The 72,089-nt window shown below is 32.4% G+C and overlaps 1 protein-coding gene and 1 pseudogene across 1 annotated transcript; both read left to right on the top strand.

Annotated features, from left to right (window-relative positions):
- Positions 1 to 27,128: 27,128 nt before the first annotated feature.
- Positions 27,129 to 34,786, top strand: LOC111409236 (annotated as a pseudogene).
- Positions 34,787 to 35,546: 760 nt separating this feature from the next.
- Positions 35,547 to 37,970, top strand: LOC111409235 (exocyst complex component EXO70B1-like). The gene has a single exon (XM_023039245.1). It carries the CDS (start codon positions 35,569 to 35,571, stop codon positions 37,672 to 37,674), a length of 2,106 nt encoding a protein of 701 aa, XP_022895013.1. The 5' UTR covers positions 35,547 to 35,568; the 3' UTR covers positions 37,675 to 37,970.
- Positions 37,971 to 72,089: the final 34,119 nt, after the last annotated feature.

Genomic DNA, 72,089 nt, shown 5'->3' with positions numbered 1-72,089 from the left:
TTAGCCCTCGTTAGATTGTCATTCTTTTAAGAATGAGAATAAAAAATATAGTTATTATGAGACCTATATAAAAAAGAGGAAGTCAAATATAGTGGCTTGATTTAATGGATAACGGTCATATTTTTCATTTTTAAGGTCAAAGAATGACAAACAAACGAGGCCTTTAATAAATAAAACTTGAGATACAATTAAGTTATAAATAAATTGGCCTAAAATTACTTTCAAATGCGTAAAAAGCCCATCTAAATAAAGTCCAAACCTATATTCTAGGGCTGCCTCATTTCTCTTCATTTTTTGGTAAAATGCCGTTTTCTTCTTCTTCTCATTATCGATATCTGCCACCGACGTCTGCTCTTATTTCTCACGCTATCGTGCATACAAATTCTTTTGTGTGTGTATATGTATGTGTGTGTGTATATATATACATATTGTGCCTTTTCCTTTTCTACTTTCATTATGTATTTATATATTTTCATATTTTGTAAAATTTAGTTTGGATTTTAAATATTTGGAATAAAATAAAGTATGAAGGTTTCACGGTTGAGATGGTGGGACACCGGTGACTACTGACCAAGGAGACGGAAGCTTTGTTATCTACTACACCATTTTTTTTTTTTTTGGGACAAATATCAATCTTCAAACTCGCAAAACCCACTTACGGTTCATGGGTTTTGGTTGAACCGAACGGTTCACCAGATTTTTTGTCTGTTTCTTTTCATTCGATTTTTTCTCTATAACCGGAACGAATTTCCGCTCGGTTCCTGATTTTTCAAGTCAAATCGGCCGGTCCGATCCGGTTTTCAAAACACTTGTTTCTTCATGTGAAAGACGTGTAGAATTATTTACTATGAAAGGCAATATAGACATTAATTCTTGGAAGTTTGAAACCACTTTTCAAATCCCTTTTGATGGATTGAATCGTGGTTTAAATTTTTTTTAGCAATTTTGATTAAATTTTTTGAGCAATCATACCGATAACATGTTATAAACTAAAGAGAGAAAATTAGAGAACAAAAGAGAAAATCAATAAACTCAACTTGTTTATATTTTATTGAGAACCAAAGCCCATATATAAAGAAGAATTAGAGATACAATGATAAAAATGACAAGAACTATAGAAGTATAATTCTTATTCACTAATAAATAAATTATTTACAACACAAATAAAATATTTCATTACACACACAATTTATACTATAGTCATGGTTTATTCATCAAGATCAAATCAAATCGTATAATATGGAAAGAATGCAAGTTACTCCTCAAAAAGGAACTGAAAAGGGCTACTAAACCGCCGAAGTCAAATGGTGTTCATTAATTCAATGGACTGTAAAAAGAAATTGACAATCAAATAACAAAGAGATCTCACTAAAGAATTCGTTTGATACCTATTTGTTGTTCATTTGAAAAAACCATCTAACAAAGGTAATCATTAATTAAATAGGGATGCGATTGGAGCTGGAAGATTAGTAAAGGCGAGAAGACGAGATAATAATTACGACACGCACTAATATAAGAGAGAATCCCTTTTTGCTACAAGGACTTGAGAGAAAATATATGGACGAAATGAATTAAAATTATGTAATCCTCTAGCTTTTTTCTTGATTTCTAAAAAGGCTTAAAATTATAGTCAAAAATAAATTTTTATCATGTTTAAAAAGGTTTAAACAAACTCCCTCACTTGAAAAAATAAATAACCTACTTAACTTAAAGGATTACTTTTTCATCATTTGAACATGGAATCCAGAATAAAGAGACTAAGAGTATTAAAAATACTAAGCGTTAAAATTTTTTGAACAACAATTTATTTAATAAAATATTACATATCTTTTGAAGAAATTAAATGCTTACTATATGTTTCCTCTTTTATGCCTTGTCTGAAAATAAAGTAAAAGAAAGTTATAAAGCAAACGGAAGTAATGAAAACTTACTTTATTTGAAGAATTTTTACTAAACTAGTTTACAAGAGTTGAGTATTTTTTTGGTATAAGTGCTTTATCGTGTGTTGTATTTATTATTATTATTATTATTATTATTTTTTTTTTTTACGTACATTGATATTTCTAACTTCTAATAAAAATGGGAAGGATGGTCTACTATTCATGCAATAGTAAATTAATCCAATTTTACTATACATGATGTCATTTTTTTATTTTCCATTTTGTTTATGTCAAACAAATGTTCTTCCACATATCATCTCATTAGCATTAAAAAAATAATACTAATTTTAGTAAATATAAACTGCCATGAGTAAAAAAAAAAAAAAAAAAAAAAAAAAAAAAAAAAAAAAAAAAAAAAAAAAAAAAAAAAAAAAAAAAAAAAAAAAAAAAACTCTTTGCACATGAGTTTTAAAAAAAAAACTCTCCACACAGTGCGAAAAGATGACAAACCATGTGCGAAGTAAAAAAAGAAAAAAAAACTCTCCGCATAATGCGGAGAGATGGCAACCCATGTGCTCTCCGTACAGTGCGAAGTAAAAAAAAATCTCTCCGCACAATGCGGAGAGATGGCATTCTGTGCGGACTCTCCGTACAGTGTGGAGTAAAAAGAGCCAAAAAAAAAACTTCGCACAATCCGGAGAGTTGGCAAACTCTTTGTACAGTGCGAAATTTTAAAAAAAAAACTCTCATCACAGTGACTGTTACGTGCGTTGCACGAATTTTGCATTTATCGTATTTTTATTAGTATATGAATTTTAGTTTTTTAGAAAGTTTTTGAAACAATATCTAGAAATATTTTCATGATATAAGAAAATAATTGTAAATTATTTTTACAATTGCATAACAGTATTGTGTCATCTAGAAAAAAATATACTTGTATATTTCATACTTGAATAAGAAATATACGAGATTATACAAATTATTTTGCTTGTATTCTTTGATAGTGTTAATATGATTGAGTTGAATATGAAAATTATATTTCTAAATTTTGTTTAATTAAATATTGGAAAATTGAAAATTGAGTATCATATTCATATACATTTATATTTTGTGCTTTATATATATTTAATATATATTTTATACTTATGTTGAAAAAATAAAAATCTGGAAATTTTTTTGAAATTCAGTTTGGTAAGTGAATGTACGGTATTTTGCATTCTCGGTATTTGTAAGTGCAAAAATCGGTATATAAAAATACAGTAAACTGCAAATACGATAAGTTGCAAATACGGTAGGTAGCATATACGATAACTGAAAATACAGTAAGTTGTTTGCAAATACGGTAGGCTATAAATACGGTAAATTGCAAATACGGTAGATAGCATATATGGTAAGGTGCAAATTTGGTAGGTTGTTCGCAAATACTGTAGGCAGCATATACGGTAAGCTGCCTGTAAATACGGTAAGCTGCATATATGGATTTATAATTTGTTATAAATGTATAAAATTTATTTAATATTGAATTTCTTAAGTATTAAATGTTGTTATTCAATATTGTTTCCTTTTTTATAATTGTATTTTCGAGAATTTCGACAAAAAAGGGTAGTTACGAAATTACTAATTTTTAAATGTGTTTTTTTGTTGAAGATAAAAATGATTTTTTATGTTATTTGTAAAAAAAAATTTATTGTAGTTTTATTAGTGTAATAAGAAGATTTATTATACATTTTTATTTTTTACATTTTGTGAAGAATTTTGTTTATGGTGATTAATAAAGATTCTTCCACACACGCATCATACCAACAACATAAAAAAATAATAATAATTTTAGTATATAAAAACTCCATGAGAAAAAAAATCTCCGCACATTAGAAAAAAAGACTCCGCAAAGTGCGGAGAGATGACAAACTATCTCTCTGCACAGTGTGAAGAGAAAAACAAAAACTCTCGGGACTTTATCTGCAAGTTCCAAGAGATATTTTCTCAAACAACTTTTGAACAATGCATTGAACGCTTTAATTCTTGACCTACAACCCGAAAGTATAATTTCATTGAAAATTGTATCCGCTTCTAATGTCCAAGAGTTGTTATCAAGCAAGTGTTTATATTGAATTTGGGTGGTACCCTAGAGCCTCCATTTGTGAAAGCAATGTCGTGGTATTATCAATATCACATTTTTTGCACAACTCACATATTGTTTCATTGTATAAATCACGAGAAAACTCATTTTCAATACCGTAAATATGATTTGCATGCTCAGAAATTGAGCTGTGACTGGAATTTAAAGAAGACATAATTGATTTTGAGCCATGTTTTTCAACTCTGTTTCGTTGTATATAAGAAAAATTTACAATCTTGAAATTTGACTTATAATTAAGGAATTTAAAAACAACTCTACGCACCATGCGGAGAGTTTTTTCTCTCTATACTGTGTGGAAAGCTGGTTTGTCATATCTCCGCACTGTACAGAGAGTTTTTTTTATTTTGCACTGTGCGAAGAGTTTGTCAACTCTCCACACATGGTTCAACTCTCTCCGCAATGTGCGGAGATGTTTTTTTCTTTCCGTACTTTTTTTTTACTTCGCACATGGTTCAACTCTCTACACACTGTGCGGAGAGTTTTTTTTCTCTCCGCATATTTTTTTGTTTTTACTCCGCACTTGGTTCAACTTTATCCGCACTGTGCGGAAATTTTTTTTTTCAATTTTACAATATTGAATTACACAAAATTTAAAAATATAATCTTCACATTCAATTCAATCATATTAACACTATCAAATAATACAAAAAAAAATTTGTATATTTCTTATTCGAGTATGAAATATACAAGCATATTTTTTCTAGATATTATATTGTTATGCAATTGTAAAAATAATTTACAATTATTTTCTTATATCATAGAAATATTTTTAAATATTGCTTCAAAAACATTCCAAAAAAATTAAAATTCATACACTAATAAAAATACGATAAGTACAAAATTCTTGTAACGCATATGATAGCGACTAGGAACGAGACGATGGAAGCCCTCAAAATTGGGCTTCAACCTCTAGGAGTTACTACGCCATCGTCCTTAGATAGTATATTGTACTTGAATTACTGTACATTGTCTTTGAATCTCTGCACCATTGATGATTGTGTTTAGATTACTGTAATGATTTCTGTCCTTTCGATGTATGTTTCCTCAATATCAGTATCAATTCATTATTGTTACTTTCATTTGATATGTACTTTTGTTTTGTATCTGACTAATTTTCTGATGGTTCACCATCTATGTTTTGAAAAGTCATTAAAAATAGGTATAATTGCAGTAACAATTCCAAACCTATTTATTTTTCTTGGACTTTACTTCAACTTTCATCTTCTATCATCCATAATTTCGAATTTTTTATTTCGTTGCAGTACAAGGACATTTCATCCGTTTGACCATTAGCTGACAAAAAAAAAAAAAAAGGTCGAATTTTGACCTAATTAAAAAGAGTCAAAGGCATATTTATATATTTTTTTTTCAAATATTAACTATTAGAATAATTAAATTAAAAAGAAAAAGAAAAAGAAAGGAAATCTGCTCCCAATCCCCCACATCTCTCTACTCCATCTTTTTCTCTTTCAATTGCACTTTTGCCCCTACCACATCTTCTTCACTACCAAATTAAAACTAAACCCACACCCATAACCACACACGCCCAAATCTCTGATGAAGAATTCCTTCTTCGTCGTCACGAAATTGATACTCAAATCTTCAAAACCCATTCCCAAATTAGCATTTCCACTCTCTCGATTGTACTTCACAGCCTCATTTCGTAATCAATTTCTCTTCTTAAAAACCCATCTAATTCTGATTTCAAAAATTAAGAATTTAAACAATAAATTGAAAAAGGGAATATATGTGTGTGTGTGTTTAAGATCATTAATTCAATTAATTCCTAGGTTTAAACTATCTAAAACATCAAAGTAGTAAATAAATAAATAGCACCAAATATGAGCATGGAGGAAAATTCCTTGAAAAACTCTAGGTATCGAAAACCTCCGGGCGAATTTACCATTAAAATCCACTAGAAAAATTAACTTACAATTAGTCTAGATATCGCTAAACCTTAGGTGGCTTAGCTGACTCTAGCCATCTAGCTTGTAAATCACCAAGGAACTCTTCTGATAGTGGACTTCCACACTTCTCAAAACTTTGAGCTACTTTTCTCTTCATGTGTATCGACAAGAACAAACCTCATCCTTGAGCATTGAAACTCCAAGCACCTCTTCCCAAAACTCTAGAACTCTAATGGCTAATTAGCAAAGGTAGGATTTCGTTTTGATGTTTGATCAAAGGATCTTTTGTGTTTTCTGTAGGCCGATGCAAGATTTATTGGAATGTGTATTTCGATTTTAAAGGATAATCTCTTGACTTATAACAAGGTTTTCCCAATAATATAATGTGTTTTGGGATGAATTTATAATCAATGATCATGGGTTGAATCAAGAGATCTTTGGAATATGTTTTGGATCTTAAAGAATGTGATCTCTAAAGTATACTAATGATTCAATACTCTTTGGAACGGACATGTGATTTTATATTTATTGTAGGAAGTGTTTAGGATATAATGGGTTTCAAAATCAGCACTAAAATCAAAACAGAATTTTGGCCAGATAATACTGTCCCTTGAGCGCTAGGTAGATGCCAAGTGAATGATAGCCCGCCACTCAAGCTGGCAGGTGGCGCCAAGCAAGTGCCAGTGTTCGACTTCAAATTTCTCTTCAGTGCTCGAGCGCGAGTCCAGGTAGTTATCTATTGGTCGACGCTCTGTTTCTTGAATGTCTCTGATTTCTCTTATGACTCTACTAGCCCCAAATCTTTTTATGTCAATTACCACTCAAATAGCCTAGATTTTGGATACGAATAAAATCAATTACAAATAGAATCCAAACAAACTTCCCCTTTTAACAATCTGTGACAAAAATTTTTATTTCAAAGTCATAACTAAAAACAACCTAACAACAAACTACCCAAAGTCTCAATTACTTTAACATCTTGTCGACCTATTTCTTGAAACACTTGAAAATAACAATACCATGTGAAAAGTAAAAGAAAATTGACAAGTACTAAAATATAACTAGAACTCAAAACTAATCGACAAAACAACAAATTACACATTATATCCATATGGAAAAAATTGCTAGATCAAAAATTCATATTATTCAACTTCTCGCCCTAACTCAAATCCAATAATCACATCAAATTGTTCAAAAATTTCTCCCCATAACTCATATACTCAACTCCTTGAAATAAATTACTATATCTCCCCCATTTTTGTAATGAATAACAAAGGAAAACTAGTAATAAAAACATGAGTGAAAAATTAAGCAAACGTGTGGGAGAATAAAATAAAGATTTCTTTCCTTTAAGATGATTTTTTTATGGATTTTTAAAATATAACATCATAAATAGTTATTTGTTTACTAATACATATATAATTCATAAAAAGATTGTAAAAGTTATTCATATGTAAATTGTAACACCCCGACCTGCATGGATCAAAACGTCAATAGATTAATTGTACTTGTAGTCGTAAATTAATTAACTATATTTTTAGTGGAATGTATAAAGATTAAATTTTAGAATTTAATTCAAGATTTTTTTAAAATAATTCAATACTAAAAGAAAAAAATTTCAAAAATATTTTTAGAATGGGTTCCATGTATGTAATGATTATTAACGTGAAATTCTTGGCAAAACTTTAAAAGTAATGTTGCTGTTTTAATTTTTATCTCAACGGTAATTGACAAAATAAATTCGTTTGTATAATTATCGACCTCGAAACTTCATCAAATTTTAATGTAAAGTAGAAAACTTCTCATAATGTGACATAGTCAAAACTTAGCTTCCATCGACAACATATGAAGTATTAAAATATTTTTCAAAACCCAGCAGCAACCTTCTTCAAAGGTAAACCGGTCCAATTTACTTAAAATGACATATAAAATTTCACCGACATCAAATCCATATTATATCAAATTTATTTAGTAGCTAATCTATGAGACTATCAAATTCAATTGGTTTCATCCAGAAATTCTAAGTAACGATCGAGTTATGAATTTTTGAAGTCAATGCAGAAGCTGAAAAACAGCAACACAAGCCAGTGCAATTTACCTTAAGTGACACATAAAATTCTACCGACATCGGATTGATATGATTTCAAGTTTATTCAGTAACTAACTTATGAGCCTATCCAACACCACTAGATTTGTATAAAAATGTCAAGTAACGAAAGACTCACAAAAATTTTAAAGTCAAGCTAGAAATTGAATTTTTAAAGAAACAGCTAACTTTAAATCGCTAACACTATTTTTTTTTTAAATATTTTTGGTAAATGGTGATTGGAAAATAAATTTTTAGAATATATATATACTTTAAAACATAACTTATTCGTAAAGAATGTTCGTAGAATAGATCTACACACGACATCCATAGGAATCCAATTTAAAGAAAACGCAAATATTTCATAATCAAACTAAAGCTATTAAATTACCGGTTTCTCCATGGCATGTTGCATCTCTATCTACCATCATTCATGCCCCCAAGCAAGTCAAATCAATCTGTAAAAAGGGAATTAACCCATAAGTTTGAAACTCAATAGATGTCATCAGTGCATTTCGTTATCAAACTAGAAATTTTGAACTATTAATTCATGTCGTCGCATGTAGATAGATTTTCGGCAAAATCTAATTACTATAGCATTATCATAATACGTAGAGTCGGAGAATGATCATTGAAACTGTTATAGTGCAGAAGCACTGTGCCCGAAGGTACCATTTCATTCACATATTTAATCGAAAAATCATAATTTGAAAACGAAATAAACACATGAACCTTTACCTACCTTGATTTTTCTTGGATATAAAGGAACAAAACGTGTAGAAAGCCCTTCTTCTTCTCACCCTTGTTATTCCCTTAACTTAACTTGACATGAAATATTTTTTTGAGAGAAAATAAGAGTAAATTCGAATTTGAGGAGGGGTGTAGTGAGAAAATGACCTTCCACTTCTTGTAAGTTTTATTTTTAATGAAAAACTAAATTGGGGAGTTGTATTATTATTAAATTTGGCCTTTAATTAAGAATTTGAAGAGTCTCTAAACCATAAAAAAACTCATATAAAAGTTTTATAAAAATATCTACATAGTAATTCGAATCTAGATTGCCTATATGAAATATCATGTAGATGACTATTAAGGCAACCTTGTTATTCATTAAATTTTTGTAATCAAATTTACTAAAACTTAATTTCTTAAATTTTTGGGCTTTTAATTAACTTATGGCTTGGGCTTTCATAATTTTAAATAGATTGAGCTTCCATAACTTGTTTCTTAAATGGGCTAGACTCGTGGTGCTAGATTATCACAAAATAATAGCCTAATTTTATTTTATTTCTCTGGCTTCTGCATAAAAAGTATTATTTAACTCATGTAAGCAAGTCTGAAAACCTTAAATTTGTGAGAAAGGACATGTAAAGAATTACTATGAATAAAATTACTCTTCAGATTATGAAGGCAAACTCAGTGTTACTAGAATCTTTTAAATTAAAAGCTCTTGTTTAGTTGTATAAAATTATTCTTTCTCCCCATATTTGTGAACAAATATATTTTTCTTTTATTTTCAAATCTTGCCCTTGTTTGAGCGCCATTCTTGTTTAAAAAAATGCATTCTTGAATAGTGTATGATGAAAAATGCGTGGTTAAAAAATAAAGAAAAGTCATGAATTTGTGTATAATATTATTTTATTGAATAATGTGTGGTTGAAGGGGGCCAAATCACTGTTAAAAATGTATTTTGATAGAAAAATGGGGCTCAAACAAGGGCTCATGTCCAGTGGCAAGCACAAAAATTTTGAATTAGTGGGGCACAATCCCGGATATGAGATTGGGCTGGGCTGTAGCCCAGTCCTCCTCCCCAGCTCACTTAATAGTTTTTAGGGCCAAAAAAAAAATAAAAATAAATAATAAGTAAAAAAAAATTATGTGTACATTTAATTTTTTTACATGTTAGCCCATTTTGTTATGTATTAGTTTGATTTGTAATCCGAATCTAGATCCGTCCCTGACACAATCAAAATTGAAAAAATGTTGTAAAAAATAAAAATAAAAAACATTCGATATGCAATAGAATGGTTTAATACAATGCTTGAAAAATAAAAATAAAATGTTTGAAAAAAAATTATCAATATATATGGATAACCAAGATAACCAAAACATCTTCATTCGACTACTCTAGATCATCACTATTGAATTTAGACATGAAAAATAAAATTTTATGAAATGAAATGAAGTCACACAACTTTGATCATCAAAGACCACTATCCAATATTTTATTATTTTACTCCCCCAAATGCCAAATGAAATTTTCTCATTCCAATAAAACACAAAGTGGCATACTGGCTTCTTTGACTTTCTAGTTTATTCACTCACCACTTTCTCTCTCCTCTCTGTGTTTCATCCTTTACCCTCTCTTTCCACTTCTCTCACTTTCTTTTTACATGATAATTATATACACAATACAATACACATTTCTCTGAACGATAGCCAAATAATTCAATACCTATGTGTGTCATGTCCAAAAATCTTTGCCCAACTCAGTTTCTGAATTGTGATATCACCAATTACAGACGGATTCACTATGGGAATTTTTTTTTAAATACATAAACAATACACACAATTAAACACATTTATAGTATGCTATGTCGGTGGAAGAGTGTTCATCAACATAAGAAAAAGAAGAATGGGTTTTGATTTTCCAAGGGATGGGTTTCGATTTTTCCATTTGGACACTGGAGTCTTCTTTTGGGTTCTGCTGAAGAGGACTGAAGGCCAAAAAAAAAAAAAATATCAATTTCTGGAAGTTAGTGGGTCACGTGACCCACTAGGACTCACTGTGGGTCCGCCTCTACTCATGTCTAGACTCTTCTTCATTAAATTTTCTACATTATCCCTGCAATAAACTTTAGACCGATGACTCAAAAGTTAAATGACTTATGAGCAACAGGTTTCAAGATATCCTGTAGGCTTAGTCACTCAAATCATATAGCCTACGAAGAAAAGTATAATATTGTCTTATAATACTTTCTCTAATTTAAATATTTTTCTTCAAAATTTAATAATAATCTTTCTTTTAAGTAAATATACAAGAGTTTAGGTCAACAAGTTTAAACGTCATTTCATATTTAAAGTCAACCCACTACGCAAATAACCGCCATCCCAAATTTCACTTACAATATAATTAATGTGTGTAGCATAGATGATACATACAATAACCTATTCAAAGTATTACGAATAAGTTCTAAATAAAGTTAATGAAAACTTTATTCACTAATCATTAATTATACTGGTACTTGATCACAAATTAACATGTCCAAAAATATTATTTAAAAGTGCTATGACTTCGAAAATTATTTTTTCTTTTTCATTTTTTTCATTTTTTTTAGATTTTTTAATAAAAAATAATGTACATAAAAAGAGGAAAAAAAGTATAGAGTTCATGCATGAATAAGTAGATGTCATGAAAAAAGCAGATGCATATACCTAAATGTCTAATCAATGAGGTATAGAAAAGCTCTTAACATGAAGAAAAGTGCGAACAATACTGCAACTAATATCATTATTTTAATCTATGAGTTCACTTTTCTTGACCCAAACATTTTTAGATGAAGATGTAATTTTAGTCATTAATTCAGTTAAGTGACTCACTTGATTAGTCAAGAATCTAACATGCGCAGTTAGATCTTGTTTGTGGTTTTTAATCAAGGGCTTACAATACTTAGGTCTAATGTGACCTAAAACGCTACAATTATGGCATGTGGGAATGATCCTATGACCAACTTTAGGTAAAGGAACCTTATGTTGCACAAGTACTCTAGGTCCAGGTAGCTAGATTTAACAGAAGTAAGAGCTAACTTGGTTTTAGAAGATGAAGTAGCATTGGCATTAGGTTTCAATCCTAATATATTATCAATCTTCTTAGAATCACTAGTATAGGATTGAAGTGGGGCACTAAATTTCTTAAGATCACTAGTAAGATTTTTAACTTTAACTTCTAATGACTCTTTATCTACACTTAACTCATTCAATCTATGACTAGTCACCATGAATTTGTCTTATAAACTCTCATTTTCTAACTCAAGTTTATACAATATTTTAGAGGTAGAGCTATTCAACTTTTTCAACTTACGGCACTCCTCAAATAATTCATCAAAGGTCCCAAAAATGTCAGGCTAATCTTTTGATTCTTCATTTGAAGAGTCGAATTTTCTATTTTTTTCAAGTGACTCACTATTGACCAAACAAGTCAATGCCATATAATTTTCCCCTTATCCAGATTGAAGTTCTTACTTTAATTATTCGAGTTAGACTTGTCACCAGTGAGAGTGATATTCATAAAATTACCTAGGGTTTTCTTTTTTACTTGGACACTTAGATTTAACATGATGAAAATCTTGGAACCTCTTCAAGTTATCTCTAGCGCCGCTCTTCTTCTTTTTTATTTTTCCCAGGTGTAATATATTTTTTTTTACCTTTAAACTTATAAGAAGGTCTCTTACTATTCTTAAGGAATTTCTTAAATTTCTTAGTAAGGTAAGTAAGTTCATCATCCTGAAGTTCGTTATCACAAGTGGTGTCACAATTGGCTTCCCTAACAATTTTAAGGGCTAAAGGCTTATTTTCTTAGGATATGATAGGCTAAGTTAATATGTTTGGAGAGAGTATACAATCACTTCAATCTTGAGTGCATCTAGGTCCTTCATTACTTTTCTCAATAACAGTACCTTAGGTCTAAATCTCTTAAGTAGGGATTACATAATCTTTCTCACAATCTTAGCCTCAGGATTCTCTCACAAAAGTTGAAATTAAAATTGACTATATCATTCAAATTAGCATAGAAATTATCAAAAGACTCATCGTCTTTCATTTTAATTTCCTCAAATCTAGTAGTCAAAATCTGCAATTTAGAGTTTAACGGTTTTGGTTCCCTCACTTGTGGTTTCTAGGATATCCCAAGCTTCTTTCACTTCTCATGTAGACACTCATCTAAACTCTTCAGGACATAACCATAAATATGTCAAGTAAATCCTTAATATTCTAGTTACACTCGCCTTAAGTCATCATTAGACCAAGTGGAAATCTCAACACTGGTAACTACTTCTACAATAGTTGTAGATGGGCGATCCAATCATTTCTATACTAACCCCATAAACTTAAGAAATACAACTCATTTATTAATTGCTTTCTAGATGATAAAAGTAATTAATTCAATTAATTCCTATGTTTAGACCTTGTTTGACGGGGATTAAAATAAGATTTTTAGTATATTTTGATAGAAGTTGATAAAATGTGTAGTTGAAAAATTATGAGACTCATAAAATATGTGATTAATATTAATTGTTAAAATTGATTTAGACTAAAATCTCCTATGTTTAGCCCTTGTTTGATAGGGATTGAAATAAGATTTTTAGTATATTTAAATAGAAGTTGATGAAATGTGTAGTTGAAAAGTTGTGAGACCCATAAAATATGTGATAAACATTAATTTTTAAATTTGATCTAGACTAAAATCTAGATTATAATTCTTACCAAACAAGGGTTTATACAGTCACAAACATTCAGATCAATATAGTAAATAAATATATACCACCAAATATGATCACAAAGGAAATTTTTTTTGAAGAACTCTTCACAAATGAATAAAAATCCCTTTGGAAAACTTACAAGTAAAATCCACTAGAAATGTTAACTTATGATTAGTTAAGAAGCTATTAAATTTTAGCTCACTCAGGCAACCTTACTTGTAAATCACCAAGGAATTCTTTTGGTTGAGAACACCTTCACTCCTCAGAACTCTGAGTTACTTTTCTCTTCGCGTGGATTAACAAGAATGAACCTTCTCCTTGAGCATGAGAACTCCAAGTGCCTCTTTCCGAAACTCTAGAATTCTGAAGGCTAATTGGCAAAAGTAGAGTTTTATTTTAGTGTTTGATCAAATGATCTTTTATTTTTTGATTTGTACGATGATGCAAGAGATATTGAAATATGTATTTGGATTTCGAAAGATAATCTCTTGACTTATAACAAGGCTCTACCAATAATATAATATGTTTTGGATGAATTTATAAATCACGAGTTGAATCAAGAGATCTTTGGAATATGATTTGGATCTTCAAGAATGAGATCTCTAAAGTATAATAATGATTCAACACTCTTTGGGATGGACCTAAGATTTTATATTTATAATAGGTAGTGTTTGGAATATAATGGGATTGAAATTTAGCATTAAAATTAAAACAAGTTCTTTACACAGAATAATGTCGCTTTGTGCCTACCTTGTCACTAGAGCACTAGGTAGGCGCCAAGCGAGCGCTAGCATTCTGCTTCAATTTTCTCTTTAGCATTCAAGCGTGAATTAGAGCGATTAATTAGTGATCAACACTCCGTTTCTTGAATGTTTTCGAATACTCTTAGGAATCTACTAGCCACAATACTTTATCTTCAATTACAATTCAAATAAACTAAAATTTGGATACAAATAAAGCCAATTACAAGTATAATCCTAACAAAATATACCTATGAAGAAGTGGGATTTGTTTGTGTAAAAATAAGTGATATGGGTTGATATGATCTGGGTTGCGCCGCAGATTATCAAGAACTTGGTGATTGATTGGAAGAAGCAAAAGCCACGTTCGAGACCTCGAATGGGCAATACAAGTCACAAAGTTGTTGGTCAAGCTATAGAGTTCACATGGTTGAAGATGACATGCCAATGAGCAATATTGGTGTTGGAGATGAAGACCGGAATGGATGGGAGGCACTTGATTCACGAGGCCAAGTTTGGAGCCAAGACTGGCGGGACCAAAGTTGCAATTTTTGACGAGTTTCCTATTTTGAGTAGAATTCTAATCTTTTATTATTTTAAAGATTATTTGAACGTATTTTTACCTTTTTAATTAGATCCTAGGATTTCATATAAATAGGACTTTATTTTCATTGTAGTGGAACTTTTGACATTTGAAAGATTAATACAAGGGGCTATTTTGCTTCCAATTTTATTGTTCTTTGAAGAACAATTCGAACTTATCAAGATTTGTTAATCTTGTGACATTCAAAACAAATCCAGATGAGATTTATAAATTGTGTAATTAAGAAGTCGTTAATTTCACATGTTAACAGTTGCTTAATTCATCTTTTGTGAATTAAATCCAAAATCGACGATTCTTGGCTTTCTTGGGATTCGTGTCAATCTAGTTGTGGGTTCCTTAGTGGCCATGCTAATTGAGTTCACATCATAGGCACCCAAGTTTTTTAGGTTCCAACTTCAGAAATCAAGTTTATGGTTTGTTTAGGTGCTAATTCCACATTTTAATAATAATATTTATTATCAATTAAATTATACATCCATCATATCTAAACCCTCTCTATCTCCTCCCTCTTTTTTAATCACTTGATCATCTCTACCCACTACAACCCATCATCTCCATTCCGACAACTGGTGTCACTAACAGAGACACCTTCGCCAACGCCTTGTAGTAAAGTGATGCCTCACATGATGTTGATCTACATGCAGCGTGTATACTGTAGGTTGGTTGGTGGTTGTAACCGTGGCTATTGGAGAGATGTCTGATGTGGGTTATTTAATGGTTGCAACCATCTTTGTTTTTTTTCTTTTTTTTATAGGTAGGTAGTGATGTAGGTGATGGTAGTAGGGTTGGGGTTAGGGCTAGGGCTGGATTGCGGAAGGAGGGTTTATGATCGATGATATAGGTAATTGTGATCTATAAATTGATTGATCTGTAACCAATAAATGATATATGATCAATAAAATAAATAATTTGAGACCAATAAATAATATGTGACCTAAAAAATGTGAGATTGTAATTAAATTTGTAATTAAGTTGTGACTAATTAAATCGAGACTCATAATTTGCTCACAAGTGTTAAGTCATTGTGTATGAGGTCACAGATCAATGTCCAAAGTTTACAAATCAAATAAAATTAGTCACAAATCACTGTTTTATTTTCGCAGGTCACACATTACTGTTCACACGTCATAAATCATATTGTATATGTCACATATCAATGTAACATGTCATGTATAAAAATTAATTGGTCACAGATTAGATGCCCATATCTTTGTGCGCTGATAACAAATGTACATGTATTTGTCCAAGAAAACTGATCATAGGCCATTGAATCAATATCATAGGTAACGATTTACATGTCACATGTCATATATAATAGTTCATATGTCACCGTCATAGTGTATAGGTCATAAATCCATATCAGTAGGTCATACATCATAGAGAATTGGTCATAAGTCATTGGATCAATATCATAGTTAATAATAGATCTTTTTAATTTTTGTCAAAGCAACTCACAACTTATAGGCCAATGGACAATGGAGCTTTTCCATTTTTGTTACAATAACTCTTGATCGGAGTTTCAACACTAATTCGTAAATTTAAAAATATGAGTATCCAACAACGGTACTGTTTGAAGAAAACGGGTCGCCCATGTGGGTTGGCCCGACCCGATTTGCATGGAAATGAATTTTGGAGGGAGGAGTTGAAAATTGAATTTGAAAATTAACCTCCCCACCTCCAATAACTCCCATGCAACTTCCATTATTCATTATTCTAAAAAGCAAACATAAAAATTCGGGTCAAGGGGAGTAGAGTATATATACATGAGGAAAAAGCCTTGATTTTAAAAATATTACATCTCAAAATTGGTTCTTGAATTGTGACTATCAAATTCCTTCCTTGTGATCAAGTTTTTGACCAGAAGAGGAGTATTTGGTGAGCAAACAAGTGGCAAGAAGACAAGTAATTCAACCCCTCATTTTCTCGGGATTTCAAGTAAGTTTTCAATATTTCAAACTCGGTTATAAGTATGCAAACACGTTTTACATTGCTATCAGAGCCTAATTAGGTTGTTTTCTTGTTTAAATACATGCTATAAATGTTTTAGAATGATTGAAATGCATGAATTCTAGTTTTCTTTGAAAGCTTGAATGTTGTTAATGGCAAATTTTGATATACTTCATATAAATTCCTGAAATTTATCTTGTATGTTCATGATATTATGGAGAACACATCTGAAAATTTTCACATTGTTTGGATTTGTATTTTGCGGGAAAAATCGAACCCTAGTTGAGAAACTTAAAACTTTATCGCACGATAATTTCTTGTACGTTAAGTTCCATGATATTTGGATAGATTTTCTTGAGACCTTTCCAACGATATACAGAACATAATTTTTGGCGACAAATTGAAGAAGTTATGACCTTTTGAAGTTTTGACAGAAATCTGAAAATTTTGCCTTTTTTGGGGATGATGAACAGTACCCGAAAAAAACTGACGTAGGAACTGTTGCTGTATTGGTATCAGAAAATTGCATGATTGGTCCCTCAAATATTGCAAGTGCAATTTCAAAAAAATTGCATGTTGGTCCCGACACTTTTGAATGTTGAATGTTCCAAATGCAATTTGAAAAATTGCATGTTGCTCCCCAGACTTTTGAATGTTGAATAGTCCAAATGCAATTTGGAAATGTACATGTTGGTCCCCACACTTTTGAATGTTAAATATTTCAAATGCAATTTGAAAAATTGCATGTTAGTCCCAACACTTTTTGAATGTTGTTTATTCTAATACCAATTTGAAAAGTTGTATGTTGGTCCCAAAATGATTTTTTTTTTTTTTGGAAATAGATTATTCCAAATTCAATATAAAAGATTACAAATTGGTCACTCAAATATTCTTGATTTTTTATGCAATTAAAATAAATTTCTAATAATAAAAAATATTTATATATATATAATTTTTGAACTTGATTAAATTTTGAAACTTTTTTTTTATAAAAATCAAGAATATTTTTGTTAAGTGTTGTTAAGTGGTATTTGCTTAATGGGATTTTTTTAAATGAAAAATACTCTGAAAGTATTTGATATATCACATTTTTTATATGCTCATGAGTAGTGGATCTTGATTAGATTATGTAATCCATTATAAGTAGTTTTTTAATTATTGTGTTTGATTAGATATGGCTAGATCAACACTGTTTTTAGAACCCTTAGAGGAAAAGCTAGTAGAGCACGGGCTGTAGAACGTGTTGAAAAATTATGTGCTTATAGAAACTATGAAACCGATCCGCAACATAACCTAGTATAAGACATAAAATATCTTAAAGTGAGCACGTCTAGAAGTGATACATTTGGGACATCATATATGTGAGATGAAAAGTGGGTATCATCTAATGAGGACACTTCCCAAATATTGGCATGATTTTGCTATTGAAGTTTTGGATAATTCACCACATCTATGCTACAGTTATTTGATCAGGATCTTGAAGAGAAAATGAAATTCGAAAAATGAGAACTTTATGATTAATTTAGATATGCATGGTTAGTTCAAATTTATCGAACAATGTGAAATTTTATTTCTCATATTTAGTATTTGTTTTAAAGATGTTTAATACGATTGAACGTACATATTTGACATTTTGATATTAATGTATATGTTTCATATTTGTCAAATTTACTTAAAATTTCTTGCTTATTTTGTACATGATTAATCTTTTATTTTAATGGTGAGTTCTAACGATGAAAGAGTTTAAGTTATTCTAACTTAGAACCTGTGATTTTGAGCTACAAAATTAATTTTGTGATAATGTAACATTAGGATAATGGATGATGATTGGAAACTTAGTGAAATTTCGACTCCGTGTCTAGTGTAAAATTATTATAACACTAAATTTGCATGAGCACAAAATGATGCGGGCATAAATGGTTATTTATATGGACGTCTCTAAAATTTTGACAGACCATGGCATCAAAGAATATCACAGTTGACCTAAATAAGGGTGACAAATTGAATGGCGATAACTATAACACTTGGCGCCATAAAATTTGGTGTGTGCTAGAGGAACAGGATTACTTTGAGGGTATTAACTACGTGATAGAAGACCCAGGGGTAGGTCAAACTGCGCAACAGAGAAGTGATTAGGAAACTTACCAGACACGGAAAAAGAAAGATTCCACCACTCGTGCAATTTTGGTAAATTCCGTGGTGGACGATTTTATAGATGAGTGCGAGAAGTTCCCGATTGCTCATGACATTTGGATGTATTTGAGAGAAAAGTATGGTGGTACTAGCATAACTAGACTGAGACAACTGACTATTAAACTTGACACTTACAAGAAAATTCCTAATCACAATATTACACAACATGTGAGGATCATGTCTACTATGATTAGGGAACTGAAGTCAGCTGATCACATATTCTCTGATGAGCAAGAAGTTCAGGCTTTGATCCACTCCCTTCCTGATAATTGGGAACATCTAAAAGTCAATCTGACTAACAAAGATAGTATAAAAACACTTACTGATGCAACCCGCCATGTGGAACTAGAGGATGAGCACCTTGGTGTGGATAAATCGGACAGGGACTTAAAGAACAAACACAAGCACAATAAGAAGGGTAAATTGTTTGGAAAGAAGAAAGATAAGAGCAAGATGTTTATTCGGGAATGCTCTGAGCCAAAGAAAGTAGCTCTTATAAATACTTCTTTTAGTGTTGTTTATGTTTCAAGCACTATTATACTAACTAAATCTTATCTTATGTGGATTGTAGATTCAGGAGCGACAGACCATGTAACTAGGGATCGAGAAGCGTTTGAGAAGTTTCGTCGATTTCCAGCTGGTACAAAGTGGATAAATGTCTAAAACGATGATAGAATAGAGGTGAAAGGGATTGGTACATGCAAGTTACATTTGCGTGGGTGGCCGTACTATTCTCCTTCATGATGTCCTATTTGCACCGGAGATATGAAAGAACTTAATTTTCGTTATTGTTCTTTTAAAATTAGGTTTCAGTTTGAACTTTTATGGTAATTCTGTTCATATAAATAATGGAAATGTATTTTATGGTTCTGGACATGTAGAAGGTGACTTTGTAGTGTTGGATTGTGATCCAAACACTTATAATTATTATGTTGATTGTTGTTTTTATGAATGTATCTTCTTCTTCTTCTAAAAATTTGAATGTTGATACATCTGGATGGCATGCTGATCAGGACATATCGGACAAGAGAGAATGAATAGGTTGGCTAAAGAAGGCTTGTTAGGTTCAATATCTAAGGTTTCGTTACCTACTTATGAACATTTTCTAATCGGAAAATCAACACGAAAACCATTCGGTAAAGTTTTAAAAGCCGAACTTCCATTGCAGTTAGTTCATTCAGATATATGTGGCCCGATGAATGTGAGGCAAGACATGAAGCCTTTTATTTAATTACTTTTATGGACGATTTCACTTGGTATAGTTATGTCTATTTGATTTCTCATAAATCGGAGACATTGTAATGCTTTAGACAATTTTTAAACGTGATAGAAAATCAAATAGATAGAAAGGTGAAAGCCTTAAGAACTAACCGATGATGTGAATATCTACTCGAAGAGTTCAAAGAACTATGTGATGATAAGGGAATCATTAGGCAGTTAACTATTCCCAATACACCTCAACACAATGGTGTTGTTGAGAGGATGAATAGAACGTTGCTAGAAATGGAGAGGTTCATGATGGCATAGGCTAACTTATCTATTTCCTATTGGAGAGACGCTTTGTTAACTACGACCTACATTCTGAATGGAGTTCTTTCTGAATCGGTACCTGCTACACCATATCAGCTTTGGACAAGTAGATCTCCTGATTTAAGTTCTCTTAGATCCTAGGGATCAGCTGCCTATATCCATGATTTTTCAAGTAAGTTAGGAAAATTGGATGCTTAAGGCAAGAAGTGTATCTTTATAAGATACTCAGACCAGTCAAAAGGATATATGTTCATAGATGAAAATCAAGATGGGACTATAACTGAGATACAGTCACATGATGTGACATTTCTTGAGAGTTTTTCCTAGTAATGGAGAAATTAAAAACGGAGAACCCTTATATGAATTGGATGATAGAGTTATACTTGATAGATCAACTGAGGTACAAAAGGAAACAATTCCACTTGTCCATTCAAGTGGGAGTAATTTATCTCCAACTCCAAGTGATAGGGTCACATTGGAGCTTTCACTTCGTAAGAGTACTTTATAAATTATGCCTAAACGTCATTTCGAGATTGAAGGGTAAGTTTTTCTAGTATCTCCTAAAGATGGTGAAGAACCAATTTCAATACAAGAAGCTCTATCATGTCCTGCAAAGGAAAAATAGAAGAATGCAATGGAAGAAGTGATACAGTCTATGAAATCAAATTAGGTCTAGAACTTGGTTGATCTTCCATCTGGTCGAAAAGCCATTGGGAACAAATGGGTCCTCAAAATAAAGCGAAGAGCTAATGGGACAATAGAGAGGTATAAGGCTTGCTTGGTGGGAAAAGGTTATACTCAACAGGAGGGTATAGATTATGAAGATACCTTTTTGCCTGGAGTGAGATTTACTTCAATTTGCCTAGTCTTAGTTATCGTGGCACATTTAGATTTAAAATTACATCAAATAGACGTGAAGACTGCATTTCTAAATGATGAATTGGATGAAAAAAATCTACATACAACAACCAATAGGTTTCATTGAATCAGGTTAAGAGAATAAAGTCTTTAAATTGAATAGATGGATCTATGGCTTAAAGGAGTCTTTTAGACAGTGGTCCTTGAGATTTGACAGAGTGATTATCTCGTCTAATTTTGTCATGAGGACAAATATCACTGTATTTATTTGAAAAGGTCCAACGAAAAATTTGTAATTTTATCTCTCTACGTAGATGATATCTTAGTAGTTGGAAATGATAAGGAGTATACTAAAACCATTAAGAAATGATTGTCCTTAAATTTTGAAATGATGAACATGGGTAAAGCAAATTATATATTAGTAGTTAAAACCCATAGAGCTCGTTCAAAGAGGTTTCTTGCTCCGTCACAAGAGCCATATATAAAGAAAATTCTTGAATGTTTCAAAATAAAGAAATACAATCCTATTGACACTTCTGTGTCAAAAGGTGAAACTCTAAGTCTTCGCATGTGTCCTAAACTCTCAAGGAAAAAGAAGAAATATCCAGAGTTCCATATTCCAGTGCAGTTAGGAGCTTGATGTATGCAATGATATATACTCGTCCCGACATTTGTTATGTCGTAGGTCGATCAGCAGGTATCAATCTAATCCTGGAAGAGAGCATTGAAAAGATGTTAAAAGGATATTGAGATACCTGACGGGTACTGCTAATTACTCCATGTGCATCAAGGAAATGATTTGTGTTTAAAAGGATACACAAATGCTGATTGGGATGGGGACCTAGATGAGCGCAAATTAACTTCGGGATATATATTCTTGCTTAATAATGGCACAATTTCTTGGAGTAACAAGAAACATGTATGTATTTTCTGGTCCACAATAGGAGTAAAAATCGTAGTATGTGCTTCAGCGGTACAAGAAGTTGTTTGGTAAAGGAGATTTTTACAGCATCTAAGAGCGTTAGTGGGATATGGGATCTATATTGATCTACTGTGATAGTTAGATAACTATTGCATATACTAAGGATCCTAAGTATCACAGCAAAACTAAATACATTAATACAAAATATAATTTTGTAAGATACATCATAGGTAAGAAGAAGTAAGTTTACAATATATTTCTACACAGCAAATGGTTGTCGATCTACTTACAAAACCTATCCCTAGAGATATTTTTATGACTCATGTTAAATCTCTGGGATTGCGTAGAATTTAAATTGTACACTATGTAAACTTTTTCATATATGTCTATTAATGAACAATGTTTTGAGTTCATATGTTAAGAGTAATCTTTTATTGTGATTTTTAGATTACTATTGCATATGCACACATAAAGTATGTAAAATAGGTTGAGATTGGTTAACTCACATGAACAATCGCCTTAGACACTTTGAGGTGTGCTGAGATGAGACAGAGTGATCATTTTGTGTGTATGATCTAGTCGTCTTGATGAGATACTGGTATGGATTTTTTATGCTATCCATTCCACCTATTTTTTTTATAGCCAGAACGAGTTCTCGATTTGAGATTATTTAAAGAAATAGGTATGAGAAGAACTCAGGTTAGATATCGAAAAATATCTGAACTATGATCTGTACGATGTATTTAAGTTGCAAGATTAGGCATATGCCTTAAGAAAGGGAAAAGACATTATAACACGTGTTTCATACTACTTGTGCTTTAACGACTAATGAGAAATGAAAGAATTGATCCTTGCTTCTTCATTGTGTGAGTCTCTGATACATATTTGACCTCACTTATATACCCTTATGACTTTTGATTGTTTCTTAGAAATTTATTTCAGCGTTTCTCAAAATAGTTTTTTTTTTTTTTCGAAATCTCATTAAAATGGAAACCAAACAAGGGCTTTGCATGTATTAAATCAATGACTAGTCATTTCTACGTAACTTAAGTTATCAAAAAATATATTTTCCTAAAACTCATTTTCAACCATACGTTCTTCAATAAAATAATATTACATATAAATGCCAAACTTTTCCTTATTTTTTAATCACATATTTTCCAAAAATTCACTATTTTAATTTTAGAAACACATTTTCCACCAAAAAATTCATTATAATAGAGTCCAAATATGGGCTTAATTTCACAAGTAATCTTAAGCTGAAAACATCGCTTATGAAGTAGACTTCAATTTTGAAGATCACACTTGTAATAAATTAGAAGACAAATTCAAGATACTTGAAAGTGCTAAAATATTCCTACGAGGTTGCACCTTTGAAGTTAGAGCTCTAACTAATAACTGGATTAAGCTGGTTCTAATACTGTAAAAAATTTCCTTTTGCAAGCAATTAGATATTATGCAATCTATGTACTACGAAGAGATAAGTTTGATTGGATTGCTACTCAATAAGCAAATCCTCTTTTTTTTTAAGCCATGCCAAACACAGCTTTGAGTATCTCATAAAGAAATTTTTGTACTCAAAAAATAATAAAATAGAAAATTGTGAAAATGGATAAGAATTGGCAAATGGGAAATGTGTAACCTATGAAGATGGATTCGTTGACCAAATAAACAAATCGAACGGACCCGGATCCGGAATTGTGGAGTCTATCAGTTCTGCCAATTTTTATTTTTATATATTTGGTGTTGAATTGGATCCACTGCGACTTACAATTATGTGAACTGGTTGGCACCTGTTAGACTTTGTCCTGCCCAAACTCAAATATTAGGTACATTGAATTAAATAAATAATAAAGATATATTTTGTGAAATATTATTAAAAAAAAAAATTGCAATAGAACGGGCCTCGATGAACATAGAAACCTCAATGTGCTATAACGTTCGAAATAAGCAATTTAGCTACATTATTGGTAACTGACTATATTTTACATTATGCGGATAAGTTAGAATAGAAAATTATAAATCAATTAGAAAAGGAAAGAATTAAGAAGGATTTATGAAAATTAACATAACTTTCAGCTCGAGTGTCGAATTTTCACGAGTACAATTCGAAAGCATTTTTCGATTCTGCATATTTTTCTCAGGGTGCTATTTTAAGTCAGTTTAAGGGTATTTTCGTATTTTTCAATATTTTAATTTTATTCAGATTTATTTTGCAATTTCTTAGTTTATTAAAATTTGTTTATCGAATTAGGATTTGTTTGGAGTCTTCTAAATAGTGTTAAGGGTATGAAAACTTTACATTTGTTTGATTATAATAATTCATTTTTTTCGTTAATTGGTGGATTACAATATTTTTTACTTCGTTCGAACGAAATTTCGACTAACACCTGTTCATGTATTATGAACAAGAATCTATCATTAGTATTCACGTTTCCATCTTGCATCACTACATCTACACGTATGAGTTCTCAAGTAACTCTTTCTTGAGCTTCATCCTTTTGCAATTTTTTTTTCTCTAATAATTAAATCAACATTCCTAAGTTATTATCTTGTCAATAAAATTTTGACACCTAAAATGTTGCATTGAGGTTTAACGGGTTTTTACATTACTAAAATTATGACACTTCAAAATTACAAAAATTTTATTAGCAGGAGATAACAATTGGAGAGAACTTATCTGAACTTAGAATCGAAATCCAATTTAACATAATGGGATGCGACATCATAAACTTTTAGACGTTAAAAACGTAGTGGGCCATACTTTGTCTAATTAGATGGCCCACACTGAAGAATTGTATGAACTCCACAGAGTTGGGAGTTGTGGGCCATCCGAAGACTATCATCTGAAAATATAGAGTCCACATAAATTTACTTGGCAAAAACAAGCAATACGTATTTTTAGCACATACACGCCATTTACCAATTGTTCGATGAAAGGGAAATTCAACATTGGGATTAGACTGTTCAAACTAAATTTAAACAAACTTTTGATGATGTTGGGTTTTTTATATCAATAATTCCGGGCGATGATGTTAAATAGTGTCGGATAGTCGGATTAGATTTCATAGGTTTCGGCCGATGATTGAAATATTTATTAACACATTCGATTAATTGGCTCAACCCGAAAAACAACTTGAGAGTCGTTTGAAACAACTTAATATAGTGAATGTTGCTCACGACCTATTTACTTCTTGGATGACTCAATTGTGTTTTGCTCCCTTTAACCATTAGTTGGTCCATGAGCCCACTATATTATTACACCCTAAAACTATATATTGCCCTCGTTTTGTTTAATGAGTCGTGTGTTTTGCAATTGAAAAGAGGCAGCCAACATTTTCTCTAGTTTTCTCTCTTGAGCCTTAAAATTGAATCTGTCTTCCTCTATTCTTGGTGATTCACTGCAGCCTCCATATTGTGTTCTTTGTGAACACATTGACTTGAGCAATCGAAGTAAGAATCCTTGTTTGGTTGGAGCCATTGTTGGGTGTGTTTAATAAGGTTGAGATTGGTGAAACTGAGCCCTAAAAATCCATCATCGAAGATCGATTATTCAACATTTGGTATCATAGCGAGGTTGGGGTGGAATTTCCAGCCAAAATTCGACCAGAAAACCTGCAGAAATCAGAAAATAAAACTGTTTGATTATAATAATTCATTTTTTTTGTTAATTGGAGGAATTATGTCCATAATGCCTCCGTTAAATGAAAGCTCATGCTTGAACCTCCATAACATTATTTTACTAAAAAAAAAAATTCAAAAAAAACATATTACTTTATAAAAATTAATTTTAAAAATTATATTTGATAAATTATGTAATTTTGAAGTACAATCTAACATATTAAGATTAGAATCATTTCATGATAAAAATGAAATGGTAATAAAAACTTATTTTTCGAAAAATAAATATATTCATTTGTTAATATGTTTGGTCTTCATTTTTTAAAATTTATTTTTTTAAATATATTTTCAATCATATATTTATGGAATTCACACTTTTGCTCTTGAATTAGTGTGGAGAAATAGAGAGGCATGACTGTAGCGTATAAAAATGGAGAAAGAGTAAATAAAGCTCTATAATATAATCCTCCACGTCGCATAAATTGATGAAAAGCAATAGAGTCACTGTATCAAATACGTAAGATAAACGACGTCGTTGCTTTCTCTCAATAAAAAAAAAAAAAATTACAGTGAGACAAAATGGAAGAATCTACTGTTCTTTCTACAGTAGTGAAACATTGTTCTTTTTATATAGTAGTGATTAATGACTATATTTGATAGATATTTTTTTGATTCATTTCGACAAAAATAATAAAGTGAGTAAGCTGTTTGTACGAGAGACTTGTACAAACAATTTTACTAGTGCTGCACTAACGTCACTTATATAGTTGATTTCTTTCTTTATTTTTTTTTTATTGAACAGCCAATAAAAAATTATCATATGCATCCTCGTAATATAATCAGTACAAATCCTTTGTACACATAGCACTTCTTACACGTACAATTTCCGTGTATAAAAGTAGACAATCCCTTCTCATAATAGACTATTCGGAGAAATTTTCCGATCCGACGTCGCAAAAACTCGGTTCATGTACGGAGAACATAACACACGGCAGAAATGATATTCATCCCACTCACCACACGTTTCACATTGCCTAAACACAAACCTCCCTTTTCGCACAAACTCTTCCAATAACAACACTTCTAAAATTGCACAAATCCTCACTTCAAGTTTATTTTTGATGAATAAAATCCTTTTTTTTTCCTTAAATTTTGAAGCGTTCATGAGAAAATTGAGCGAGCACTCATTGCCTGACGGGGTAACGCATTCTCTGTAAACAGATTCGTCTACCGCCTTTTTTTTTTTGGAACTGTTGTTTCGTTGCTTGTCTCAACCTAGGGTTCCACTTTCTTGGTTTATTTTGTATATTAATTTTCTAGACAGTTACCTCTTTGCCTTTCTTTTCTTTGTAAGAATGTTTGTTTCTGTTGGAAGAGATATAGTTGGAAATTCAAAATCTAAGTTTTGTTGAAGTAAAAAACTTTAATGAATGAATGAATGAATTTGAAATCAGCTTAATTTTATTCTAGTTGTTTGGAAATTCAAGAGCTTAAGTTTCCTTAATTTTTCTTAATGACAAAAACTTAAAAGAATGAATGAATTTGAATTCTGCTCAATTTTACTCTATTTATTGCGGTTAGAGGCTTTGCTTAAATGGAAAACAAAGGCTATTTGGACTGAAATCTTCAACAAGGCACATGCGGACCTCATTAACCCTATCTGTTTGCATACCTTGTTTGGCTTTATGTTTTTAGTCAAAGAAAGGATTTTCCTGCATTGTTGGCTAAAAAACTTTTGTTAAATTCTTTTTTCCATGCAAGGAGTGAAATTGTGTGCTAAACTACTGCAATAATTAGAAGTGTTCTAAAACTCCAAATCTAGGTTTAGATATCTGGTTCATCTTTCTATGATTACTTATTAGGAAAATCAAATTCCTTGATTTAACCAGTTCTTTGGCATGTGTGCGGACTTCCTAAAAATTTAGTGGTTTATTGGATTCTTCAGGAATCTTGAAAATCACATGGTCAGCATCCATAGTGACGAGGAAACCCCAAGAAAGGCACAATTGTGCTATTTACTCATTGTAACTATTCAAGTAGGCAGATGGGCGATTCTGCTGAAATACTATTACGACGTAAAAAGTTGTGGATCCACGAGACACATTCTAGGGGTGTTATGGATAGCCACATGTTGCGCATGGGTGGGTTGGATGACGTATTGGTGTAACTTAACTATGGAGAACATAGAAAAGATGATGCATTTTAACCCCCCCAAATTTCACATCACTTCACTGGATCATATCAGTATTTTGTGAATTCATATAGGGAGATTGATTTTAATGCAGGGCTGTTTCAAAGTCCAGTTTGACATAAGTCCCACCGTGTAATCATATACATAAGTCCCATCGTAACATATGTTTTCTCACATATTAAACTAATTTTCAGTTCTTCATAGATTTAAAATAAGCAGAAATTTTTTTATCATATAAGTTTGCATTAATACATGTATGTATATGCAAATAGCATGTCTATTTTCTAATATTTTAACACTTATTATGTGGTGTCTTCATCTTATTATACATGATTGAGTCTGTATCCTTGTTTCTTTAATGAAGTAGTGGAAAGTAATATTTTGTTTTCCTTGTTTTTTCCCTATGAAAATGAATCATGATATCCATCCTGGAAAATAGCACAATTACAACCTTCATTAAAAGCATTCTAACGCCTCGAGTTTCCTTAAAAAGATTATCTATTCCTTGGAGCTTCGATGCAGGTGCATTTGCAGAGCTGTTGTGTACTTTAAATTTTTCACAGTTTTCCATAATCCCACGCTTTGTGTTACTCTTGCAAATTGATAAATCTGCTTCAATTCCATGTGGCGCACAAGATCATGACTCCGTATTTACTTTACTTCTTTGGACTCTTTCTCGCATAGGCTATTCAATTTGAGCGGTCTGCCTAGAGACACACTAGCCAGGCAGATTTCGCGCAATTAAATATGGGGAGCAGTTTTAATACACAGATTTTGAGTGATAAGCTGATGAAGCTCAACAGTTCACAGCAGAGCATTGAGAGTATCCTCCTGATGATTACACTTTGCCATATTTACTTCTTTTAAATTGTTACTAGCTGATTTGCACTTATATTGGCATAATGTTCTGTTTTCCACAGTTGAATTTTCCTAGTTGAAAACTTGTTGGAACTACCAGTTCCTGGTAATTGACATTGCCCATTATTTGGGAAACTGTTTCATGTCTCTTAATGGTTTATATCTTGTTAATCTAAAAGATATGATCTTGTAAACTCACTTTTTAAGTTCTTCTGTTCATCCTATGTAATGCATCATAGCTCTTTCGCATTGCCTTTTCATTTTCTTTATTTGATCTCTTGCCCCAGTAAATGAAATCAATGTTATCCTTAATGCGATAAAGCTCTATCGCATTGGAGCATTTTTCACATGAATAATGCAAAACAAGTTGTCGAAAAGTGGGACATGCAGTTTCATTGCTCTCCTCCTGAGCAGCGACTGGCTTTTTTGTATCTTGCAAACAACATTATTCAGAATAGCGGGCGAAAAGGTGTTGAGTTTGTTACAGAGTTTTGGAAGGTTCTTCCAGATGCTCTTCGTGAAGTAATTAAACATGGAGATGAGTTTGGAAAAAATGCTGCATTGCGGCTGGTGTGTCTCTCTTATGCTTTCCTTTATAATAAATGTGGTTAAAAGATTTTTATTTCCTGTTTGCACTCATCGAAAGGTTCTTGTCTTGACATATGAAGAAAGCAATTATTTTGATATTTATACATTTACAATGTATAGTGTAAAAAATTTGGACGAGAAAGATAAAAGCTAATAAAGAAATTATTGATAGGGGCTTTTGTTGCCCTTCAACTAGCGATATTCTTTAAGGTTTTTTCCATGTACAATAAGATACAATAAATCATGCAAAGAAAAAACAATAATGTGCTGGTTCGAAACCTTTTGTTTGAATTCATAATATTGACCTGAATTCCTAAGGATGCCATATGAACCATTTTACTTTTGCATCGCATGAATTTCTCCATTTTCCTCGAGAATTTGCAAATTTATGAGAAATTAGGTTTTAGACTTATATTGCAGGGAATTTTGCAGTGCATTGGAGGATAAGTCTAAATATCAAGTTGCCCTTAAGAAAGCAAGAGAGATATGGTATTAGAAACTAGAGGGATTTTCTATTGAAAAAGAAAGAGATGGCAGAACCGGGAGTTAGAGCTGTCGAGGATAGCTTTTCCCAAAACCCAACCTACGTAAAGTATTGCACTATTTCTATTGGGAAGTACCCGGATGCCATTTGTAATTAATTGCACCTTATGAGAAAACCCTTCTCCAATTTTTTGATTTTGAAATTCCCTGTTGTTGTGCAGAGTGGTACTACTGGTCTATTAGGTTGGATCTACTGCTGTTCTGTGTATTTCTTAGGGCATGTTTAGGTTAAATTTATAGACTAATGGATGCAGTTTCTTTTTATTTATTTTTAAATTTGAAGGAGGCCTTGTTTTATTTTATTTCATTTCACAGTTTTGGGTTTCTTAGATAAATTCCTCTTTTCTTCTTGAGTCGTTTCAAATAATTTCACGCTTCCTTAATATGAATCTTGTTTTGAACTCTTTCCCTGAAGCCAACCCTACTAGATCAATAATGAAAGGGAAGAAAATACAAAACAATATAATCCCAGCTCCAATTTTCAGAACAATTTTCAGAAAAGTGCGTTACAAGCATCCTTGTTGCAAAATTAGTGAATCCCTTTCCCACCCAATTTTAGATTGCAATTTGGGAGGTTCTGTAAGTTGGTTATTTAGGCTTCTGGTGGTGGACACTGAGGTTCAATTCTCCATTTTTTTATTTTTTTTTCCGGGGTTTATTGCATTTTAGTGAAGGGTAAATACTAATTTTGGGTGCTGGTGGCAATGCTATTTTTCTATTCCTTTTGTTTTCAACAGACCGTCCTGTATTGGGATGGGGTTAGGGAAGAGGCATCAGGATTTTGTCAGAATGGAAGATGATGGTTTAATGGTGTTATCTTCCTTTTTCAGTTCATTATTTTGAGTGAAGGGTAAAATTGACAAAAACAATTCTAAGTCATGGATAAATATTAAAATAATGCAAAAAAACTATGCATCAGAACAGTTAAAAGTCAAACCAAGCCATTGAATGTAGTAGTTATTTATTAGTTCTATCTTTAGCGAACACATTGTATGTATCAAAGGCATGTTACTCAAACTCTCCATTGTGGTGGAAGTACCCCGTGTCGACCTGACACGACAAGACAAGGATGAGGGTATGGCATGGATCCTTTAAACTAGAAGGTGATCCTTTATATCGGTTTTGTTATTTGGTATTGAGTTTGAAATGATTTCTAATTTGTAACACACATCTAAATTTGAAATGAAAACTAAATGAACTATTACAATTCGTATTTAATTTGTCTTAAGTTTAGAGTCAAACACATAGTATACATATCCCTAAAAAAATGCATCTGAAATTACCTGTTTATGAATTTCTGAAACATATTTTAGTTTGTTAAACGTATACACTTACCTATGTCTAAATTTCAGATTTTTTTAGCCGTATTGCCATATCCTAGATTTTAGACGTACCCTTATTTGACAGCCAAATCCGAGTCCAAGCAACATTTTTTAAGCTTCTTGTTGAAATAAAATTACAATCATCTGAGATAGAATAAGAGATATCTTGTCTGGTTCTAATTTGTGTAACTGCGGTGCTGATTAATGTATTTTCATCTGCTTTCCAATTACATGCAGATTGGTATTTGGGAGGAGAGGAAGGTATTTGGCTCCAGAGGGCAAATTCTTAAGGAAGAGTTTGTGAAAAACCAACCCAATAATGATAATAAAAATGGGAAGCATGTTGGGTTCAAAATGGTAACCTTATCTGGTGTTGCTGAATGCTTTTTATATGCATTTTTTGTGGTTTTATGAATGTAGTCCAATGATTACCACTTCAATTCCTTCTCTGCAATCAGAAACCTATTGCTAGTAACACATTGGACAAGATAGTTATCAAGTTGTGTATTCTGGTCAACTGGATGAAGATACTGTTTTGAACCACTGTAGCAATGTCATAAGCTCTATTGAGAAAATAAAAAAGGATATTGGAAATGACTACAGAACAGGTAAATTTTTCTCCACTTTCACGGCGCGTCTTTGTGATACTTCCTTCTCATGCTAATTTGTTGTATATCTTATTGAATTAAGTGGCGTTTATGCTTGTGAGATGTTGCTTGCATTTTCCTTTCTAAAATGTATGACTCTGATAGCACACTGAAGCTGTTAGATGCAGATAACTTCCTGTGCTTATATATTTGATCTGAGGTTGACATAAAATTATGTAAAAGGGTGATTGAGCATATATTAAGGTGTAATTTAAAGATAAGAGATTTATTTGGGTTTAAGTTAAAGTAGATCTATAATGGGAGCCATTCCTTCTTTTCAGTGATAAGACAACTGCATGACTGCTGATTGATCTAAACATTGACAAGCACTAAATTCGTAAGTTGTGACTCAATGGCAAATCACTAACTGTCAAGTTTTTTTGTCAAGTAAATGTCCATGAATGAAAATCAATTACTGTAGTGTTCAGTGTTTTTGTTTAACACTATATTGTGGAACTTTTTGTTAATATCACTGGGTGCTTTCTGGATTTGCTTGTATTTCAGAATAACTGCTCAATTTCATGTCCAAAAAAATTGTGGCCCATGTGGATTTGTGCTCACCATTATTCATTTAATTTCTTTTGTTGATTTATTTATTTATCTTACGTTGAGCATTCCCTTTTCTTGTTTCCGACCATCTATGCTTGCATCTCTCTGACTAATGATACTCTTCTCTTTGTCATCTGGGTCCTTTTATCTTTCCATTGAAAAAATATAAGTAGGCCATCTGAATCAATCTGGCATCATGGATGAGCTGAAGGGGAAACATACAATATTGAGGGACTGTATTGAGCAGCTAAGAATTCTTGAATCTTCAAGAACAAAGCTCGTGTCTCTTTTGCGAGAAGCTCTGCAGGAGCAGGTAGAGTGCCTTGAGATTAGCACATGCTACAACTTCAAAATTGTTTTGTTTATACTGCAATTGTTTTCAATTAATTTATTTTTCTTCCTACTTAATTGCTGCTGTGATTTTGTCCTTAGGAATATAATTTGGACCAAGTCTGCAATAAACTTCAGGTAACTTATTCGCTAGTTGCTCACTCCCTTTTAACTTGATAATTAACTGCAAGCCTCTTTAGTTATGATCTGTCATATTGTGTAGTTGCTTGGAACTGACTTGACTTTAATGCATATTGAGTATGTTTGTACATGTTCTACTTCCAGTCACCAACTCCTCCAAAAAATAACTCTTTACAAAGTACACACTCATCAAAATCTCAAAAAGAAGATAAAAAGAGAACAGAAGGAATTTTTCCTCGTAGTGGTGGTGAGTGTTGCCTATAGGGACTGCGGTTTCATCAATGATTTTATACTGGCTCATGATTTACCCATTATTTTGGGTTACTGAAGGGGATCTACAGAGTCCGGCCCCATGCAAATGTTTGTCTCACTTGTACTAGGAATATTTATTTATATTAGATGATAAAATTTCCCCTGCCCCTGGTGCACGCCCCTGATAACGTGTCTGTTGAGGTGTTATTTAAGTTCACTCCAGTTGTCACGAAAAAATTGTTGACTGTTGTCCTCCATCTTTTATTTATTTATTTATATATATATGAGAAATATTTATTCACCAAAAAACTACAAGTGGATCTGCATCATTATTGATATTTGGTATTATCCACACGCATTATTTGTTATCTATAATATTGTAACCACGCATATACATTGTCTTTAGGCTGCTCAGGCACACACGGAAAAGGCAGAAAGTATTTACCAGCAGGCAGTTGATGGCAAAGGTGATGCGCCTAGTCTAGCTGGGCGGAGTCGACAGGAGACTCAAACCAGTCAAACGTATCACGACTTTATGTCCGGAAGTAGAGAACAATCTGCTCCTATAATGTACACATGGCAGGAGCCTTTTACCAAAAAATCTTGCCAAATTGAAGAACATCCTAAACCTGCGGCAGCTGCTGTGGCAGCAAAGCTTACTGCATCAACATCTTCGGCCGAGATGCTGTCATATGTCCCCTCTTCCCTGGCATCGGAGGGTCTCATAAGCAATCAAATAAAAGAATCATCTGATGATTATTCCTCGGAGAAGAGGGCTAAGACTGAAAATGACCATGCTTCTTATGTTCCTCAAAATATCGAGGCACCTGTTCCTCATTTATACCATGCCTCGATACAGCATGATTTGCCAGTCCCCTCTCAGGAGTCGAACCCTGATAATTCTCCCCCTCCTCCTCCATCGTCCCCACCTCCACTACCACCACTACCACCTATGCAGCCATATCCTATTCCCCAATATATGCCGACTGCTGGCCCGGTTCCTAATGTACCATATGGCTATGACACCAGCCAGCACCCGGCACCCCTACCTGGTTATCCTCCATTTTGGCCTCCAATTAATGGGGTTTCTACCTTGGGAGTTCATCCACCGAATGCTTACCAAATGTATCCAACTGAAGGTGGTTTGTATGGGCCCACTCCTGACACCGGTCAGTAGATCCTCTGGTCAATTTGTTGCCTGACAGGTGAACTTCATGTTAACAAGGGCAGTTTTAGAGATTTATGGAGCTTTATTCTCCTTCTTCCATTCAGAGATCATTAACTTTTCTAAGAATAGTCTGATATGCATGCATAATTAGGTATTGAGTATTGTAGATGTTTGTAACTTATTGTTTTCGATTTTAACATATTTGATTACATGGAGTTGGGATAAGTTTCTGTGAGTTGCTTGTGGAAGAAATTGATCTAATTTGGTTTGGCTAAATGCTAATGATATTTTTTGAATTCCTCTGCTTTTATTCATAAAGAGTTTCAAACTTAATAAACACGAGGGTTGCGCTTGTGGATTTAACCCACGGAACGAAGCATATTAGCATTCCAAGCGTCCACACTCCACACTGTTATTGTAACAAAAGTGACATTTTGTAACATGTTTGTGTATTTCTTTATAGAATGAAAGAGCTTTGACTTCAAAGATTGACTAAACTAAGTGTTAGCCATTGATTTCTATTGATTTCAAAAATTGATTTTTGCAGTGATTGGTTTAGATGTTGTCAACTCATAATTTGTAAACGAAGTTTTTCAATCTAATTTGAGCAAGTAACATGATTCGTCAGTCTTAGGTAGTAAAATACAAAAGTTCAGAGCCCCAATGGCAAGGCGTGGCAATCAATATCGAACATGTGTGTTACTATATAGTCCTTTCTTATTATAATACAATGATAACCAAGTGTAGTCAACTAGTTTTTCCAACCTTTTTTTTTTAATTCTATAATTTTCATTATTTTTTTAAGGGGATTTAACAGATCGACGGACTCTTCTCCCAGCCAAGATAATTCCACTCTTTGCGTACAGCCTTTCCCTCACCCTCTCTATACTAATAATCTTTAGGACCATTTCAACTTGTCAAAGAAAAACCATTAAAAAAAGCTCTAACATCAGAAAAATAAATTACTAAAACGGATAATTCTACTTTACCATCCTTTTTGCATGCTTCCCATTTTTCCATCACTTATTTTCCCTTCATTTCCTTAATTCAGTTCTTCATGCCAATAAAACTTCTATGGACACAGAGAAAGAGAAATCCAATATCCCTGAAAAATCCCAGAGTTTTGTGTCTAGAAACAATGAAGATGAAAAAAATGAGGGGTACCAGCATGATTCTGATTTGAAAGATGAAATCACCACCGCTGAAGCTGCGGAACCGCCACCTGATGGTGATGCTGAAGCCAAACAAGACAATGTTGCTGCTGCAGGCTCTGACATGGAGATTAAAGAGGGAGAAGAGTCATGTGATGTAAAGAATTCAGAGTCTTCTCCTTCACCTCCTGATCTGAGTAAAGTCTCGGAAGAGATTGATCAATATATCTTCAACTTGTCAATCTCAAAACGAGATGATTCCAATCCCCCCGATGTGCCTATTTTCGTTGAACAATTCGCCATTCTTGTTGAAGCAAAGATCGAAGACTATGATTCCGATGATTCTCCTGTGAAAAAGTGTTCAGAACAAGATTCAACTTCATTTCTGGATACCATCAATCGAGTTTGCAGGTTATCAACTGCACTTCTTGAATTCTCTTCAGAGTATAAATATGCTTATACAATTAATCGAATTGGTGGCATTCTCCAACGTGCAATGTCATACTTTGAGGAAGAATTCAAATCACTCCTTGATGATCATAAATTGTCCGCTTCAGAACATAATAATAATGATTCAAAGCCGAGGCAATCTACATCATCAAACCCTAATCAAGACGCACCAGAACCTGGCCCTGTGGAGGAAACTAATTCTCCAGCATACTCGGAAGAAAATTTATCAAACTTGATTAGATTATCCAGGGCAATGATTGTAGGAGGACACGAATCCGAATGTCGTTTCGCTTATTTTGTAGCAAGAAGAAATGCATTGGAGGAAAGTTTACATAAGCAAGGATTTGAAAAACATAGCATTGATGATGTGCAGAAAATGAACTGGGAATCACTGGAGAGAGAGATCGTGGCCTGGCTCAAGATTTTCCGGCAATGCGCCACAGTGCATTTTCCGAGTGAGAGGAAACTCTCTGATGCAATTTTCTCCGACTATCCATTGATATCGGAGAGCCTGGTTAGCAGCCTGTCGCGAAACATGGTGATTCAGCTCCTGACTTTCTCCAGGGCTGTTGCAATGACGAAACGTGCTGCTGAAAAACTGTTCAAATTTCTTGATATTTACGAGGTTTTGAGGGATGTCCTTCCGACAATGGAGAGCTTATTGTCAGTGGAGATTATGGATGAGCTTAAAACGGAGACATCGTTGATTCGGAGCTGGTTTGCAGAGTCCATGATTTCCATTTTTGGTGAACTCGAAAACTCGATTAAGGCTGACTCAGGTAAGACGCCGGTTCCAGGTGGTGCAGTTCATCCATTGACTCGTTACACCATGAATTATCTTAAATATGCATGCGAGTACAAGGATTCACTAGAGCAAGTTTTTCGAGAACATCAGAAGATTGATAGAGTCGAGTCCGTGACGGGGTCTGAATTCGAATACAATCCAGAAGCCCAAGTCCAGAATGTTAACAATGATCAGACAGAAAAGCAATCCCCATTCCAACTACAGATGGTGAAGGTGATGGATTTATTGGATGGAAATCTTGATGCTAAATCAAAACTTTACAAGGACATTTCATTGAGCTCCATTTTCATGATGAACAATGGACGGTACATATTGCAGAAGATCAAAGGATCAACCGAAATCAACAGCCTGATGGGAGACACGTGGTACCGAAAAAGATCATCGGATCTCAGGAAATATCACAAATGTTATCAGAGAGAAACGTGGGGAAAATTATTGAGTTGTTTACATCCTGAAGGATTGAATGTTAATGGGAAGGTAGTGAAGCCAGTTCTGAAGGAGAAATTCAACAGTTTCAATAAAATGTTCGACGAAATTCACAAAACACAGAGTTCTTGGGTTGTGAGCGATGAGCAGCTTCAATCCGAGCTTAGAGTTTCGATATCGAACATGGTAATTCCGGCCTATCGGTCGTTTTTAGGCAGGTTCAGTTCTATTTTTACTCCTGGCCGACAAACGGAGAAGTACGTAAAGTACCAGCCGGAAGATATCGAGACGAATATCGATGAACTATTTGATGGAAATGCAGCTCCATCGGGAAAGAGGAGAGTATAAATATATAATGCTGTAATCGAGAAAAAGTTCCTGGAGAAGCCGTTTTTCTTCATGGGATTTGATTTGGTTCAAGGCTGTCCGAAAATTACAAGTATCTTCGCCATGACCTGAAATATGAGCTCATTCCTTTTCTTTTTTCTTTTTAAATAGCTGTAGAAGCTATGCGTTTTCCCCTTTCTTTGTTTACAATTTTTTTTTTTCCTTTTTTCCCAACTTTTTAATTGAGCTGATTAGAACATATGAATATGGTTTATACACAAGCCATCATTGATCGTGCTGTATGTTTTTATAACAATCTGTAGTTGTTTATTTTAGATTTCATTTTTTCTGCCAATAGTTCAGATTTCAGGTTTCATCGGGCAGCACCCCTTCTCCCGATGTTAATATTATGAAACAACTTAGCATACATATTTTTAAGAGAGAATTGCAATCATGGTATCAAACCTTTCATTTTATGGCAAACTTCACTAAAGCCTTTAGTTTGTGCCATTTACAGTTCCAAACCTCTGAAATATGTTATGCTATGAATAAATAACATTTTTGACATTCTTTATTATGACGTGACACACCAAATTTTTGTTCTTTGTATCCTAATCATGGTAGGTCCTGGTTATGGAAGTGAACTTTCAAGAAAACGAGAGATTAAGATTCTTAATCCTACTTTAATTTTGCTTAACAAGGAAGTTAATCAAGTTCAATGGACCAAATTTATTGATGATGGCAAATGTGGTTCCTGGTAATAGGTAATGTATTTAAAGCGTTCATTGAGCATGTTCGGAAAGCATTTATAAACAATTTAATTATAAATAAATAAAAATGAATAATGAATAAGTAGATAGTACTTGTTGACTACTAAAAACATGTTAATAAAAAGTATTTTGAATATTTATAAACCTGAACAAAATATAGGTATTTTCATTTTGTTAATACTACATTCTGAAAAACAAAGAGAGGAAAAGTATGCATTTGCACAAAAACGTGGACTCTGTAATCGACAATACCGAGAATTTGTAAGAAGTAATTTCACCATATATATAGAAAAAAGAGAACAATGAATCGCATAGACGAAGATATCGAGGGTAGATTTTTAAATATGTTGTTTCACACCAACTTAGTGAAATAAAGAATTTTGTTCAATATATAAAACAAAAAAAACATATTTTTATATTCACTAATCTTTAAAGAGATTTCTCAGAAAGAAAGAGAAAATAAATAAAAAAAAATCGAAATCTCTTCTCATAACACCACGTTATGACTCCAATTAAAGTTCTTATTTTCACTCACTTTTTCATATAAATTCCCAACCATTTGTCATAATTTATTGTAAACCTTATTTTAATTAGCAAATCTTGCTCCTCATTAATGTTTATAATATTTTTCCACATTAACATAATACATAAAAGAAAATCTTAATAAAAGATATATGAGGTGTTAATTAATTAAAGTTGATTAAAAAAAAACAGCAAAAATGAAGAAAACAGTTGGAAACATTACTGAAAAATGAGCAAAATTTGCAAACTTTCATGTCAAATAAAATGTAATACAGTCAACATAAACATAAAAAATAATTCAATCAAGAACGATCATTTATAGTCATTTATGAATTTTTATGTTATGCTATGATTGCATATCACCGGGGATACAGTAAAGGACGTTCCAAAGGTCTTATTTATAGAAGGGGAGAGGATGTGAGTGAGATATATTCCAAAACTCACCAGCCTTTATGAAGGGTCACAACCTATCATGTCGCTAGCCCACCATTGGTGCGTCGCAATAGCGCTAGCAGTGTTATTTTATGCAGAGACCTGTTGCTTGAGCGACATTCTCACCATTCAAGATCTTGGCTAGTTTTGATTCATTCTTTTTACTTTGGACTGTAATTTCTCATTCATCCAAAATTGGTTTCGAGATTCTAAATATAACACAATTATCTACTCGTTGAGTAGAATAAGTTAGTGTATTTATTTTCATACTTTGACTATCAAATTAAGTTAAATCATTTGGCCGAAGTTGATACAAAAGTCACTATACCATGGTTTTATACTTGACTAATTCCAACAATCCCCCACATGAATGACAATTCCACAATATGCAACCCACTATGCAAATGATATGCATACTCTAAAAAAAAGGAGTACATACAACAAGCTATAGTATCAAGATATGTGGCTTGTGATTTTGAACCTTCCTTAGTCGAATACAATTGAATTTACTAAGAGCTTGTTTGAGAGTGATCAATATTTGATTTTAATCTAAATCAAAGTCAAACAATCAATATTAATCGGATCTTTCATGGATCCCACAACTTTCAACTACACATTTCAAAAACTTCTATCACAATCTACTCAAAAAATCTAATTTTAATCCCTACAAAACATATACTAAGTTAATTGATGAACTCGATGTCTTGAACCGTTTAGCCATTCATGTAAATTAAAACAATTGCACCAACACCATAACTCATCTAACTACTTCGATTCTCGTGGTTGTGTTAATTTTGGCTTTGAACAACTCTTGGTTTCATAAGTGCTTTAAGAAAATTTAAACTCAAATTTTTGTAGAAGCGGCCCCACTTCACAATTACATAAGTGACCTCCTATAGTATCGTATCATACATATCTTGGTTACTTCCAAGATATAAGAATCATTAAAGGTATAAACTTTTATTCTAGCACTTTAAATCTATATAAATAGGATTAAGTACGTTATATTAAACCTTCCATAACTTACTTGTCCCATTTAATAAAGATCTAGTGATCACCAATCCACAAGGTTGGGATATTGTTATGGTGACTCTGTTTAATAGGCTTTAGGCCCATTTCACTCGAAAGATGGTATATTTGATCTCCTGGAAGCCATTTTGTCAAAGGATCTATTATGTTTTCCTTCGATTTAACACAGTTGATTGAAATTATACAATTCGATATCAATTGTTAATTGTATTATATCAAGATTTACCATTATACATACCATTTTGTGTACTCTCAATTTCCGAATGATTATCACAATGTATAATAATCACAAGTACCAATTTCCCAACATGGAATATCCTCGAGAAATTTACTAAGCCATTTTGCTTCTTTTCCAATTTTGTCTAAGGTAATAAACTCAGATTTTATTATAGATTGATTTATACAAGTTTGTTTAAACAATTTCCAAAACACAGCGCCGCCACTGCTAGTAAACATATAAACACTTGTAGACTTTGAAGCCTTTGTGTCAGATTTGCATCAGTATATCCGTCTACCACTGCAGATATCTTGAGTAGTGTAATCCATAACCATACATGTGTCTTGGGTATCTAAGAACTCTGGTTAATGCCTCCCAATGATCGTTACTTGGATTACATGTAAATTTTACTCAACTTGTTGACTACATATGCTTTACCTAGAATCGTGTAGCTGGTAATGTACACCAAGATGCCTATAATACATGAATATTCTAATTGAGTTATGGGATCACCAGTATTTTTCGCTAAGTGTAAAACTTAAGTCTAATGGTGTCTTATAGTGTTTATCATCTTACGCCTTAAACTTCTAAGTATAGACGCAACATAATGTGATTGAGACAACAACAAACCATCAAGTATCTTAGAGATTTTAATCCGTAATATCACATCAACAACTCTCATATCTTTCATGTTAAAGTGTTTATTAACATTTTCTTAGTTACGGTAATGACATTCGAGTTATTTCACATGATTAACGTATCATCAACTTACAGACATACAATCACGTTTTCCTTATATGTGTTTTTGATGTAAATACATTTATGACATTCATTAATTTGGAAGCCATTTGACAATATAGTTTTGTCAAATTTTTCATGTTATTGCTTCGATGCTTGTTTTAATTCATACAACGATTTTACAAGCTTACACACCTTTTTCATCTTTTCTAGATCAAAAAACCATTCAGGTTATTTCATACATATTTCCTCTTCTAATACATCATTCAAAAATGTAGTCTTGACGTCCATTTGATATATTTCTAGATTATGCAATGCCGCAATTGAAATCAACAATTGAATTGATGAAATCCTTGTAACAAGTGAATAACTATCGAAGAAATCTAGTCATTTCTTTTGTCTATACCCTTTAGCTATTGATCTAACTTTATATATGTCTATTGATCCATTCGACTTCAATTTATTTCTTTTAATGATGCATTTGCAGTCTAAAATTTTGTTTCCCTAAGGGAGTTCAATCAATGCCCAAGCACGATTATGCATAATAGATTTAATTTCATTATTAACTTCTTCTTTCTAGAAAAGGAGTTTTGGGAGTGGACATTGCTTCGTTAAATGTCCTTGGATCATTTTATAGTAAATACGTTAGAAAATCTAGACCAAAGTTCTTTTGAATACTCTGCCTTTTCTAGCACTTGGTTTTCATCTATTTGATGATTACTATCTTCTTGATGGTCTCCATTTGCAGTATCATAAGTTCTTTTATGTGAGCTTACATTTTTTTACAAGAAAATATATTTTTAAAGAAAGCAGTATTTCTTGATTCAATAATAGTAACTACATGTCATCATATACTTCTAATTTGTGAACCACAAATCGATATGCATTACTATTGTTTGCATATCCGATAAAGACAATCTATTATCTTTGGTCCAATATTTACTTGTTTAGTTTAGGTATTTGTACCTTTACTAAAAACCTCACACTTTAAGATATATGTAGAAAGGTTTTCGAGCTATCCATAACTCATAAGATGTTTCCACTTTTGTGTGGTATTTTATTAAGGATATGATTTGCAAAAAGTATAGCTTTGCTTCGCAAATTTTGAGGTAAGCTTGATCTTATCAACATTGCACTCATCATTTCCTTAAATGTTAGATTTTTGTGTTCAGCAAAACCGTTGGATTGAGTTAAGTATGGTACTGTTGTTTGATGAATGATTCCAGATTCTGGACAAAATTCTTCAAACGGTGCAAAATATTCTCCACCTTGATTACTACAAATCGTCTTCATTCATTTTTCAAGTTGATTTTCAACTTTAGTTATATAGTGATTAAACATTTCTAAAGCTTCATCTTTGCTTTTCAACAAGTATACATAATAGTATCTTTTTACCACCTTTTGTTTGAACAAACTTTAAATCACTTATATTTGTGAGTAAGTTCCAAAGGTGTTATGCTTCCTTCAGTCAAATGAAATGGTGACTTTGACTAACTTTGCCTCTAAACAATTTTCGTGTTTTTCATATGTATTAAAATGCATACTTGGTAATAAATTTAAATTCATTACCTTGCATATAGATCTAAAGTTTACATGTTCTAAACTGTGATGCCATAAATTAGACGACTCAAGAATAGAAGCAGAAGAAGACAATCTATTCCTTGAGTTATTCGATACAATAGTAAGGACATTCATCTTATATAATCCATCTTTTACATAGCATTTGCAAACATACATATTGTTCTTAGTAAGTACAAAATTATCAGATACAAAGACTAATTTAAAGTCATTCTTACTTAACAAAGAACCCGACATTAAGTTCTTACAAAAATTCGACACATGAAGAACGTTGTTAAAGCTGAATTCCTTGCTTTGAGTCGTCTTCGAAATTTCTTTGCCTTGTCCTTGAATCTTTGAGCTTGAAAAGTTTTCCATGAACAACTTCTCAGCATCGGTTGAAGTGTAGGATGAAAGCATTTATTTGTCGGCACAAATATGACAGGTAGCACCCGTAACCGCCAACTATTCTATGGTTGTTACATTCTGAAATAAGGGTCAACAAGTTTATATATAATATACCATCAGATATGGCATCAAATTCGATTATATTCGCTTGGGCTTACTTTTTAGGTTCACAATAATCAATAAAGTGATGTTCAGCCTTTCTATAATTATAGCAATTGCCCTTGAAACTTCTTTGCATTCTTGTTGGAGGATTCGATGGAATGCTTCTTCTTCTTGTTCTTGATATTTGATTCCACCACATTAGCCTTAGCTTGCCATATATGACTCCCAACACGGTTGTCCGAATTTCGGTTATCTTCTTCAATTCTCAATCGGACGATGAGCCCTTCAATATTCATTTCCCTGCACTTATAGTTGAGATAATTCTTGAAGTCTTTCCACATGGATGGAAGTTTGTTGATAATTGCAGCCTCTTGATTTACTCAAAGACGAGTTCTTGGCGTGAATGTCATAAAGAATTACCTACAATTTTTGTACTTGACCGATGATCGTCTTTGAATCTACTATTTTGTAATCCAAGAATTTTCTCCCAATGAACTTAGATCTGGCATCTTCAGTCTTGTATTTATTCTTCAAGGATTCCCTTAGTTCCTTTGAAGACTTCATGGAACCATACACATTGTACATGTTTTCCAACCTATTCAGTATGTAATTCTTGTACAAGAAGTTTGAATGTTTCCAAGTATCCAACGCTATTAATGATGCCCTATTATTTTTCCTTCTTGCATAGTAGGAGCATCTTCATTCAAGAACTTCGCCAAGTTCAGGGTAGTGAGATAGATCAACATTTCTGTTGTCATCTCCTGAAATTGACCCCATTAAATTTCTTTCGTTTCTCTCCATGTGTAATGGAGTTTGTGCAAGTAGTAGGAATGACAATGGCAACTGGATGAATCATCACAGTAGGAACCAAGTTGGGAATAACGCTTTTCGAAGTTCCCATACTTGAAGAAGTATGGTATTGTTACGGGTGTAAATGGATTGGATCCATCTAAATTCCATATGATCCTTTAAGAATAATTATCCGATCCAATTCAATTAGATAATCCAATGGATATTTGATTGTTAAATCAACATCTAATTTGCTATGTTATTGGATATTTGATCTAATAACCCAATTTGAAATTGAAAAAATCAGAAAGCTAAAAATTTTATATTACTCAAACTTTAAGCCCAAAAATTAATAGGCCCGTATTGCTTTGTGGAAATTACACAATTCCCTACTTTGAAAATTTACAATTCTAAAATAAGATGGGTAGTTTAACCTTTCAAAGATAAGAGGTTTTATGTTAATAAATATTTTTACTAAATATATATACTCCATTACGCACACAAACCCTAATTAATTCTCAATATTCTCTCTCTACGTTTCTCTCTCGTCTCACTCTCTCTGTGTATTCCCTGATAAAACGTAGTGGTGGAAAATTTGCATGTGGTGGTGGATCTACTGGTGTTGGGGAAGATGTGGTGTAGTGGTTGCATAGTGGTGGCGGATCTGTGAGGTATGGGAGTGTGTGTGGTGTGGTGGTGGTATGGGAAGATGGTGTTTGGTGGGTGGATGTGGTATGGTGGTGGCGGACCTGTGTGGTCGAAATCTACATGGTAATGGCGGATCTGCATTATGGTGGGAAAGATGTGGTGTCGTTGTTGCGTGATGCTGGCGGATCTGCGCGGTGTGAGGGTGTGTGTGGTGTGGCGACGGTGTGGGGGTGTTGTTATAGGGCGATGGTGTGGTGATGTGGCAGTGCGTGGGGTGATGATTTTGTTTGTTGTGGCAGTGATGTGTTGATTTTGTTTGAGAGAGTAGTGTTGCTGTAGGGTAATGGCGGTGGTGGTTCCGACAGCGACGGTGGTGTTGGTGATTTTGGAGGCAGTGGTTGTTTGGTGATTGTTACAGATTAATTAGTTGATTGTGACCATTAAATTGGTTAATTTTTGACCAATGTGACAAAAAAAGAAGAAGATAAAAACAGTGTGTGATCTAAAAAATTAGTAATTTGTGACTGTTTAATAAGTTGTGACCTATAATATTTGTGACTTGCGACCCATAAATAAATTGCGACGTATAAAATTTTTATCTGTGATCGACGAACAAATTTGTGACCTATAGATGTTTTGAATTGTGGTCGTAAAATAATTTGTGACATTTAAAATTCTGATTTGTAACCGAAAAATAATATGTGACTAATTAAACTACAATCTGTGATCAAATTGTATAGATCCGTGACTTTAATATATTAATTAATAAATAAAATAAATAAATAAATTAATTAATTAAATTGTTAACTAAAAATTAACGAATATTTGATTTTTGAAATTTAAATCTTGATTAGGAATCGAGAAACCAATTGAGCCTGTTGGTTCTTGATTCAGATACCCATTCGGGTATTTAACTTAAGAAGAATTGCTCAATTCAATTCAATTCAATTATGTTCAAGTTCGATACAGTTTGAATTTTTTGCCGAGCCTGGGATACCCCCAAAAGTCATCATCTTTCATGAAGGATTGCAACCCATTTGAGCTCTGGGCTATCGATGGATTGAGCAAAATCTCAACTAGTTTTCCCTCTTTTTTTTTTTTATTATTTTTTTTCATCTTTGGGCAGTAATTTGTCATTCATCTGAAATTGGTTTCGAAATTCTAATATGCCACGTTTATTTACTCGTTGAGTGGAATAAGTTAACTATTTATTTTCATAATTTGGTTAACGGATCAAGTCCGAATATTTGGCCAAAGTTGACACGAAAGTCACTATACCATGGTCTTACACTTAACGAATTCCAACAGTTTCACCATTACAAATTTGTGATGTAGATAATACCATTATTTAATATAAAGAATTTGTTTTATTGCTAAAAAATTCATTTTTTGGACCTGGTTAAAAAAAATTATTTTATTAGTAAGCCAATCAATGGTTTTAGTGTTAAGACAAGGGAAACATGTCATTTAATGATAAAAGGACACTGCAAAGGTGGTTTATATGTTCCACCTAGATAATCGGAGTTATTTTTTTCTAATCACTTTTGATCAGGATCAATGGAAATGTTGTACCAATACAACGGTCATCCACATGCATCTTCTTGACAGTTCCAAAATAAAGGCCTCGTGAGGTCATAGGATCTAATACAAATCTTTCATTTGTAATAGTCGTCAGTTACGCAAACTTAGTAGATTGCCTTTTCTTTGTCTAGCCATTCTAATATTTTTCATGAAGTTTATTGTGATTTATGGGACCATTTCTAGTTGTGTCTCTTGAAAATTTCAGATACTATGCTTGTTTAGAGGATGATTTTTGATAAGTGTGTTTTTATACACTTATTTGGCCATAAAACATGACTAATTATTGATCAAATCGTTTGAATTATGACTTAATTCTATACAATTTTGTTTTGTAGGACCATAGTGATGAAGGGGGGGGGGGTCCAAGAGAAAAGAAACTAAAAAGGACCAAAATTGAATAAAATCAAAGTTCAAGGACCAAAATGCAAATAGTTAAAAGATGACCGGGAAGGATAAACAAGAATGTGAAATAGTTAAGAACAAATTTAGTGAGCACTTGAAGTATTGGGAGAAGAAAAAAAGAGAAAATATCTAAAAGAATAAAGAATTAAATTCGGGGATCAAAATGCAACATTTGGAAGTTCTTATAACTGGGCAATAACCCAGTTGTTTTGAGTAGGCGACTACCCAACATCAAGAAATAATTATCGAGGCGAAAACTTTAGAGTGGGCGACTGCTCGAGTTTTGCCTAGGATTAAAAGTGAGCATTGCTTGGGGATTCGTGATTCTAGTGCGTCTCTCATTCATTAATTTCATCAAACTTGCATTCAAATATTATTTTACATTTAATTTTATTTAATTCATTCATAATTGCATGCATAGTTTATTTTCGTTATAATTTCATCATAAGAAACATTCTCATCATTTTTGTTTCGGTTTAAAGCCACGATACTTAAAATTGAACTAAATCAATCCCTGTGAGACGATATTTGAAAATCTAAGTTCCACTTTATTACTTGTTGCGAACTGTACACTTGCAGTGTTTTAAATCGAAATAATATTTTCGTAAACAAGTTTTTGGCTTCATTGTCGGAGATTGAGTTTTAGTTTGATTTTATTTATCTTGGCACTAATTTGAACTTCTACCTGTATTTTTGTATTTTTTGTTCCGTTTCAATTTATTTTTTTCTTTTCTTTTTCAGGAAAAAAGACTAAAAATAGAAGCATAGCAAATGGCTGTAATTGATTTCAATAAAATGCTCGTACACGACTTCATCATAAGACAACGCAACTGGCAACTCAAGAAATTGATAAGGGAGATATGCTTGTGGGAGATTTCATTATAGGACAGTGACTATGAGATATACAAACGGAATGTGAACTAGATGAAACAGTCTTGGGTGACTTGGCTGCTACATTATTTCTCTCACCAAAATTTGACGTAGGTGATTTGCCTGTAGGATTATTTCTTCCACCTATTATTAATGAACAACAATTAAGGGAATCACATCCGCTAGTCTTCCAGCAAATATAGAAAGAGGAGGAGACTTTTCATGAGCATGTCATTGTTTCTTTGCCACAAGTTTCGAATATGGACGTTGAACTCGATAAAACCTCAATTAACGAAGAGGAGCATCAAAAGGCCGAAAAGTTAATCACAATGGACCAAAAAGAGTTAGTAGCATTCAAAGAAGAGAAAATAAGTATGCAATCCCTTGACTTCATCATTTGCTCAAAAATTAAATTTGTGGTTAAACCTTATGAAAAAATTGATGTGTACATTCTCGACTTCGAAATGGGTGATGGCGAAAAGTCACACTATTTGGAGAAGGACAAGGTCAAAATTTAGAGGAAACTTGCAATATAGAACAAATTTGAATTAAGCAAGCTAAGGAGGACATCCAAAGCCATATTCAAAGTGCCGTGAAACGCTTATGCAAAAGTTTAGTTCTAGACTTTAAATTAAGCGCTTAATGTGAGGCAACCCATTTTTTCTATTCCATTTTTTTTTTCATTTTGGTTAGTTATTGCATTACACGTAATTTTAAGGATTGCTTTAATTTAGGAACTCATGCATTTAAATAGTTTGTTTTGAACACATTTTAGGTAGTACTTTAAGACTTGCATTGGTAACTTAGACATTTTTTTCTATTGAGTTCAATTTACTTAAGCTTATCGGTAACATCGTAGCATTATGTTGAGCTTACATTGATGTGATATGCATTTATAAGGTTGTACTTAGATTTCAATCTTCAAACAATTAGAAAAACTTTTCTTCTCCTCGCTATAGAATTTTTGCAGGGACATGCAATCTATTAGATAGTTTTTCTAAAAGTTAGAAGATTAGAATTTTTCATGGTGTGAATTTATTGCAAATATTTAAATCTTATATGCTATGACTAACATTTGTTTTAAATTTTTGGAACAGAAAACTAAAGCCTAGCAGCAAGGAAAAGTGACAATTATCATGACGTTTACCGGTCGGGCCAGCTTGACCCCTCAACTTATCTGCACATACCTTGGCAAGTTTCTGATCCTCTACTTTATTTTTATTGTTTTTAGTCTTATATTAAGGATAAGGGAAAATTGCAGCCGAGATACCAAACCTTTCGTTTATTAGTAGATTTTGCCAAAACCTTTAGTTTGTGCCACTGGAGGTATCAAACCTTTCAAAAATCAGCACCCGAAGTCCAAATGGATGGAAACCGTCCGTTTGACCGTTAGTTGACCAATAAAATTAAACATTGACCAATTTTTGACTAATTGAAAAGGGTAAAAAAGTAAAAGTACTTAACCCTATAATAAAACAATTAAAATAAATAACTAAAACAAAAAAAAATACTATTCATCTCCTTCTTCACCCACCCCACCCTACCCCCACCCCATCCCGAATTTAATTAGAGGGAAGATGAGTGTTTTGCAATATAAAGAAGGCGTGAGTTCTAATGATCTTCAGATATGGAACAATGACGCATTTGATAATGGAGATCTTAAAGAAATTTCAGGGAATAAGCCTTCATGGAGTCCTATAAAGCCCATGTTGTTGAATTCGACAGAGTTGATCATCTCGGATTCTTCGAGCAAAGAGAATGAGGGTCCTCTATTTGAGAACCCAATTTCTTCTGTTTCTTCTTCTCTCAGATCTGTTGTGGCACCCTTCAAGCCGGTTAATGTGAATGGAGCTTCGGAGAATTTGAAAACTAGAGGAATTTCAAAACAGGCTTTTGAAGAGAAGGTGGATTTGAAGAGTTTCGATGAGGAAATCGAGGAGATTGAGATGGAAATTAAAAGATTGACTTCAAGATTAGAGGCTCTGAAACTGGAAAAGGCTGATAGTATGATTTGGATGGGGTGGGGGTAGCGTGGGCGTGGGGTATGGTGAAGAAGGAGATGAATAGTATTTTTTTTTGTTTTAGTTATTTATTTTAATTGTTTTATTATAGAGTTAAGTACTTTTACTTTTTTACCCTTTCCAATTAATCAAAAATTGGTCAATGTTTAATTGTATTGGTCAACTAACGGTCAAACGGACGGTTTCCATCCATTTGGACTTCGGGTGCTGATTTTTGAAAGGTTTGGTACCTCCAGTGGCACAAACTAAAGGTTTGGGCAAACTTTGCTAATAAACGAAAGATTTGGTATCTCGGCTGCAATTTTCCCTAAGGATAATGTCATGTATAAGTTCCGCGAGGGGGGGGGGGGTGGCATAATTTTGAAATTGTGGCACCTATTTTTCCTTGCATTGATCGTATTCATCAACAACTGTGTTTAATTACTGCATTGTGTGCTTGTCGAGTGTTTAAAAAAATTGCATATTTTATTCAATTTTATGTTTCTATGTACTTGTGGCGGCTTGATAGCATTGCCAGCTATGATGTGAACTTTAGAATAGGTATGCGTTATGAACTGTGGATGTGGTGCAGAATTTTATTAACTTGTACTCTATGATGTGATACTTAACATTCTTTGTGCACACACTCATGCTTTACATGTTAGGTTAGTGATTGGGATCATGAACAAGGTAGGAGAAAACCAGAAACCCTCTAGTGTGGTAACACGTAAACCATTTTTAGAATAGTTTGGAGACGGTTGAACAATTACAGGGGAACATTGAGATAGGTAATGATTCCGTGCATGAAATTCTACTATGTTGATTGTCTAGACCAATAAGATGAAGATTAAGTGAAAGTCTAAAGTTGGGGGTTGGTTTTAAAAGCTGAATGTCTAAAAAAACAAAGAGGGGCATAAAACTAAAGTGTGTAAAAATAACACTTCTTTTAAAACCTTTATGACTTAGCAAGTAAGCCTGTAAGGGTATTTTGAAGCATGATGTCCTAAAGCCAACTGGTTTGGGAGTTATCGACCAAAAGCTGCTACAGGGGTCCTATAGAAAAGCAAAAAGGGAGAAGTTTATAAAAAATCATCTTATCGAGCCTTTATAACTCTAGTGAATAAGCCTGTAAGGGTTTAAAACCAGCCGTAAAGCCAACTGGTTTGAGAGTCATCGGCTAAAGCTCGCTATAGGGGTTATATAGAAAACAAATGAGAAGATAACAATATAAAAAAGGAGCAGAAAATAAGTTAATAAAAGATACAATAACATGAAGAATGCCCTTGGATATTTAGTAGATAAAACTACACCTTTGATACGAGACAAGTAGCTTAGTTTAGTCTTCAAGGTTGAAGCAATCAAAATAAGAGAGCCTCTGCTTATTAACATGTGAACTTGTAAGAATGAGACCTACTCAAGCTAAGAGAAGGAAGATAATGCATTTATTTAAACTCCTACCATTAGAACATACCCCGAAATGATTGAGTAAAAAGAATAATTTTGGGGGGTGCAACTCTTGAGCGAGGAAATGATATATTTGACCACCATGGGTCGGAAATAGACCAATCATGAGCTTGATATGTTAACATGAGTTCACACACATGTTGAGTTTTGCATCTGATAGGTAAAGGTTGATTTCATACTTGCACTATTGAAACTGTTTCTTATGTTGATTACTGAATTCCAATTCTGAGACACGGTATGTTGTCAAGCCATGTTTTATGTAAAGTTAAGTCACTATCCTATTTTAGAACAAACAATAGTTCAAGTTTGAGAGGTTTGATAAGTACGTTTTTACAACTTATTTGGCCACAAAACATGATTAATTGTTGATCAAATTGTTTGAATTATAGCTTAATTCTATCCAATTTTATTTTGTAAGACCATAGTGATAAATGTAGCGGAATTCAAGAAAAAAGAAACGAAAAAGGACCAAATGGAAGAAAATCAAAGTCTAAGGACCAAAATGCAAATAGCTAAAAGATGATCGGAAAGCATAAACAAGGATGTGAAAGAGTCAAGAACAAATTTAGTGAGGGCTTGAAGTATTGGGAGAAGAAAAAAGAGAAAGGATCTAAAAGAAAAAATAATTGAATTCGGGGATCAAAATGCAACATTTGGAAGTTTTTATAATTGGGCGACTACCCAACATCAAGATGCTGACGGGAAAATTTTAGCTTGCCCTACTGCCTGTGTTTAGTCGCCCAGGCCAAATGCGGTGAAAAAATTCTGAACTCCTTATCCGACTAAAATTTTTATAGAAACAAATATTGGGAAGTATTTTACGACCTTAGGGTTGTCCCAAAGCATTCAACACTCATCTAACATATTCCCAATGATTTTGAGAGCATAGAAAGAGGAAAGAAGCATGAAGAACAACCCGAAGACGTGAAGATTCAAATCAACAATTAATTGGGTGATGTCACTTCTTCAAAATTTGTTTTGTTTTCTTACTTCTACCATGCGAGGTTAGATTTTATGTACAAAGAGATCGATGAACCTTGTGATATAACTTTTTAATTTCTAGTTTTCCAATTTTGACATCAAAACATGTTATGCAATTGTTGAATGATTTATACGCATTTATTTTCTTCCATGATTATATGCACGTAATTGTGTGAGTATGGTGACTTATTTCATGCATTTGAGAGAAGGGAAATAAGTTCGACGGTGTATAAATCATCATAAGATCCGATAGGGGATAAACATATACTGCTATGCCCGGCGTGAATCTTTAAGTGCTCAAAAAAATACATGTATTTTTGTATATTTGCACCCGTCATAGAGATATAGATTGGTGGTATATGTGTAATGCCCCGACCCGTATTGATCGAAATGTCACTAGATTAATTGTATTTTAGCAGTAAATTTGTTCAACTTGTTTTTAGTGGAAGGTATAAATGATTAATTTCTTTTTATAATTTAATACTAAAAGAAAACAATTTAAAAAAAAAACTGAATTTATTCATACCGTATATGCATTTATATGTTGGATTAACACATACCGTATATTCAGCATACCATATTTGTATCATACCGTATTTATAGCATATCATATTTGTATCATACTGTATTTACAGCATACCGTATATGCATCATACCGTATATGCATGTAACCACTATTGACGTGAAATTTTGCAAAAAATTAAAAGTAATATTGTTGTTTCAGTTTTTATCTCAAACAGTAATTATCAAAATAAATTTGTTTGCATAGCCATCGACCTCAAAACTTCATCAAATTTTAATTTAAAGTAGGAAACTTCTTATAATATGACATAATCAAAAATTAGCTTCCATCGGCATCATATGAGGTATTAAATATTATTTTTAAAACCCAGCAACGACCTAGTTGAAAGGTAAACCAGTGCAGTTCACTTAAAATGACATTTAAAATTTCACAGGCATCAAAGCCATATGATTTCAAATTTATTCAGTAGCTAATCCATGAGACTATCAAATCCAATTGGTTTCATCAACAAATTCCAAGTAACGGTCGAGTTATGAATTTTTGAAGTCAAGGCAGAAGCTGGAAAATTGGAGACTCTACCTAGTGCAGTTTAATTTATGCAACATATAAAATCCCACCAATATCTGATTGACATGATTCCAAGTTCATTCAATAGATACTTATGAGGCTATCCAATGCCATTGGTTTTGTATAAAATTTCCATGTAACGAAGGAGTTATAAATTTTTAAAGACGAGCCAGAATCTGAATTTTTGAAATGACAACAAAACTTTAAATTGCTAACATATTTTTTGTAAATAATGATTTGTAAATTTATTCCTATAATACATATCTAGTTTCAAACATAATTTATTCATAAAGAATATTCATAGAATAGATTCACACATGACATCCATAGGAATCTAACTTAAAGAAAACGTAAACATTTCATATTCAACTAAAGATATTAAATGACAAGTTTCTCCATGGCATGTCGCATCATCCTTTACTATCATTCACGCCTCAAGGAAAATCCATTCAACCTGTAGGAAGAGAATTAACCCATGAGTTTAAAACTCAATAGATATCATCGGTGCATTTCGTTGTCAAATTAAAAATTTTGAACTATAGATTCATATCATCGCACGTAGATGGATTTCGGCAAAATCCAATTACTGTAGTATTATCATAACACATAGAGCCATCGAATGATCATTCAGACTGTTGTAGTGTCGAAGCATCATACCCAGAGGTACCATTTCATTCAAACATTTATCAAAAATCATAATTTGAAACGAAGTAAATATTTGCACTTCTACCTACCTTGAATTTTCTTGGATATCAAAGAACAAAATGTATAGAAAGCCTTTTTTCTTCTCACCCCTATTATTTCTTTAGCTTAAATTGATATGAAATATATTTTTCTGAGAGAAAATTCGGATTTGAGGAGGGGTGTAGTGAAAAAGTGACCTTTCGCTTTTTATAACATTTCTTTTTAATGAAAAACTAAATAGCGGAAATTGTATTATCATTAAGTTTGTTAACTTGGAATAATTCATAAAAGTTTTATAAAAACATCTACATGGTGATTCGAACTTAGGTTGCCTCTATGAAATACCATCTAGATGACCATTGTGGCAACCCAATTATTCATTAAATCTTTGTAACCAAATTTACTAGAACTTAATCTCTTAAATTGTTTCATAGTTCTTTTCTTGAATGAGCTAGGCCCGTGGTGCTAGATCATTACAAAATAATGGCCTAATTTCATTTTATTTTTCGAGCTTCTACAATATTGGAGTAGGTTTAACATTACTCGAGAGAGATTGTTAGATAGATTTAGGAGCATTGATTCTTTAAAAATTTGTTTACATCTTGTCAAATTGTGGAACTAGGGTTAAAAGTGAGCATTGTTGGAGATTCATGACCCTAGTGCGTCTTTCATTCATTAATTTCATCAAACTTGCATTCAAATATCATTTTGCATTTAATTTTATTTAATTAATTCATAATTGCATACATAGTTATTTTCGTTATAATTTCATCACAACAAACATTCTAATCATTCTTGTTTCTATTAAGGTCACGGTACTTAAAATTGAACTAAATCAATCCCCATGGGATGATATTCAGAACTCTAAGTTCCACTTTATTATTGTTACGAACTGTAGACTTGCGGTGTTTTGAATTGAAATAATATTTTTGTGAACAATTTTCTCGTTATATCTAGTTCTTTCCTCTCAAACGAAAATTTGATTTTTAATGCATATTTGGCTTTTTAGGAGTACATTGGCAAACAATTTAAAAAGAAGATGAAAATACTCCATTTGGATGGGGGAGGGAAATTCATTAACTCAAATTTCTCTTTTCACTTTCGATAGTATCACATCCCTAAACACTGTAACAATCAGGTATGGTTGAAAGACGTCATTGCATTATTCACGAACGTAGTATGACGATTCTCTTTTTAAGTGTTACTCCCTTATGACTACGGGGTTGAAGCTTTTCTTGCTATTGTTTATCTTATCAATCGTCTTTCCTCTTCTGCACTCAAGTTTGATACTCCTTACTTTCGATCATTGGTACACATCCTACATATTATTCACTTCATGTTTTTGGATCAAAATGCTTTTGTATGATTGGGACAAAAAAAAAAACATAAATTTGACTTTAAAACGGTATTATGCATTTTCTTGGGGTATAGTTATAAAAGTAAAGGTTATAAATACGATCTCCATCAACAAAAAAAATATTCTTTTCTAGACATGTGATATTTGATGAGTTATTTTTTCCGTATAAATCTATAGGAATTGCAACATTTTCTAATCCAAAACAACTTTCCAAGATATTTGACTCATGGCTTTCTGATCATGATGCTGATTGCCTTCATTGGATTTTTTCCATTTTGTCTAGCACATCTATTTGTAGCTCTTTTGTCTACATCTCTTTATTATATACCGATCCCCTCTAATGCAGCCTACGGGTGAGGTCGATCAAACAATTTCTATTATTCTTGCTGCAGTGGAGGTTTTGCAGGCAGAACAACCCGATATGTCCAATCCACCATCATCGCAGCCTGCTTGAGACACTTCTGTTCTATCCGCCACACAACTGTTTTTCGTGTAAGTGTTATGCCCTAGGTCCAATCATCTTTGGACATAAGCACTTTTAATATATAATTGATGCAATTTTATGGCAGATCTATTATTTAATTAATATCCAATTAATTTAAATAATAGTCTGTAGATTCAATAGTAATTTGTTAATATAAAGAGTTGTGATTGTGATGCAAATTATATATGAATGAATTTTAAATCATCCGTGGTCGTAAATAATAACGAGATATAGATATTGTTATTATGAATAGACCATCAAGTGTGACATTTTTTAAACGTGAAGTAGCTGATCTCACAGGCTAAAGTGTGGTGACGCTTAAATGAATACATGAATGTTTTATTATAGAATAAAATATTGGAGACCCGCTAGGAGATTCCACATGGATAGCTATCTCAGTGGTTAATCTCTAATATTCAAAAGTGAAATTGATCCTTCGAGTTAAGGTCATCATAGTGCTTTATATAAGGATGGTCATATTTTAGTAATGTTGGATGTTGCTCTATCAAGGATAGCCAATAAAGCATCGTTTGGGTATGTCAAAAATAATATGAAGGTTGTGAATGACCAATAGAGGATTCGCCACTCTTAGATAGTAAGAAACTATAATCTACATTTTATTCAGTAAAGTTGATAATAAAATCCATGATTAAGGTATACTCATAACTCGAAAAGGAGCTTTCGACTTACATTGACGTAATAGTGGGATAAAAGATATGATCGATAAATGAGATTGACACACATCCATATCTCTTAATCAATCAAATCATATTGATGAAAGGATTATAGACGAAAAGATTATAGTTTCACGGTAAACGAACAAGTTTGGTTTTGTCATACTTTGCGATATTTTCTTTCATATATATTGCCCTGATTATATCAAAATAATAATTCATGTCGTTAGGTATCGTGATTGATAACCTAATAAGTCACTTACAATAAGAGAACTAGAAGAATGAGATTTACCAATTAATTAATTGACAAGTGTTGGATAATTAATTAATTGGGTTGCTTATTAATAGGCCCAAATTAATTAATTGGATTAATTAGTTCTTAGACCAAATTTAATTAATTGGATTAATTAAATATTGGATCGGGTTAAGTTTAAGAAACTGGTCAATTTCGTTTGGATTTATATTAATAGGCTACTAGGATTTGAAAAACAAATATATTCTTGCTAGCATAAGAAAAGTAAAAACCCTAGCTCTCTTAATTTTGTTCTCAGTGTGGATTTTCATTGAAGGCTAGACAATTGGACAGCTGTAAATTGTAGATCTAATCATTGGAGTTTTAGAAAAACGCCGAAATTTGTAGAATTCAATAAAAATATAATTTCTATCATAGTTTCTATCAAAACACAAAGAAAATCCTTGATGGGAATTGAAATTTTATTTATATTTTGCTATGCATGATTAATTAAATTCCTAATAATGGTATTCGAGCATACTTTGTGCTTGTTAGAAATAGTTTTGCATATTAGAACAGTCCAATGTTGATTTCCATATTGTTCTTGAATCTAACAATTCAGAAAATTATTTTTATATCTTCAAATTTTTTTGAAAGAAAATTAATTTTTTTTTGTCAAAAGTGGATCGAAAGTAACAATAGCCACTATCGGCTAGTGGCCGTCGATCGCTTGAGGCGAAAACACTCACAAGTGAGTGTTCGTTGTACTGTACGATGTTGCGTCGAGTGCACACACACGCATCACCACGCTACATATTCTAGCGGCGCCTAGTACTAGTTTTGCACATCGTCGCTATGGTGCTGTACATTTTCTACTGTCGAGGGGTGGCGCTAGCGAGCGTTGCCCCTGAAATTCCTAATTTTCATTTAGGGTTACCATCGGGTGAGATGAAATTGTGGACCGGGGCTTGCCATGAAATTCATAAAATTTAGGGTCCTTTCCTGTAATTCTGATTTGAGGGTCAATTTGCAATTATTTTAATGAAGGGCCTTCTTGCAATTAACAAAATTGGGAGGTCCTGATTATAATTGTAATCTTGGGTCAAAATGCAATTTTCAAAAGGAGGTATTGAATTTGAATTTTAAAAGAGTGTTAAAATTGTATTTTAAATGGGTTTGGCCTATTTTAATTTTGAACCAATTGAAAAATATATTTAAAATTGACAACATTTTATACTTTTTGTTAAAATTGGATTTTAGCTTAAATATTAAACTTTGACCCCTAAATTTTATTATTTAAGAGTTTTATTCTAAATTAAAATGTTGACTCAATTTAAATTGGAGCTGAACTCTAATTTGACATTTAATTAAAATTCCATTTTAATTGAATTATCCATCCATACATATTCTTGAAATTAGAGATAGACACAAATTTGTCATTAAATTAGAATATGATTTTTATTAAATTGTTTCGCCCTGATATTTTAGAATTAGAGTTAGACTCTAATTTGCTATTTAATTAAAATTTGATTTTAATTAAATAATTCTGCCCCATAATTGTAGAATTGGAGTTTAGACTCTAATTTGGTATATAATTAAAATTTAATTCTAATTAAACATACCCGCTAATTAAGTTAATTGATTAATATGATTAATTAATTATTTAATTGTTCCAATCCATTTGTCTAAATTAGTTTAGACGACCTTAATTGTTAAAAACTTGAAACATATATACATATAATATTTGATATTATATAGGAAGGCGTTTATATGATTAATGTGTTGACCTATGGTTGACTTCTCGTTTTGATTATCACTAACAAATTTAAGTTTATTTCTAACATGTTTATTTGAGTATTAATAGACACTCATAGACAACATTACAAATCAAATTTTGAAGAGGCAAAGCGAAGATCGACATAAAAGAAAAATCGACATCATGAAGATTTCTATAAAAGCATAAGTATGGCATGCATGTCAAGACAAAGAACCTTATTGAAGATTAGATCTTATACGTAAAGGTTATATGTTTTAATTTTTGGCAATGAATCTTAAAAAGCTCAAGTATCGATTTTATATTTTCAAGATAACAAATTCAATCTTACATTATTAAAGTACTACCTATCTTGAAAAATTTGGTTAAAAACGTTCTTCAAAGAATTACATTTTGTCGAAATCATTAGAGAAACATTTTACATAAAACCTGCTATAGCGGATGTCGTGTAGTGTTGGCAGATGTCTAGTAGACCAACAGTTAAAATTTCTTAACAATCTAAATTACAACGGCTAGTGAACCATCCTGTATGATAGCAGATGTCTGGTATGACTCGTCCAGTAAGATAGATTTTCTGACGGTTCTGTAGCTATAAATACCCCAATCTCTTGCATTCATATCATCACTTCTAAGAGCACTAAATTGAAATACTTTGGAGCTTTAGCTTCTGTTCTCTACTCTTTATTTATCTTTATCAACTCATTTACTCTTGAAAAACTTTTCATTGAATTTACTTTTGAAAATCATTTGATTTATCAAAGTTTTTCATAGCTAACACTTGAGCTTCATTCATTACTACTCATTAAAGTGTTTACCTACTTCTTTTCTTTGTACACAACTTTGAATATACATTCATTAAGGGAGAAGATTCTTTTGTAAAATTTATTCTTGATTAAATTTTAGGTCATGTTCAACTCCAGAAAACCTCAATGGTTGTAAAAAAGATTGGTACTCCTTAGTTGTAAGTCACCGAAAGTATTGTAAGGGTTTGATTGCACCATAAGTCAATCAAAATTAGTGGAAAAGACCTTGCTCGTGACTGAGAGCTTGGTAACGGGGGACGTAGACCATTGATTGGATCGAACCTCCAAAGCATAGCGTTTACGCCTTTTTTCCCTTTCTCTTGTTATTTTTTGTGTTATCTTGTTTTCTTATTGGCTTGTTGTTAATTGGCTAAATTTGCATTTACCTTCAAAAAAATTTCTAATAACCAATTCACCCCCTCTTGGTTAGTTGTTCTTGGGCTTTCAATTTGTATTAGAGCTAGGCATTCAATTTCAAAAAATTTTACAATCTTGAGAAATAGCTAACCAAGTTTTCCAAAATCTTTAGGGACACTTCACAAGCTGGCCCCTCTTCTTTGACGGCACACATTATAATTATTGGAAGGCTAGAATGGTGATATATTGTAATCTATTGATTATAATATTTGGAAAATTATTGAATAAGGTCTATATGTCCCTACCAAGACTATTAAAATAGATGGTAGACCAGATCAAACTTTACCAAAATCTAGGAAAGAGTATGATAAAGAAGATAAGAGAAAATTATCTTTAAATGCCAAGGCCAAAAACTTACTTTATTGTGTGCTAGATAGAAATGAATTTAATTGGATAAGCATATGTGAATCGGCATATGATATTTGGCATGCTTTTGAAGTCGCTCTTGTTGGCACAAGCAAGGTTAAAGGAACAAAAAATAAAAATGTTAGTTAAAGAATTTGAAAATTTCTTTATGAAATAAGATGAGCCTATTATTGATATGATTACACGTTTTACCGATATTGTAAATGGTCTTAAAGGATATGATTGTAAATTTACTAACGGTGAACTTGTAAGTAAAATGCTTAGGTCCTTGTCGAAGGAGTGGAGCCTGAAAAGAATGTTGATCGAGAATACCAAGGATACAAATGCATATCCTTTGGAGGATCTCTATGGCACATTAATGACCTACAAGCTAAATATTGCCGATGTTAAGGAGAAAACAAGAAAAAGCAAGGAAAAATTGAAATAGCCTTCCAAGCAACAAATTGCCTTGAAATCAAAAATTGAAGAAGGGACTTCAAAAGAAATTATGAGCGATGTAGAACTAAATGACTTGGTTCTTCTTATCAAGAAATGGAGAGGTCTTCGTAATAACTGAAGATTTCAAAAGAAGGAAGAAAAATGCAAAGAAAGAAGCAAATTCATATGATGAAGTACTTGAAAATTTTGAAAAACTTGCCCTGAGTCATGCTATTCTTGAAGAGAATAATTCCTTGTTAAAAAAGGAAATAAAGAAAATTTTGGAAAAGTAAAAAGAACATGTTAGTCATGATTTTATAATAATAGAGAACATTGCTTTAAAAGAAAAAGTAGATATTTAACGAGAATTATTCATAAATTCACTGAGGGCAAAAGAAATTTCGATTTAATGCTTGGTATTCAAAAATGCTTTTTCGATAAAGGTAGAATTGGATATAAACCCTCTTTAAAACAAAAATTCCTTAAAAATATGATTTTTAAAGCTTCAAATACTACATGTAGTTTTTGTAACAAGATTCGACATGTAGCCTTTAATTGTGTAGCTAAAAAGAAGCTATTTTTTGAAAACAAGTATAAGTGGATTTGTGAGTCCACTAAAGCTAACTATCATGGACCCAAGTTTGTATGGGTACTTGTAGGAAAATTAAAAGCAAATGGTTCTTGGATAGCGGTTGTTCAAAGCATATGATCGGAGATCTATCCTTGCTATCAAATTTCAAAAGAGAAGAATGGAATACATGTAACCTTCAGATACAATGCCAAAGGTAAAATTATTAGTATTGGAAACATTGGTAATCACTCATGCCCCTCGATTGAAAATGTTCAACTTGTTGATAATCTTAAACATAATTTACCAAGTATTTATCAATTATGTGATAAAGGTTATAACATGAAATTCAATTCTTCCAAATGTCATATTAAGGATGATACATCTAAAAATGTGATTTTCATAGGAAGCCGAAATAAAGATATTTATTTTATAAACATTGAATTTGAAAATAATGAAAATTGTTTACTTAGCATGAAAGAATAATCATGGCTATGGCACGAAGACTCGGGCATGTATGCATGGATATTCGTTCAAGAATTTCTAAAAATTGTTTTGTAAAAGGATTCCCAAATTTGAAATTTGAAAAAGATAAAATTTGTGATGCTTGTCAATTTGGAAAACAAGTGAAAAATTCTTTCAAACCTAAACTTTATCCTTAAACTACAAAACCTTTACAATTTCTCCATATGGATCTTTTTAGACCTTCTATGATGGCTAACTTAAGCGATAAACATTGCGCCTTTGTTATAGTTGATGATTTTTCAAGATTTACTTGGATCATATTTTTAAGCTTTAAAGAAGAAGCCTTGAAAGTTTTTAAACATTTTTGTAAGAAAATTGAAAATGAAAAAGGATATTCTATTACAACAATTAGAAGTGACCATGGTGGAGAATTTGATAATGTTGGTTCTGATGATTGTTGTAAAGAATATGGATATGAACATAATTTTTTGGCTCCAAGAACACCTCAACAAAATGGTATTGTAGAGAGGAAGAATCGCTTATTGCAAGAAATGGCTCGAACTATGTTAAATGAAAATAATTTGCTTAAGTACTTTTGGGCCAAGGCCGTAACTACCACTTGCTACGTTGTCAATAGAATTTTAGTAAGCAAAAAGAAAACTAAAATACCTTACGAATTTTGGAAAAATAGAATTCCAAATATTAGTTATTTCAAAGTTTTTGGATGTAAATGTTTTATTTTAAATACAAAAGACAATTTGAGAAAATTTGACTCCAAATCCGATGTTGGAATTTTCCCAAAATATTCATCAACTAGCAAAGCTTATAGAGTTTTTAACAAACGGATCTAGTCATTGAAAAATCCATGCATGTTACTTTTGACGAGACTAACTCTTTTGATCGAGAGAAAGGTAGTGATGATGATGTAGGTTTGGAAGTTCCTTTTGAACAAATGAAAATTCAAGACCATAATAAGGAGGTACCAAATGAAGAAAATGAGAAATCGAATGCTCAAAAACCTGAAGAAAGATAAACCGAAGAGCAAAGTGATCCCCCATTACTAAAGGAATGGACATTTGTTCCATCCCATTCTAAGGAGATTATTATTGGTGATCCATCGAAAAGTATTAGTACTAGAACTTGTTATAAAAATCATCTCGGTAGTTGTGTATTTATTTCTCAAATCGAACATAAAAATTTCAAAGAAGCCGAGTTTAATGAGTTTATAATTCTAGCGATGCAAGAAGAATTAAATTTGAAAGAAATCATGTTTGGGACTTAGTTGCTAGACCAAACCATCAAACCGTTATTGATAAAAAATGGATTTTTAGAAACAAAAGAGATGAAAATTGAATAATTGTGAGTAACAAGGCTAGATTAATGGCTCAAGGTTACAATCAAGAAGAAGATATCGATTTTGAAGATACATTTACACTTGTAGCAAGATTAGAATCCATTCGCATGCTTCTAGTATTTGCATGTTTCAAAAATTTTACATTTTTCAAATGGATGCTAAAAGTGCATTTGTAAATGGATTTATTCAATAAGAAGTATTTGTTAAGCAACCTCCCGGATTTAAATATCACAAGTATCCGGATCATTTTTTAAAATAAGAAAAGCTGTTAACGGTTTGAAATAAGCTCCAAGAGCTTGGTACGAACGATTGAGCAAATTTCTTCTTTCAAATGGTTTTTCAATTTGAAAAGTGGATCTTACACTTTTTGTAAAAACTCATAAGGAGGATATGCTTATTGTTCAAATTTATGTTGACAACATTATTTTCGGCGCAACAAATACTCATCTTTGAGAAGAATTTTCAAATTGTAAGAGTAAATAATTTGAAATGAGCATGATGGGAAAACTTAAATTCTTCTTTGGACTTCAAATTAAATAAACAAAAGATGAAATTTTCAGAAATCAAAATAAATACATCTTAGACATACTCAAAATATTTGTCGTCCATGACATAAGCCTATGAACACACCAATGAGCACATCTTTAATGCTTGACAAAGATGAGCATGGTGGAGCGGTTGATGTCACGAAATATCGAGGTATGATCGGATCTCTTCTTTATTTAATTGCTAATAGACCCGATATTATGTTTAGTGTATGCTTATGTGCTAGATTTCAGTCTAATCCTAAGGAATCACATTTATGTGTTGTAAAAAGAATTTTTCGATATCTTAGTGGAATTAGAACCTTATGACTTTGGTATCCAAAGGAAACTCACATTGACCTAATCAGTTATTCGAATGCCGATTAGGCCGGATGTAATGTTGATCGTAATAGCACTAGCGAAAATTGTCACTTTTTAGGCTTTGCACTTATATATTGATCTAGCAAGAAACAAAATTTCGTTGCAATATCCACCGCCGAGGCAGAATGTATTTCGGCTGCAAGTTGTTGTGCACAAAAGCACTTTGGATGAAACAAACTTTTTGTGAAAATCACTTACGTTATAATCATGTGCCTATTTTGTGTGATAACACTAGTGCTATAAACTTGTAAAATCCCATCTTGCATTCATGAACTAAGCACATAGAAATTCAACACCATTTTCTTTGTGACCATGCACAAAAAGGTGATATCATGTCAGAATTCATAAAAACCGAGAACCAATTAGTTGATATTTTCATTAAACCTCTAGCGCATGATTGATTTTCTCATATTCAAAGAGGTTTAGACATTATTGATAAATTCGATATAAATGGTTAAGATTAGATTATTGTTTATATATACATCTACCAGCCTTTAAAAAAATTGTACAGGACGAGTCAAATGGACCGTCCGGCACAAGATTCCGGTTTGGCAGAAAAATTCTGGTCTTTGCCTTACCAGACGTCCGCTGCGATTTCAGTTCTTAGAAACACTAACAGAGGCCATTTTTCTTCCCGCCTTCTTCAATTCATTCAAACCCTTCTCCATACTCTATTCGATTTTCATCATTCTACCCTTCTAATTCATCAATTTAACATCAAATCTATTAACCCACTTCTTCTACACCTTTTTCTTCCTCAAAGATTTGAAATTTCTCTCACAATTTCGAAATTTTCCACAATTTCATGTCCTAGCTCCATTGGTTCAAGATTTCTTCAATTTACACAATGAAGAGATCGAAAAGAGCAGGAAAGTGGAATAAGACAACGGAAAGAAGGCCTCCACCACCATCTTCCGACGAAGAAAATGGATTTTGAGCCCAAAATGGTAAACCCGTTTGAGAAGTCACCCATTTTAGTAGGTAAAAATGTAGATTTTTGCCGATTTCACTATTGAAGCACCTTCATAGATTGCCATTTTCACACTAAAGGATCATGCCTATTCCCTACTTGTGAAAGAAATTTATCACAAAATGGTTATCACACCTCAATCGGATGAAATTTCTTGTTTGATTAATAATGTCTGTATCACAGTCACCAAAGCTCTAATTCACCATATTCTCGAGCTTGATGAATGTGATACGCAAATTTTTCTCTATAAAGCTCATTTGTCAATTGAAGGTTACTCCCTGGTCGATGCTTGTCGTCGAGTAACAGGAAAATATTTTGAAAACATTACTGAAATTAGTACAAATCAACTAACCTTACCATGCAAAGTTTTGCAAAATATTATTGCACATGTCATTCTCCCTAGGAAAGGGCATCAGGACGAGATAAACGTTTTTAACCTTTTCATACTAGATTCATTCCTTGTTGGCCGAAAATTAGATTTTCTGACTATTGCATTTGGTGTAATGAAGCTCACTCATTCCTCATGATATGCTAAGGCCTTACCATACGACATGTTACTTACCAAAATTCTCAAACATTTTAATGCTCCATTGGATGACAAAACTTTTGTTAAACTCCATCCCACTGACACTATTACATACAAATACTCAAACGCGTGAAAATCATTAAAATGCATGGTAAATGGGTGGCTCAAACAAAAGGGTTCGACCCACTTTGGGACCTTCCACTTTGTCTTTTGAAAAAGAAGGAGATGAAGAAGAAGAAGAGGTGGAGGATTTGATTTTTATTAAATTGTTTCGTCCTAATATTTTAGAATTAGAGTTAGACTCTAATTTTTCTATTTAACTAAAACTTGATTTTAATTAAATTCAGTCACCTTAAGTTTTGAAATTAGAGTTGGATCTAATTTGCTATATAATTAAAATTTGATTTTAAGTAAATAATCCTGCCCCATAATTGTAGAATTAGAGTTTAGACTCTAATTTGGCATATAATTAAAAATTGATTTTAATTAAACATACCTGCTAATTAAATTAATTGATTAATATGATTAATTATTTATTTAATTGTTCCGATCTATTTGTCTAAATTAGTTTAGATGTCCTTAATTGGTTGAAACATGAAACATTATACATATAATATTAGATATTATATAGGAAGGCGTTTATATGATGAATGTTTATTAGTGGATGATTATGGACTCAACCATGTGGATGTCTTGAATGGTTAGTTTTATTCTTATTGTATTATGGGCTTGTGTTCCCAATCATTTTGGCATGCATGCCAACTAGTATAGAATACAGGTTGTAGTTGGACTAATTGAAGAATAAAAAGAGGAGGAGACCATAGAGATGGAGCATTGTATGAGTCAATGCTCTTACCTCCTAGGAACTGAAAAAAGGAAAAGAGAAGGAGACCATAAAGATGAAACAACTAGTATTTTTTATGACTCGGGAAGACTACATAGTAAAAGTCCATAATCGTCCACAAACTATATTATATATGTTTATTTGTATGTTAGATGTATATTAAAATATGTATAGTTATTACGATGAGACCTTTGCATGCAAAACCCCACATTAAAATATTAAATTATATTTATATTCACCTTCCATCATTGTTGTGAAAAATCAGACTCCTCAATCGATCTCAACTTGTTAATTACACTCAAGGATGGTTTATTAGGAATATGTTTAATACTATGAAGTATTAGATATTTTTGAATGATGGGTCCAACTTAACTAAAATTTATCTTTTATTGAGTACACTCAAAGACATAAGCTAACACATAAAATATCTGAAGAAAAAGAGTTGCCAGCTTAATAATCTAGGAATTGTATGGAGTTACAATTGATAATAATATCTACTCAAATGTTTTATTAAGGCTTGTTGAGTATACTCAAAGTTTTAATATAACAAATGCGATCCCAGCCTACTGGGAGTCAAGTATAGATTCATAATTTTATGTAAGAGGGTCATAAATTTGAGTTAAATAGTGAGAACACAACTAATTTAATAAAAGACCATTTAAAATTAATTGATGCATTTTATGTATTATTCTTTTACTTTTTTTTCCATTTATATTTATTGAATCATGAGTAACCATATATATTTGAGAAACATATTGGATGTTAACAATCACACCAAATTTTCTTGATTGGCACGACAATCTGAGAATTGTTTCCACGCATGAGAAAATTGTTTTTGTCCTTGATTAGCCATTTCCAGAGACACCTGTTGATGACTCAATCAAGGAAGAGGTGACTGCTATGATAAACATCGTGATGATGATAATACTGCATATGTGGGATGCTTGCAACTATGTGACCTGAGTTACAAAAGCAAAATGAAAGTATATATGCTAATGTATGATTTTTCATTTCAAAGAGTTGTATAATAATAATCATGTGTGGAATGATATGAGACATTCAAACAACTATACAGGTGCAAAATGACAGAAGAATCTTCAATTACAGCTCATGTATTGAAGATGATTGACATTGAGAAGTTGTTTATATTAAGTTCGACTATAAACCATGAACTAAGTATTGATTTGGCTCTGTAATCTCTATCTGAGAGATCTATTCACAATTAATTATGAATTTAATATGAATAACCTCAAATGCACAATCATTGAGTTTCTAATAATGCTCAAGACTGTGAAGCCCAATATCAATATTTGTAGTGGAAAAATCTTACATCATTGATTCCTCTAAGGCTTGTAAGAGGAAGTCTAAAAGATGCTTTAGGAAAGCATTCGAGATGGTTAAGACGGTCAAAGTGAATAAGGACAATACCAAATCTAATTACCCTTGTTATCATTTTGGAATGATAGTTCATTGGAAGAAAAAACTGCAAGGCATATATCTACTTCATTAGCATCTTAGATAATTGATACTAGATGTAGATATCATATTTATACAACTATGGAGAAACTAAATAGAAACAAACCACTGCAAAAGGGGGAAGTTGACATGCACGTTGAAGATGAGCAAAGGTTGCTGCATTACTTGTAAGAGCATATCTCCTGCTATTGCCTTTAGACTTAATATTGGAATTAGAGAAATGTTACTTTGTACCCATCATTACCAGAACATTAAATAAATTTCATGTTTGGATATGAACGATTTTAATGTTAAGGACAATTGTTGCTCCATTTTACCTTGATAAGAGCTTAATGGTTATGATAAATTACACATTGACATTTATATTCTAAATACAGAGTATTATATAATGAGTATAGAAATTAAGAGACATAAAAGTGGTAATTTGCATAACACCTAAATCTAGTACTGTAGATTTGGTCACATTATGAAAATGCGATTCTTAAATTACATAGAGATGTATATTTGGGTAAATCATTTGACAAGTGTGAATCATGCCTGTTAAGCAAAATGACCCACTCTCCTTTTACTTGAAAATGAGAAAGATTTTCACAATTATGGACCCATGTCAATTGATACTAGATGAAGTTTCTCTTATTTCATCCATTTACTTACGACTATTTAGATATAGTCATGTATACTTGATGAAATTCAAGATGAAGATCTTGAAAGGTTCAACGGATTCAAGATAGAAGTAAAGAAACAAATAGGTGAAGATATTCTCATATTAAGATTAGATCGAGGTAGAGAATCTTAGATTTTCTCTCGCAATGGACTTTCCAACATACACTACAGCAAACGGTGTATTTAAGAGGAATAATCATACACTATTAGATATAGTACGATTTATAATGAGCCATGCAAACCACCAAAAAATTTTTTAGGGTCATTCATTGATTGTAGTATGCTACATACTGAATCGTGTCCGATCTAAGTCGATTAACAAAAACTTCATACAAGCTATGGAAAGCCAGTGGTCTTAATTTATCTCATATGAAAGTTTGAGACTGTGATGCTTATTTGAATCGTATTGAATCAGATAAGCTTGACTCTATATCCAATTGATAAACATTTATAGGATATCCAAAATAGATATTTGAATATCAATTCTATAATCCCATTGAGAAGAAAGTCTTTCTTGCAAGGCATTTCATATTCTTAGACAAAGAGTTCACTCTAGGAGAGGACGGTGTGAACAAAATAGAACTTGAAAGAGTTCAAGAGTCCATAGATATAGTTGACCAAGTAGATGAATTTGAGCTTGATCCCACACCTGATGAAGGACATACTCTTGATCAGGAAGTAGAGACTTTCGAGGACATGTCAGCTCTGTCTAAATTTCGTAGGATCATTCGACCTTCGAGAAAATGCGAATTCATGATTATTAATTAGGCATTGCTAATAAAGGATAATGCACCTGCTAATTACACAAAAACAAAGTTAAGTGTTAACTCAAAGAGATGCCAAGAGGCCATAGAATCCGATATGAACTCTATGTATGTGAATAGGTTTAGACCTTGATCGACTAACCTGATGGGATGAACCCATATGTTGTAAATGGGTTTACACGAAGAGGTTGACATGGATGGAAACATCTATACAACAAAACAAGGCTAATAGCAAAATTTTACAAACAAAGACAATAAGTCAGCTTTGATAAAACCTTTTAGCCTAGAGTCATGCTAAAGTCCATTCAAAGTTTGCTTGCAATAGCTAATACCATGACTATGAACGATGTCAAAATTGTGTTCCTTAATAAGAACTTGCAAGAGAAAGTGTACATGAAAAGACTCAAAAGTCTTGAATCCAAATATGCTTACATGGTATACAAGCTTGATCAATTTTTATATGGATTGAAGCAAGCATCTCAGAGTTGAAATCATTGATTTGATGAGACAATCAAAAGGTTTGATTATATAAAAAATGAAGATAAACAGTGTGTTTACAAGAATATAGTGGGAGCAATGTCATATTCCTAATCTTATATGTAGATACATATTAATAGGAAATGACATCTCTATATTTCAATCGTTGAAATCATGATTACCAAATAATATCTTCCTGAAAGATATAGAGAAGCAACATGATTTATAGAGATTGATCTAGAAGATCGCTTAACTTTTTTCAATATACATAGATAAAATCTAGAGAAAATGAACTAAGAGTTCATGGATATGCGGATGCTAACTTCTAGTCAGACTAGAATGGTAGAAAATCTCAATCAGGATAATGGTTAACTCTTAAGCAGTGTGTTGGAAAAGGCTCTAAACAGTAAACCACCATTGATTCAATAGCGGAAGCCTTATACATTGTTGTTTTAGAAGCAATAGAAGTTGTGGTATGGATCAAGAAGTTCGTTAATGAACTTGGAATAGTTCCTAAAATTGTTGATCACATGCCTTTATATTGTGATAACAATAAAGCCATTGCGTGAGCGAAGGAACTAAGGTCTCATTAGGGATGGTAATTGCGCTTACCGTCTCGAGCGGAAGAAATCTCGAGCCGAGCCCCATTTTGGGAAGTCGGGTCGAGCCTGGCCTGTATGGCTAGGCGAGATACACAAGCCAACCTGTTTAAATTTGAAAAAAAAAAGAGAGAAAAATCAATCTCCAAGTTGCCTACTGAGGTAGGCTGCCTTAATCAAAAGCTAAATAGCTTCCAAATAGGGAGCAAAGGAAGAAAAAAGTCCTAGCAAGCTCGACTTGGCAAGATCCCCTGAGCTGAAAACTTGGGTCGAGCCTTAATTTTTTGGTCAAGCTTTTGCTCAGCTCGGGAAAAAAGCTTGACATAAAAAAGCCCAAGCCGAGCCCGAGCTCGAGCCAGGACTTTTGGCTTGTTGACACCCTAGGTCTTATCAATAATCCAAACATATGTTTAAGGTAATATTATTTCATTTGAAAGATAATACAAATAAATGATTTAAAGAATGAATGAATTCCTATAGTTGATAATATTGCAGATCCACTAACAAAAATTTGTTATAGTATAAACATAACTATCATGTAACTCTTATGATATTAGATACATAAGTGATTGGATCTAGTGCAAGTGGGAGTTTGTCAGTGTTTTGCCCTAGGTGAACGAATTCCAATAGTTGATAATATTGTAGATCCACTGGCAAAAAGTTGTTACAATATAAACATAACTGTCATGTAAACTCTTATTATATTAGATACATAAGTAATTGAATCTAGTGCAAGTGGGAGTTTGTAAGTGTTTTGCCCTAGGTCTTATCAAGTTTGGACATATGCACTTTTAGTATATAATTGATGCAATTTTCTGGCAGATTTATTATTTAATTAATATCCAACTAAATTAAATAATAGAGTCCGTAAATTTAAATTTTAATAATTTGTTAATCACAATAAGTTGAGATCGTGAGATGTTAAGTTACATATGGCTAAATTTAAATCATTCCTTACTTGTGAAGTGACCGTCATTACGGATAGACCATCATAGATATCGTCATTACGGATAACGAGATACGGATATCTTACAAGCTAAAGTATGGTGATACTTAAATGAACACGTGAATATTTTATTATCGAACAAAACATTGGAGACCCATTGGAAAATTCCACATGGATAACTATCTGAGTGTCAGTAGTTAATCTTTAACTTTTGAAAGAAAAATTGATCCTTCGACTTGACGTCATCATAGTGCCTTATATGAGGACAGACATACTTTGGTGATATTGGATGTTGCTTTGCTAAGGGGACACTAATACGACATCATTGGGATATGTCAAAAGTCATGTAAAGGTTATGAATGACCAATAGAGGATTCATCTCTCTTAAATAGTAAAAGATTGTGATCTATATTTTATTCGATTAAGTGGATAATGAAATCCTTGATCAAGGTGTATTCATAAGCCGAAAAGGAGTTTTTGACTTATATTAATTTAATAGTGGAATAAAAGAAATGATCGATAATTGAGATTAACACATCCATATCTCGTAATCGATCAGATCATATTAATAAAACGATTATAGTTTTACGATAAATGAACAAGTTTGGTTTTGTCACACCACATGACTTTTCTTATCACATGTATTGTCCTGACACATTGCTAGATGTCAATCTGAGACAGCGAATGTGAATGAGTGATAATTTATAAAGGGGTATTTTAATTTATCAATTTTGATTAGATCAAAATAACAATTCACGCCGTGATTGGAAACCTAATTGGTCACACACAAAAGAAGAACTACAAGAATAAGATTTACCAATTAATTAATTTGACAAATGTTGAAGAATTAATTAATTGGGTTAATTATTAATAGGTCTGAAATAATTAATTGGATCAATTAATTCATGAACCAGATTTAATTAGTTTGATTAATTAAATATTGGATCGGGTTAAGTTTAAGAGACTGGCCAAGCCCGTTTGGACTTATATTAATAGGTTATTATGGTTTGAAAATAAAAAGACAATATTAATATTCTTGCTAGCACAAAAAAAGTAAGAACCCTAGCTCTC

Source organism: Olea europaea, chromosome 14 (assembly GCF_002742605.1).
Source record: "Olea europaea var. sylvestris chromosome 14, O_europaea_v1, whole genome shotgun sequence".
In the NCBI taxonomy this organism is placed as follows: Eukaryota; Viridiplantae; Streptophyta; class Magnoliopsida; order Lamiales; family Oleaceae; genus Olea; species Olea europaea.
This window is presented reverse-complemented; position numbering and strand designations above follow the sequence as displayed.

Coding starts and splice junctions, on each gene's coding strand:
- LOC111409235 (XM_023039245.1), top strand. CDS start 35,569: ATGGACACAGAGAAAGAGAAATCCAATATCCCTGAAAAATCCCAGAGT.